At 44.4% G+C, this 72,089-nt stretch overlaps 2 protein-coding genes across 5 annotated transcripts in view; both read right to left on the bottom strand.

Annotated features, from left to right (window-relative positions):
- The window catches only part of LOC137369795 (receptor-type tyrosine-protein phosphatase mu-like), a 991,520-nt gene extending 991,298 nt beyond the window's left edge, over nucleotides 1-222 (bottom strand). For all 4 annotated transcript variants that reach the window (XM_068031279.1, XM_068031278.1, XM_068031276.1 and 1 more), the window contains exon 1: nucleotides 1-222. This exon is cut by the window's left edge and continues 114 nt beyond it. The gene's annotated coding sequence lies outside the window, so the exon portion shown is untranslated.
- Nucleotides 223-51,649: 51,427 nt separating this feature from the next.
- On the bottom strand, nucleotides 51,650-52,549 carry LOC137369528 (leucine-rich repeat-containing protein 30-like). The gene has a single exon (XM_068030797.1). The coding sequence runs from the start codon at nucleotides 52,547-52,549 to the stop codon at nucleotides 51,650-51,652; it is 900 nt and encodes a 299-aa protein (XP_067886898.1).
- Between the last annotated feature and the right edge of the window lie 19,540 nt (nucleotides 52,550-72,089).

A 72,089-nucleotide genomic window follows, 5' to 3' on the forward strand; every position in this document is an offset into this window, starting at 1 on the left:
GTTTTTTCCTGCCTTTCCTGCTCCTCGGCCTTTGGGGCTTTCTTCTTTCTCTTCTTTTTTTCCCAAGTTAAATTCCTCACGCGTTCAGCTTTTTTCCACTACTTCTGGTTACTTGGCTCTGACAGACTGGCCAGGAAAGAGCTGACGTCGGGCGGAGCGCGTGTCCGCCGCCCCTGAAGCGCGTTCTCGCGCCCTCTCCTGAGCTCGGGGACGCGCCTGGTTGGCGGCTCTCGGGCACGCGCAGCTCTCTCCACTCGCGGCGGAACCAGCACCGGCCCCAGTAAAACCAACAGGTCAACCGGGAATATCACCCACCGGGCGATAGATCAGACATCAGCTCACCTAGAGAGGGAGGGGAAAAAGGGAGAGGGAGGGAAGGGGAAAAGGGAGGGGGGGAAACGAGAGGGGGAGGGGGAATGGGAGAGGGAAGGGAAATGGGAGAGGGAGGGGGAGGGGGAGGGGCAATGGGAGAGGGAGGGGAAATGGGACAGGGAGGAGGAATGGGAGAGGGAGGGGGAAAAGGAGAGGGGAAAGGGAGAGAGAAGGGAGGAGGGAGGGGGAATGGGAGAGGGAGGGGGGAAGGGAGGAGGTAAGGGGGAAGGAGGAAAGGGTGAGGGAGAGGGGAAAGGGTGAGGGAGGGGGGAAAGGGTGAAGGAGGGGAAAAGGGAGAGGGGGAGGGGAAAAGGGAGAGGGGGAGGGGGAGGGGAAAGGGGAGGAGAGGGGGAGGGGAAAGGGGAGGAGAGGGGGAGGGGAAAAGGGAGGGGGGAAAGGGAGAGGGAGGGAGATGGGGAGGAATAGGAGGGGGAAGGGAGAGGGAGGGAGTGGAAAAAGAAAGAGGGAGGAAGGGGGAGAGGGAGCGAGGGGGAGAGGGAGGGGGGAGAGGGAGCGAGGGGGAGAGGGAGGGGTGAGAGGGAAGGAGGAGAGGGAGGGACAGGGAGAAGGGGGGAAGAGAGGGAGGGAAGGGAAGGAGGGATAGGGAGGGAGGTGGGGAGGAGAGAAAGGGAGTAGGTGAGGGGGAAATGGGAGGGAGGGAGAGGCTGGGGGATGGTGGGAGGGAGTGCGAGAGAGAGGGGAAGTGGGAGGGAAGGAGGGTGTGGGGAAAGGAGGGAGGAGTGAGGGAGAGAGAGAGGGAAAGGGAGCGGGAGGGTAGGGGGAGAGAGAGAGAGGGAGGGAGGGGAGAAATGGAGAGGGAGGGAGGGGTAAGAGGGAGGGAGGGGTTGGGAGGGACCGAGATGAAGGAGAGAGGGAGGGAGGGGATGGTAAGAGAGAGGGTGGGGGAGATGGAGGGAGGGGGAGAGGGAGGGGGAGGGAGAGAGTGAGAGGAGGAGAGGAAGGGGGAGAGAGGGAAAAGGAGGGGTAGAGGGGAGAGGGAGAAGAAGAAGGAGAAAGAGGGAGAGTTGAGATACGGGGAGACAGAAAGGAGAGAGGGAGTGAGGGAGGGAATGAGAGAGGGAGGGAGGGAGAGAAGAGGGGTTGGAGGAAGGGAGGGAGAGAGGAGACAGGGTGGAAGGGAGGGAGAGGGAGGAGGAGGAGTAGGAGGAAGGGAGGGAGGGAGGGAGGGAGAAAGAAAGGATTGAAAATGGCTGCAGGGAGCCACCTGCACTGGAGCCTAAAACAGCCCAGAGGTTTCAGCAGTCCCATCCCAAGCCAGCCAACAGCCTTAATGGGCACTGCAGGGTGCATAGAGGGTGTTCTACCTACTGATAACAGTATAATTTAAGTTGGGATGGTTCTCTTTGCTGTTGGCACTTTGTAACTTATTTTGTCTTATATTATTTTAATTGGGCCATAGGGTTCTCTCCTGTATAAATGGTGCTCTTAAATGGGGCACTTGGTGTTGTTTGGTGACCTTGGAGCAAGCCAATGGCACTCTTTTTTTGGACCATCAAAACGGCCCACCCCAAACCAGCAGTCAATTTCCACAGAGTTCACTGACACTAGACTAAAATTACACACTCTCTGGGGTTGCATAGTTATTTGTGTATCTGTGGTGAAGATCAGCAACGTTGAAAACTACTCTTGGGCAACAGATCCAACTCTCAAATAATTTATGAAGAGGCAACGTTATTTTGAATGGGCCGTTCAATGTGTTTATTTTCTTTCAGCTAAATTTTTTTCTCTCTTTTTGTTGAGTCTTAACTTTTGTAAGTGCCAGCGACTGGCACTCTTGCACCTGGTACGGTTTGATTCTGGAGTGAACGAGGCTTTGCTTCAATTCGACTTGGGCAGTCTGAGCCAAGAGATGCATTATATCCCTGTTGAGAGGAGAGAATTACTGTTTTGGCAAGTTGGGCTCTTGTCAGAGTAAAGTTTGTTTAGTGTCTCTGTTACTGCACCTTTTGCTTGGCTTAAAGTTTATCTGAGAACCTGGGCAACCAACAGGACTTTTTTCTTTTGGATTACCCAGTTTGTTACTAGTTACCGTAACTTTCCATGTATAATCAGCGACAGTTACTAAAGGAAAAACAGAGCATAAAGATATAGACCATTGAAATGGTTCTTTCTTTCAAGCCAGCCTAGTTAGTTAGTAGGTTCTGGTTCAGCAGAGAAACCCTGAATATTCTCACATGTAACTGAGGGATACAACTCCACCACTGACTGAAGTTGCCAACTCTCCAGGATTGCCCTGGAGTCTCCAAATATTAACAATTAATCTCCTGAACACTGCTTTTAGAAACCCTGGAGAAAACATAGTGGGGAATTAAAAATGTTTTTTTAAACTTTATTTTCTTGGAAGGATTTCATTTATTAGTCATAAAAATATTGGAGGTAGGGGGGTGGGGCTGCAGATAGGCTGTTTGACTGACAGTCAAGAATCGTCCAATCCAGTAATGAACAGTCTGTTCACTTTCTAATTGGTGGGGGGGAGGATGATCTGCCAAGAATGTTCCTGTTGGGCAACCAATGGCGGGAGTGTGGGAATGGGGGGGGGTCATGTGACATATCCTCCTGAATACGTCCAGCCAGAGTTTGCAACCCTACCACCCACCCATGAACAACCTTCTGCTCCCAGATAAATAGAATATAGAAAAAAGGGTAAACTTCAAGTTAATTTAATAGAAAACGTCCAGCGAGTCCATCTTAAATAATTTTACTGCACTTAATGCCTGTATTGTCAATAATATCAACAGCATTAATATAGTGCCTTGAGCATAAAAAGTCCAAAGGCACTTAACAAATCTAGAGATAAGAAAAGAATGCTGAGCCAGGAAGGGAGAAATTAGGAGGGGAGACTTGGACGGAAAGATATGTTCTCAGGAGGTATTTTAAGGTGGAGAGAGAGGTGGCACTGGTTGGTAATTAGATTTAAAGCAACAACAACAACAATTTGTATTTATATAGCACCTGTAACAGAACAAAATGTCCCAAGGTGCTTCACAGGAGCATTATAAAGCAAAATTTGAACCAAGCAACATAAGGCCATATTAAGACAGATGGCCAAAAGCTTGGTCAAGGAGGTTTTAAGGAGCTCCTAAAGGAGGAAAGAGGCAGAGAGGTTTAGAGCTTAGGGCCTTGGCAGCTGAAGGCACGGCTACCAGTGATGGAGGCATTAAAATCGGAGATGCTCAAGAGGCCAGAATTAGAGCAGAGGGTTGTAGGGCTGGTGGAGATTACAGAGGAGTGAGGCCATGGAGGAATTTGAAAACAAGTTTGAAAACTTAAAAATCAAGGCGTTCCTTAACCGGAAGCCAATGTAGATCAGCGAGTGCAGGGGTGATGGGTGAATGGGACTTCGTGTAAGTAAGGACGCAGGCAGTATTGGATGATCTTAAGTTTATGGAAGGTAGAATGTGGAAGGCTAGCCAGGAGTGCATTAGAATAGTCAATTCTGGAGGCAACAAAGGCATGGATGAGGGTTTCAGCAGTGGATGAGCTAAGGTAAGGTCAGTGTTTCCCAAACTAACCTGAAAGGCAAATATTTCCATTGACCCTAATCCTAAAACAATGCCAATATCCCTGCCAATCCTCATTCTAAAATTCAAAAATAGTTTTACCCTGGCCTTAAAGAAAAAATGGCATTTATAATTACCGTAATCCCCAAATAAAGTGCTGTCTATTTTTGTACGAACCTAAAATGAGGCTTGTGTTTTTTGCCAACACATGGCTAGCGTTGCTGCTAAATTTAATGCATGGGTATATACATTGGAGGCGGTGATGGAGTCCTGAACTTCCCTCCCCTGCTCCTACCCAAAGACTTAGTAAAGCAAATCTGCTTTGCCTCAGGGAGAGAAGATTCAAGAAAAACATACAAACAGGTCTTGAGGAAAAGGCAATAGCCACGTCAATCATCTGCAAGTGATGTATTTCTCAATGTGCTATCATAGCATGCATACTATTAAGCTGCTTTCACACTATACTTATAATCATACAGCCCAGGAGGAGGCCATTCAACCCATCGTGCCTATGACAGCTCTTTGAAAAGTTGATCCAATTAGTCCCACTCTCCCGCACTTTCCCCATAGCCCTGAAAATGTTTCCTCTTGAAGTACATACCCAAAACCTGTTTGAAAGTTATTCTTGAAAGTGCTTCCACCACCCTTTCTCATTTCAGATGGTAACAATTTGCTACATAGATTGCTACATGCAAAATAAAAGTTGCATCTTCCAGACAATAGTATGCTGCTGTAGAATAAAAGAAAACAAAGATGGAACAATTGTATTCCTTCGGTAAATTTCCTTCTTATTTCCCTTCTGGTTATTTTGGCAGCCAGCAATGGATCAAACATTAAACCGAGGCCCCCGTCTGCGCTCTTAGCTGAACACAAGGTGAACGTAAAAGATCCCACAGCCACTATTGAGAGAAAAGCAGAGAGTTCTCCCCAGTGTCCTGGGTCAATATTTATCCCTCAACCAACATCAGCAAAACAGATTATCTCCCCATTATTGCATTTCTGTTTGTGGGAGCTTGCTGTGTGCAAATTGGCTGCCACAGGTTCTACACTACAACAGTGACTACACTTCAAAAGCATTTCATTGCCTGTAAAGTGCTTTGGACATCCTGAGGTCATGAAAGACGCTATATAATTACATGTTCGTTCTTTTATATTACAGATTAAGCACACCATTCCCCAAATTGACTTTTAAATCATGCCACCAGTGTCCCTTTCAACCAACAGCAAATTAAGTGCATACACGGAGTGTCGGTGCCAAATTTGGCACTGTGCATGCACAGTGTTTTAGTGCCCATACCTCATCAACAAATGACATCATAACAAGCAACACAATATGCTCGAACAAATTCGCATTGAAAGGGAGGAGGTATTAGCAGTTTTAGAGGGCTTAAAAGTGAATAAATTCCCAGGCCCAGATGAGATGTATCCCAGGCTGTTATGTGAGGCAAGGGAGGAGATAGCAGGGGCTCTGACACAAATTTTCAGATCCTCTTTGGCCACAGGAGAGGTGCCAGAGGACTGGAGGACAGCGAATGTGGTATCATTATTCAAGAAGTGTAGCAGGGATAAAACAGGTAATTACAGGTTAGTGAGTCAAATGTCAGTGGTAGGGAAACTATTGGAAAAAAATTCTGAGGGACAGGATTAATCTCCACTTGAAGAGGCAGGAATTAATCAAGGATCAGCATGGCTGTGTCAGGGGGAGATCGTGTTTAAGAAATTTGATTGAACTTTTCGAGGAGGTGACTAGATGTGTAGATGAGGGTAAAGCAGTTGATGTAGGTGTACATGGACTTCAGTAAGGCTTTTGATAAGGTCCCACATGGGAGATTGGTCAAGAAGGTAAGAGCCCATGGGATCCAAGGCAATTTGGAAAATTGGATCCAAAAGTGTGGATGGCAGCATCCAGCTCAAATGTGTATGGTCACACCCGAAGAATGACCATTTGGGTAAAGGCCTGGTGTGATGTTGGTGTCTATGAAATCACATGTTATCAGAGTTAATTCTGCCTTTAGAAGATGAAGGGAGCAAATTTGTAATGGGGAAAAGAGAATTGAATGTATTTAATTGATTGATTACAATTAATAGTAACATATAAAATCCAACTGGTCTCATCAACTGGTCACTATTCAAAAATATGGGGTCGCCCATTTAAGACAGAGATGAGGAGAATTTTTTTCTCACAGAGGGTCATGAGTCTTTATAATTCTCTTCCTCAAAAGGCGGTGGAAGCAGCATCTTTGAATATTTTTAAGACAGAGGTAGATAGATTCTTAATAAGCAAGGGGGTGAAAGGTTATCAGGGATGTGCGGAAATGTGGAGTAATCAGTTCAGCCATGAACTTATTGAATGGTGGAGCAGGCTCTAGGAGTCGAGTGGCCTACTCCTGCTCCTAATTCAGATGTTCATAAGTTCGTGACAGGTCTTACCAGGACCAGTTTGTGTTTGGGAATGGACACATTGGCTCAATGAAACCCCAGACGGGGTTTTAACCTTGAAAATGCCATAAGGAAAGATAGAACAAAAACTATACCAGGGCAAAGTACAACATACATAGGAAATGGAATTGAATGAAGTTTCTCTAATAATTGGCCCATTAACTTCTTTAAAACAAACATTATTTGATCCACTTCACTCAAAACAAGCTCCTGAGAAACAACCATATGTAGCATAAATTACATCATGCTAGGCCCCCACCTGCCAAGAATGAGGCACAATTAATTTTGTCATGAACAATGATTTTAAATTGTTGCTGGAGCAAGGAAATGACTTGTTAAACAGATCAGCCATGGTTGGAAGGACAAAGGACCATTCTCTGACACATTCAGCCTACAATGGACCTTGATCACCAGGTATTGTGTGTAAGGCCCTGCTAAGATGATTCAATCCACAGAGCCAAGACGTGGTCAGACCAGTTAGTCACATAACTAACCTGCTTGGCAACCTGTGTTTTTCGGAATTGTACAAACAGTTTGAACTCAGAAAGTTTGCTCCTGGACTGAGAAGATCTCTCCTGTCTGCTCCAATCTCTTTCTCACAAGCCTCTGAATCCACTGAAGACACATGAACTCCAAAAGAGAAAAGTCTCCTACAGTGAACAAGGTTTAAGAAGAATACTGGGTCCCAAAGAAAAGCAAAATCTACCTACAATAAGGACTCTACAGTGAGCTCAAAGAACCGTAACAAAAGCTCTTCACATATTGCCTCAAACTTTTCCACTTTATTTTTCTTCTGCTCTTTTCTGTCTCTATTTGCATGTGTGTATTGTATATGCATGCTAGCGTGGGCACATCCGTAGGCGTCAACCGAATTAGAGTTTAAGTTTAATGAATTTCAACCTTCTTTTCTTTAAACCTAAGTAAACCCGTTTGTGCTGGTTTCACCAAGGGGAGCTAAAAACACGGTGTGTTTAAAATTAAACCCTGTTACGGTAAGACCAGGTGAAGGCTGAGAAGGAACCCAAGACCCCTTTCTCACCTGATCATAATACTGTGAGACATTGCAGTGTGCAAATTGCCTGTTGCATTTCCCTACATTGCAACAGCGACTTCAATAGGACCCCGGGACATCTTTCTCACTTGGTCGTAATAATTAAAAGAAACTGTTGTCTCACAGCTTTTAAGGAAATCAGATTGTTTCCCTCTGCCTGTACTCCAAGCTTTAAGGCAAATGTTGTTTTCTGATTCAGACCTGAAAAATTCTTCTTATTGAGACTGATTTAGTGTTTTGTTTTCAAATAAACTTTGCTAAAATGAGTCCTGTGCCTTATTACAAAACATTATTTTCAACTTGATAGCTTTTAAAATGTATTTTTGTCCTTCTAACCTGAATAACATCTCATCCATTGTCACAATCTGAGCTTGTCAACTTTGGGAAGAATATTCTCTTTGAGAGACTTTTCCCCCATTTCACAGATCACCTGAATGGAGAGATCTCACTCTGACTTCAGTGGCCCTCCAACAGTGCACGCAGTAGTTTAAATATCTTTGTTTAAGTGAACATTAGGAAGACAACTGTCTGTACAGAGCCTCTTGGACCCCATCCCAGAGGTGATCACTATAGACAGGGGTTTTTGTGTGTGTAATTGATTTCAAAGTTGAATCCTTTGAAGCTGAACGGAGCCAAGAACCAAGCTGTGGTTGTTTACTGTGTTTTTTTGACTAACTTGGAAAGGAATGTTTTATACTCCGCATGGACCGGTTTTTCTTGGTAAATATCTTGATGCAAAGCAAATAAAAAGCAACTCAAGCTAAACAGCGTGGTCAGGCGAATCAAAACAAATCAGTCTCTAAAACCAGAGTTTTGCTGACCGTTTGGGTTCTTTGACGTGGGTCGGCTTAATCTGGAACCAAATGCCGACAAGCAAAAATATGGAAATCTCTTCAATTGCCAACTGTTAATAAGAGTCAATGTATCAGAGAGTATAAAACCCCCTGGTAATAACAGGGCGGAACAAATGCAAAATCAAAAACTTCCCACCCTGGAGACCGTTTCTGGGTTGTATCTCTTATCTGTGTGGTTCTGTTATGTTTCAGTCTGTGTGTCAGTCTCTTCGAGTCTTAGTGCTTGTGTGTGTTACCCCTCTGCACAACTGACAAAGTGGGCACAATCTCAGGCTTGTGTCTATGTTTTAGTGTGTCTATTTCTTGTGTTTGTGTATGTTTCTCATGTATTTCTTGTGGGTGTGTTTCTTGTCCATAGAATCATAGAATGGTTACAGCACAGAAGGAGGCCATTCAGCCCATCGCGCCCATGCCGGCTCTCTACAAAAGCAATGCAACTAATCCCACTCCCCTGCCTTTTTCTGTAGCTCTTCATATAATTACCCAATTCTCTTTTGAAAGACTGGATTGAATCTGCCTCCGCCACAATCTCAGGCAGTGCATTCCAGATCTGAATCACTCTCTGTATAGTCGTTGCTTTTTTTTTCAATCACCTTAAATCAGTGTCCTCTGGTTCTCGATCCTTCCCCCAATGAGAACAGTTTCTCCCTATCTATCCAGACCCCTCATGATTTTGAACACTTCTATCAAATCTCCTCAATCTTCTCTTCTCCAAGCAGAACAGCCCCAGCTTCTCCAATCTATCCACATAAATGAAGTTCCTCATCCCTGGAACCATTCTCATGAATCTTTTCTATACCCTCTCTAAAGCCTTCAAATCCTCCTGAAGTGTGGTGCCCAGAATTGGACAGGGCACTCCAGTTAAGGTCAAACCGGTGTTTTATGCTTTTGTACTCTAAGCCCTTATTTATAAAGCCATATAAATCCAAGTGTCTTGTGTGTGTTTCTTGTGTGTGCGTGTTTTTTGTCCATGTGGCTTCTGTGTGTTTTTTGTGTTCCAGTTTCTTGTCTAAGTCTTGTGCCTTTCTTGCCTGTGTTTTTTGTGTGTATTGTATGGATGACTGTGTTTAGGTCTGTGCTGTGTGTGTGTATTTTAGCAAATTAGTTCATTTTCTGCTTGCTCCCCTTTGACAAGTCCTCCCGGCTGATGGAGTCTTTTGGAGCTAAAATCGATTTATTTCCCTCCTCTGTTCTTCGAAGGGTGGAGCGGCTTAAATCTGGTAATGTCATTGAGTTCCGAGTCAGGACTTCACTGGGCAGCACATGCCTGGGTCATATGACAATAAACGCGGTAATTATTAGACTGAAGGACGGATGCAAAGATGCATTTATCGTTGCGGTGTTATTGAGCAGATTTTTGAGAACATGCAATTCAAATACAAATTATATTGTATTGCAGGATTAGATGACGGACAGTGGGAGGAGGCTCGTGGGCAGGTTTAGCACCGGCATCGACAAGTTGAGCTGAACGGTCCCTTACTGTGCTGTAAATCCTGTGTAATTTTATGTATTTACAAGGATACGTATTGGCCAAATTTGATAAATTGCTACCTCGTGACCCAAGTGTTTAGTTTTAGTTTTGCCACGAAGGTACAAATATGTGGGATTTAATTTGTGCTGATCTTTCTGCATTGGTCTGAATCTAACACCCGCTTCCCGTTCTGGTGTCCTCTGAGTAAACTGATTTCTTAATCAGTCACTTCGAATTACAGAATGGCATTGTCAAAAAAAAACAAACACTGCGTTTAAAAATTCTGTTTAAAGACACGAACTTGGTGCTTGGGATTAATCTACTCTGTGGGTCAGTTTTCTCTATAGCACTGTCTGTCTGGTCATTTACATTGCTCCGGAGTGGTAACAGGAGGCAGTGCCCGCGGGCTAACAGCGCTCTCTACTGATGCCATTAAAGAATGCTCAGTAACCTGAGTCTCTTTCATACCGAAACCCTTTCAAGTAGAACAAAAAAGACTCCTGTCTGCAAAAGGACCGTGTCTCCATCAAAGTTTAGGGAGCTAATTTTTGATTTTTTTTTGTGACACGAATATATGTGAGTATTGGTAAGAGGAATAGCGAGGTCACTTATTACTTGGAAGGTGCGAGGCGAGGTGGGGTAGAGGAACAATAGAGGATCTCAGTGTACAAATACACCAAGCAAGTTGCGCCACAGGTTAGCAAGACCATGAAAAGGCAAACCAAGCACTTGGCTTTATTACTAGAGGGATAGAATTGAAAAGTAGGGAGGTTATGCTAAACCTAGTGGCCGGAATTTTACCTTCGAGAATCGGATCCCGTGGGAGGCATCCGGAAGATAAAGTGGAGTGCGATGATGTCGGGTCGGGTCCCCAGCGTCATGACCTACAGACGCCATTTAACGAACGTAGGAAGTCAGGCGAAATCGACTCTGCACTCGCCGCCCAACTAAAAGCAATTGAGAGCTCATTAAGGCAGTTGAGAATGCAGTGGTTAGCACCGCAGCCTCACAGCTCCAGCGACCCGGGTTCAGTTCTGGGTACTGCCTGTTCAGAGTTTGCAAGTTCTCCCTGTGTCTGCGTGGATTTCCGCCGGGTGCTCCGGTTTCCTCCCACCTCCAAAGACTTGCAGGTTGATAGGTAAATTGGCCATTAAAAATTGCCCCTAGTGTAGGTAGGTGGGAGGAGAATGGTGGGGATGTGGTAGAGAATATGGGATTAATGTAGGATTAGTATAAATGGGTGGTTGTTGGTCGGCACAGACTCGGTGGGCCGAAGGGCCTGTTTCAGTGCTGTATCTCTAAATAAATTTTTTAAAAATAAATAATTGCCTGCAATTTTGCGTGTGCTGTCTGATTTAACGGCCGTAAATTGGGTTGTAGGGCATCTCAGGAACTCGGCAAGTTTAAAAGGGCGGCAGGCATTGAATCATGAGGGAGTTGGAGGTACAATTTTTCCTTTTGCTGTTTATTTATTCTGATGTTATTTGTGTGTCCTAACAATTGGTGTTATTTGCAGCTTGTGCAGAAGGGTTCACCTGACTGTTATTCACTGCTGCTCGGGCCCCAGCTATTCTGAGTAATTGGGTGAAAGGATTGGGATTGTGTGAGCCTGTCCTAACAGCTGGAAGCTAATACCTGTCGTCATTGCATCTGGTCTTCAGTACAACAATGGGAATTGTGCACTCTGGAGGTGGATCATCGGATAAGGAGGACTATGCCCCAAGGAGGGACAGAAGGACAAATGGGCAGGAAAAGTGCAACCAACTGGGCCGGTGCATCCTCGTAATGTGGGAGGGGGAGAAGGTGGCAGAGTGGGCCGGGTGCGAACACATGTCAGGAGACGTGCCTACCCAGCAGGCAGGGTATACCACCCGCTTCTGAGCTACCTGCAGCTGTCAGAACGCCAGTGCAGAAGAAAACTGCGTCTGTCACAGGAGACTGTCACATCTCTTTGTGAGATGCAGGCATGTTGCCTCAAACTGCTTCAGTGACCATCCAATGCCGGTCACTCTGAAGGTTTCAATAGCTCTTAACTTCAATGCGTGTGGCTCATTCCAAGCTTCAACGACAGACTTGTGCGGAGTCTCACAAGCAGCAGTGCACCACTGCATAAAGGTTGTGACTGAAGCATTGTTCCAACGTGCTAACCATTTCATTACGTTCAAGGTGGACAACACTAGTCAGGCTGAGAGAGCCAGAGGCTTCAGCATTATAGCTGGGTTCCCAATGGTACAGGGCATGATAGACTGTACTCATGTGGCCATTATAGCACCAGCAGGTCAGTCGGGGACATTCATGAACCTCAAGGTATTCCATTCAATGAACATTCAGCTCGTCTGTGATTATCGAAAAAGAATCTTGCAGGTGTGTGTTACCCTGGGAGTTGTCATAATGCTATCATTCTCTGAAACTCCCAGGTGCATGTATTTTTCAGTACTCCTGACAGACTGGAGGGATGGATACTCGGCGACAGGGGTTATCCTCTGAAGACATGGCTAATGACACCGGTGAGGAACCCAAGGGGTCATGCTGAGGAACGTTACAATGAGAGCCATGCGGCCACCAGTGACAATTGAACATACTATTGGCCTACTAAAAATGAGATTCAGGTGTCTTGACTGTTCTGGTGGAGCCCTGCAGTACGCACCATCACGGGTTTCCAGAATTATTGTTGTTTGCTGTGCCTTGCATAACTTGGCAATGGAGAAGGGAGAGGCCCTGGAGGATGATCAAGGTCAGCGTGAGGCATCATTATATGATGACGGAGTTTCTGATGAGGAAGATGGGTATCAGTCAAATGATGATTGGTAGAGGAAGCTGAATGTAATTTGGCTTTAAGTGCGAGAGAGACCAGGGAGTCTCTAATAGGCAGGCGCTTCTATTGAGAGGATATAAATGTTCCCATACTCGACGTTGCGGTATGAGAGGAGTCATTGTGAGGATCTGAGAGGGCAAATACACTCACCTTCAGGGGGAGAGATAATCTGACGATGCACACCTTCACATAATGATTAACCCAACCCAAGTGTGTGACCTCGCATAGAAAACTACTCATGTTGAGAAACGATGTTGGATGTAACTTCAGGAATGACATGTAAAATTGTAATTACACAAAATTTGTTACATTTTTTTCTTATACAAATCAAATAAATAAGTGAAAAGTTACCCAGTGAACCAGTAGTGATGTTACTGCGATTTCTTTATACGTTTGCGATTGCTCCTGCGTGTGGACGATCCCTCGCCACCAAACTCACCAGAGTGGGTGATCTCGTTGCCACGCCACTTGTGATGACTTTGGCGGATGTCCTCTGCCTGCTCATAGCCGTGCAGGCCGTGGCACATTAGGGTTCTCACGGGCACCCTCTAACACCCTGGGAGTTAGCGGTTCACATGCCACTGGCAGAGGGAGCAAGGAGCTGCAGGATGCATCAGGGGCGCCCGGAGAGGAGCTCCCATATGTGATCTGCTGCCCCTGTGCCCTCCTGAGGCTCGGCTGGTCGTCAATGGTGACCTCAGAGGGATGAGCAGCCTCGACCTGTCGCCTGCGCATCCGATTCTGCTCTCTGATGCTCTGGTCCAGGGAGGCCACACTCGCTCTGAGGTCACAAATTGCATCCAGTACTGGCCCCTCCACTGCAGCCGCCAGTCTTTCAACGGAGGATGCCAGATGTACAAATACCTGAGAGTTTGCAGCACTCATACCCTGGATGAATGTTTCCAGAGTATGAGTCATAGCTCGCAGCATCTCTGGCAACTCCGCCAGATCTCCATACACCGCCTGCTGCACCTGCAACATCTCCTGCTGAATGGCTGTTATCAGAGGTTCGTCATCAGCTTGCGGCTCTGCAAAGGCCTGGCCTCCCACACTCCTCCGAGTGTGTGAGGCATCGGCCTTCTGCCTCTGGTGGCTGGCCCGGCAACTGTATTGTGCTCACATCTGTATGTGAAGATGACTCCGTGGACACACTAATCCCAACTTTGGTGGAAGTATCTGCGCTGGTACTTGGTGTGGTGCGAGGATGTGACGGTGCACCCTCTGAGGTTCCCCCCTCCACCTCAGAGGTGGACGGTTGAGCCACGAGACGCTTCCTGGCTGCTGTTGTGTTTCACCTGTAGGGAAAATCATATTGATCAGTTTGATCAGCAATCCAGACTTAAGTACATGTTACTGACTGCATTTTGGTCACATCTGTGTGACAACTTTAGAGAGCACACTTCAGTGAATTAGACAAGCACCACACCCCCTATCCCCCCATTACACCTCCCCCCACCCCCATACACTCTTACACCACGTTCTGGGTCACTCACTCTCATGGCCAGGTCCACCAGCCTCGCCATCTGCAATGGCCGTCCTCCGTCCTCCCCTGCTATCATCAAGGCATCCTCCTCCATTCTAGTCAGGTATGCTTGATTGGCCAGGCCACCACCGTTCCGGGACCTCTCTCAGGCATTCTGTGCCCTCTTTTCCTATTTAAACAAAAATACTTAGTTTAGACATATTAGTTGGCATCTCGCCCACTCACCCAAAGGGGTTGATGTTGCATTTCACTGCTGTGCCAGTGCAGTGCCGAGCTTGAACACTTCTGCATCACTGTGCATCTCAGACTTGCCCATCTTGCATCCCAATGCAAAGCAGCAGCCAAGCAATGATCATACAGGTCTTCCACCTTTCAGCATGAGAACACATAGACCCTCCCTTGACACATTAACGATGAGATGAATGAGGAATGCCCCTTACCCGGGCAGAGCGAAGCAGGTCATTGAGGCGCTTGCGTCACTGAAGCCATGTCCGCCTTACAACACCGTGGCTGCTGACCTCCTCCACGACCTCCAGCCAGGCCCTCTTGGTCACTTGGGATTGTCGCCTTCTGCCATTTGGATTGAAGAGGACCTCCCGCCTCTCCTCAACCACCTGGAGGAGGACCTGCAGTGATTCCTCTGAAAATCGGGGGTGTGGGGGGGGGGGGGGGGGTGGTGGTGGCGGGGTCGTGCGGACACTTCTCCCCTCCATCGCTGTTGATTGTTCTGCAGCTTTTATATGTCTCTTTCTTCCTGTTCCTGGATACTGCCAGTCCTCCTTCCCTCCTTGCAGGTGTAGATCCTTTTTATCCTCCTGTACTACTTCCACAGATGTCTTCCTCTGATGCCAGGTAAGAACTAACTGGTCCATTTCATTGCTGTAATTCTTTTTAAAGGACTTACAGCAACCTTTCCCGGATGTGACCCCGCCCCCAACGCTGCTCATCATCCCGCCCACACAAACCCTTTCAATTCAAAAATACACTGTGGGGCTGCCCCGTGCGTGATGCCAGTGGCCGGGAGGCGCGGAGCAGGATCAGAGTCGTCATCCGCTTCAGCTTCATCCGCCCCTGAGCCACCAAGAGTGGCAAAATTCCGGCCATTGAACCTTAGTTAGATCACACTTAGAGTAGTGCATGCAGTTCTGGTCACCATATTATAGAAAGGATATCGAGGCACTAGAGAGGGTGCAGAGAAGGTTTACAAGAATGATACCAGAAAGGTATGGGTGTACGCATCAGGAAAGGAATGACAGGCTACTGTGTAAGGCCCTCCCACCATAGTATACCAACGTGCTGGAACCCATGTAAAACTCCTCTGACATAATACACCGGAAAATGTTTTAATGTGTAATGCATTGTAAATATAACCTGAAATGGCAAGTGTAGTGAGGCACCTCATGTACTGTATTGAAAGAAACTGGTCTGTATTGTACTTTATGTAATGTCCAATTTGAATTGTTATATAATGTATTTTTACAAATTTTATGAATAAAGTATATCTTTGGAAAAAGAAAGGATTGACAGGCTGGGTCTCTTTTCTCTGTCCTAATAGAGACCTTTAAAATTATGAAAGGTTTTGAGAGAGTGGATACAGAGAGAATATTTCCTCTTGTGGGGAAGAGTAAACCTAGAGGCCATCAATATAAGATAGTCACCAAGAAACCTAACAGGGAATTCAGAAGAAACTTCTGAGTGGTGAGAATGTGAAACTCGCTACCACAGGGAGTGGTTGAAGTGAATAGCATCAATCCAATTAAGCAAGTATGAGGGAGAAGGGAATAGAGGGTTACAGTGACAGATTTAGATGAGGAAAGATGGGAGGGGACTTGAGTGAAGCATAAACACTGGCATAGACTGGTTGGGCCAAATGGCCTGTTTCTGTGCCATATATTCTATGTAATCCTAGATATAGGGGTTTACATTTATGTGATATTTTTTCTTCAATTTCCCCTCCAAACACACATACACACAGAGAGAAGAAATTGAATGCTTGTAAAGTTCCATTGACATTCAGTGCTATCCAGTAACTTATCCAAGGGACCAAAAGGTTGGAACCTTGACAATGAGTGTTGGTGGGCATCACCGCCAAGCCTGATCCTGCCCTTGCCCAGTATTTGCAAAAACATATGTTCAACAGGAATTGTTAGATGGCAATCAGTAGCAGTAAGCCTGTCCGTATTCCTTTCCAAATCTAGGAGTGCAGAAGTCAATTGTAGTGCCCTTATCTTAGATGCCAGCCTTGCCTCAATGGGTAGCACTCTTGCTTCTAAGTTAGAAGGTTGTGGATTCAAGTTCCACTTCAGAGACCTGAGCACATAATATAGACTGATATTTCAGTCCACTACTGAGGGAATGTGGCACTGTTAGGGATGTCGGCTTTTAAAACCTAGGTCCTTTCGTCCCTCTTGGGTGGACATGAATCCTATTGCTGTATTTCAAATATTTATCCTTCAACCAACATAACCAAATACATTATCTGATCATTATCATTGGCTGCTGTATGTCCTACAACAGTGACTATGTTATGATCCACATGGAGATCAACAAACCAAAAGAACTAAATATACCAATAGAAAAACCAAATGGACAACATTTCATTTTTAAAACTTTTACTTTAACAATCAACCAAAATCAACATAAACATGAATTAACAGACAAATCACTATCTATATATATATATATATATATATTACAAATTACACATTAACTAATAGAATCAACAAAGGTAGGTCTCACGGATTACTGGGCATATATGGCATCAATTATAGCCACAAAGTTCTTCAAAGTTCTGAATTTTCTCAGGTAGACCTCACAGCTTCTTTCTTTCAAGATGCAGCCATTGATTCTCATCTGACAGCAGTTCCCCTTCAACCCGAACTCCACGGATACGGTCTTCACCAACAATGGTGCACTACTCCAGAACCTCCTCAGCTCTGCTCATGACAGACTTAGGAACAGAGGAACTAGGAGCATGAGTAGGCCATTCTGCCCCGAGAGCCTGTCATTCAACTAGATCATGGCTGATCTTCTATCTCAATGCCATTTTTCCATTTTGTTGCTGGTGTGGATCCGCCAGTATTACCTCAATAACCGAAACAGCTGCAGCCACTCGTATTTGCCTATGGTCAGCTCCTGGATTCAGCTTCCACTCTTGTCAACTTGCCTGCACACTGCAGTTCCCCAGCACTGCACTGGAATGTCAGCCTCGCGTTTTGTGCTTAAATCCTGAACCCACAACCTTCTGACTCAGGTGAGGGCAGTAACCACTGAGCCATGGCTGACACTTGATGATGGTGGGTTTAATTTTAATGTTAGGAAAGAAGAAACTTGCATTTAAACAGCATTTCTCATGACCATAGGATGTCCCGTAGCTCTCCACAACCAATACATTATTTTGAAGTGTCGTCACTTTTGAGATATAGGTAGCAACACACAGCAAATTGTCATGGTAAGATCAGCCAGCAGAGCCTGAAACCTTCCTCCCACTGTGGCTCAGTTTTATACACCATTTACCAAGTGAACCATCAGAGCACCTTCAATATTTTAATATACTGTAATTACTCTGCAAACAAAAATGTATTACCTAAAATTATCACAACAAAATGCAAATTGTTTTGTTTGTTGATCATTGGCAGAACTGAAGTAGGACGTTAACTATGTAAAATGGGTCTGAAATCTATACAAAAATATTTCGCTGTATTTCTTTTCAAGCGATCAACGATTAAAATTAATGGACACCACTTCTCTGGCATGCTTCATCTCATTTGCACTGTGCTTCAACATTGAAAAGCAGTTTTTGTTTGCACTGGAGTGCTGACTTGGGTTGCGATAGAGTGCTACAGTGGAAGTTTGGTAAGTGAGGATAATTAAGGGTTAATTTTATCTTAAATCTAATCTGTCTTTTATTTAGCAGATCAATTTAACAGTTGCTGTTAGGGTTGGGGAAGGTGAGTTTTAGACCAGCTTTAAACAGGGTTCACTCAGGCTCTGCTTGCAGCTGCACCTTGTTAATTAGAGAATTGGTTTAAACCAGTTTTCAGGGAGCGAGAGTGAGTCAGTATAAAAGTGAGCCATCTTACAGTGCTGACTTTGTTTGCATTGGAGTTCTGACTTGGGTTGCAATAGAGTGCTACAGTGGAAGTTTGGTAAGTGAGGGAGCTCGGTAAGGAGAGAGCGAGGAGCTCCTTTCATTTCCTACCTGCCCTCAGAGTGAGGGGAGCCCAGAGCTTCCAAAGAGCACAGCTGACTGGGAGAAGACTCGGAGGGCAGAGTTCCAGACCGGTAAGTATAAAAAACTTACCTCTGGTAAAAAAAACTGAAAGTGACGTTACAGGAAAGCTGTGACCTGATTGGCTGGTAGGGAATTTATTTTTACTGAATTTGAAAATAAAACATTGATAAAAATTGATTAAAACCCTAATTAATTAATTAATTAATTAATAAGTAGAGTAACTAAACCAGAGGGAGGAGATTACTGTATTTAGTTAGCATTTAATATTTATAGTAGGAATCTAGCATGAGGGACCATATAGTTATAACAATTTAGTAAGGATTTAATAAGTATTTATCTTCAATTAATTTATTAATTAGTGCGAGAAATGTCAGAGGGGTGAAGTGCTTCACCTGTGAGATGTGGGAGGTCCGTGGCACTTCCAGCGTTCCGGACGACTACATCTGAAGGAAATGTACCCAGTTGCAGCTCCTCACAGACTGCATGGATTGGTTGGAGCGGCAACTGGATGCACTTAGGAGCATGCAGGTGCCAGAGAGCGTCAGACAGAAGTTTTAGAGAAGTGGTTACACCCAAGGTGCAGGCAGATAGATGGGTGACCGCTAGAAGGGGCAGGCAGTCAGTGCAGGAATCCCCTGTGGCTATCCCCCTCTCTAACAAGTATACTGTTTTGGATACTGTTGGGGGGGTGGCCTATCAGGGGAAAACAGCAGCAGCCAGAGCAGTGACACCATGGCTGAACAGCTGGTGTAGAAGGGAGGGTTTCAGATATCTGGACCATTGGGATATCTTCAGGGACAGATGGGACCTGTACAAGAAGGACGGGTTGCATCTAAACTGGAGGGGCACAAATATCCTGGCTGCGAGGTTTGCTAGCGTCACTCGGGAGGGTTTAAACTAGTGTGGCAGGGGGGTGGGAACCAGAGCAGTAGGACAGCTAGTGAAATAAATGAGGGGGAATTAGTAAATAAGGCCAGTAAGACTAAGAGGAAGAGCAGACAGGGAGATGTTGCGGAGCACAGCGGAACTGATGGTCTGAAGTGCATTTGTTTCAATGCGAGAAGTATGCGGTAAGGCAGATGAACTTAGAGCTTGGATTAGTATTTATTTATTTATTTAGCGATACAGCACTGAAACAGGCCCTTCGGCCCACCGAGTCTGTGCCGACCAAGAACCACCCATTTATACTAACCCTACAGTAATCCCATATTCCCTACCATATACCTACACTAGGGGCAATTTACAATGGCCAATTTACCTATCACCTGCAAGTCTTTGGCGGTAGGAGGAAACCGGAGCACCCGGCGAAAACCTACGCGGTCACAGGGAGAACTTGCAAACTCCACACAGGCAGTACCCAGAATTGAACCCGGGTCCCTGGAGCTGTGAGGCTATGGTGCTAACCACTGTGCCGCCCTATATATAGTACATGGAACTATAATGTTGTTGCTATGAGAGACTTGGTTGAGGGAAGGACAGGATTGGCAGCTAAATGTTCCAGGATTTAGAAGCTTCAGGCGGGATAGAGGGGGTTGTAAAAGGGGTGGGGGAGTTGCATTACTTATTAAGGAGAATATCACAGCTGTACTGCGGGAGGACACCTCAGAGGGGTCGTGCAGTGAGGCAATATGGGTGGAGCTCAGGAATAGGAAGGGTGCAGTCACGATGTTGGGGGTTTTCTACAGGCCTCCCAACAGCCAGCGGGAGGTAGAGGAGCAGATATGTAGACAGATTTTGGAAAGATGTAAAGGTAACAGGGTTGTAGTGGTGGGTGATTTTAACTTCCCCTATATTGACTGGGACTCACTTAGTGCTAGGGGCTTAGATGGGACAGAATTTGTAAGGAGCATCCAGGAGGGCTTCTTGAAACAATATGCAGATAGCCCAACGAGGGATGGGGCCGTACTAGACCCGGTATTGGGGAATGAGCCCGGCCAGGTGGTCGAAGTTTCAGTAGGAGAGCATTTCGGGAATAGTGACCATAATTCCATAAGTTTTAAGGTACTTGTGGATAAGGATAAGAGTAGTCCTCTGGTGAAGGTGCTAAATTGGGGGAAGACTAATTATAACAATATTAGGCAGGAACTGAAGAATTTAGATTGGGGGCGGCTGTTTGAGGGTAAATCAACATCTGACATGTGGGAGTCTTTCAAATGTCAGTTGATTAGAATCCAGGACCAGCATGTTCCTGTGAGGAAGAAGGATAAGTTTGGCAAGTTTCGGGAACCTTGGATAACGAGGGATATTGTGAGCCAAGTCAAAAAGAAAAAGGAAGCATTTGTAAGGGCGGTAAGGCTAGGGACAGACGAATCCCTTGAGGAATATAAAGACAGTAGGAAGGAACTTAAGCAAGGAGTCAGGAGGGCTAAAAGGGGTCATGAAAAGTCATTGGCAAACAGGATTAAGGATAATCCCAAGGCTTTTTATACATATAAAAAGCAAGAGGGTAACTTGGGAAAGGGTTGGCCCACTCAAGGACCGAGAATGGAATCTGTGTTGTGCCAGAGGAAATGGGTGAGGTACTAAATGAGTACTTTGCATCAGTATTCACCAAAGAGACGGATTTGGTGGATGATGAGCCTAGGGAAGGGAGTGTAGATAGTCTCAGTCATCTCATTATCAAAAACGAGGAGGTGTTGGGTGTCTTGCAAAGCATTAAGGTAGATAAGTCCCCAGGGCCTGATGGGATCTACCCCAGAATACTAAGGGAGGCAAGGGAAGAAATTGCTGGGGCCTTGACAGAAATCTTTGCATCCTCATTGGTAACAGGTGAGGTCCCAGAGGACTGGAGAATAGCCAATGTTGTTCCTTTGTTTAAGAAGGGTAGCAAGGATTATCCAGGAAATTATAGGCTGGTGAGCCTTACATCAGTGGTAGGGAAATTATTAGAGAGGATTCTTTGGGACAGGATTTACTCCCATTTGGAAACAAACTTATTAGCGAGAGGCAGCATGGTTTTGTGAAGGGGAGGTCGTGTCTCACTAATTTGATTGAGTTTTTTGAGGAAGTGACAAAAATGATTGATGAAGGAAGGGCAGTGGATGTTATCTATATGGACTTTAGTAAAGCCTTTGACAAGGTCCCTCATGGCAGACTGGTACAAAAGGTGAAATCACACGGGATCAGAGGGGAGCTGGCAAGATGGATACAGAACTGGCTCGGTCATAGAAGACAGAGGGTATCAGTGGAATGGTGTTTTTCTGAATGGAGGGATGTGACTAGTGGTGTTCCGCAGGGATCAGTGCTGAGACCTTTGCTGTTTGTAGTATATATAACGATTTGGAGGAAAATGTAGCTGGTCTGATTAGTAAGTTTGCGGACGACACAAAGGTTGGTGGAGTTGCGGATAGTGATGAGGATTGTCAGAGGATACAGCAGGATATAGATCGGTTGGAGACTTGGGCGGAGAAATGGCAGATGGAGTTTAATCCAGACAAATGTGAGGTAATGCATTTTGGAAGGTGTAATACAGGTGGGAGGTATACAGTAAATGGCAGAACTCTTAGGAGTATTGACAGGCAGAGAGATCTGGGCGTACAGGTCCACAGGTCACTGAAAGTGGCAACGCAGGTGGATAAGGTAGTCAAGAAGGCATACGGCATGCTTGCCTTCATCGGTCGGGGCATAGAGTATAAAAATTGGCAAGTCATGTTGCAGCTGTACAGAACTTTAGTTAGGCCACACTTAGAATATTGTGTGCAATTCTGGTCGCCACACTACCAGAAGGACGTGGAGGCTTTGGAGAGGGTACAGAAGGGGTTTACCAGGATGTTGCCTGGTCTGGAGGGCATTAGCTATGAGGAGAGGTTGGAAAAACTCGGATTGTTTTCACTGGAACGACGGAGGTGGAGGGGTGACATGATAGAGGTTTACAAAGTTATGAGCGGCATGGACAGATTGGATAGTCAGAAGCTTTTTCCCAGGGTGGAAGAGTCAGTTACTAGGGGACATGGGTTTAAGGTGCGAGGGGCCAAGTTTAGAGGGGATGTGCGAGGCATGCTCTTTACACAGAGGGTGGTGAGTGCCTGGAACTTGCTGCCGGGGGAGGTGGTGGAAGCAGATACGATAGCGACGTTTAAGAGGCATCTTGACAAATACATGAATAGGATGGGAATAGAGGGATATGGACCCCGAAAGTGCAGAAGGTGTTAGTTTAGGCAGGCATCAAGATTGGCGCAGTCTTGGAGGGCCGAATGGCCTGTTCCTGTGCTGTACTGTTCTTTGTTCTTTTGTTCTTTGCTCTTTAGATAAGGAGACCAAAACCGTACAAAATGCTCCAGGTGCAGTCTCACCAAGGCTTTATACATACACATCCTGTGTCATGTGAGAACTCCAGACACTCCTAGTGTCCTGGAGAAGCACATGTACATGAAGTGTCATCAGCTGGAGGGGCTTGAGCTCTAGGTATCGGAGCTGGAGCATCTGCTTGCTTCACTGCAGTGCATCCATGAGTCTGAGAGCTACATGGATAGCATGTTTCAGGAGGTGGTCACCCCACAGCTTAAGAGTGTTCAGGCAGAGAGGGGGGAATGGGTGACCCCCCAACACCCCCCCCCCCACCCCCCCCAGACAGTTAAGGAGGACCAGGCATGTAGGACAGGAGTTCCCTGAGTGCATCTTGCTCTCAAAATACTGGTGCGGGTGATGATTCCTCTGGGGAGTACAGCCAGAGCCAAGTCCACACCTTCATCTTCACCAGGACAGTCTGCGGGCTTCTCCGCTTCTTCCTTGAACAGAGGACCCCAGACCCCAACCACCACCACCCTCCTCTGCTTGGCTGAACTTGTTCTCACATTGAACAACCTCGCCTTCAACTCCACTTACTGCCACAAAATAAAAGGTGTTGCTATGAGTACCCACATGGGTCAGAGTTATGCCTATCTTTTCCTTGTTCCAGTCCTACTTGGGCTCCCCTCCCTCAACACTTTTTCCAGTACTTTGATGACTGCCAGTGCCATTTCCAGCTCTCACCCGGAACTGGAAAACTTCAACTTTGCTTCCAATTTCCACCCTTCTCTTACCTTCACATGGTCCATCTCCAATACCTCCCTTCCTTGACTTCTCTATCTCCATCTCTCAGAATAGGCTGTCCACTAATATTCATTGTAAGACCACTAGCTCCCACAGCCACCTCTACTACACTTCCTCACACCCTGCCTCCTATAAGGACTTCTTACACTGGGTAAGAAAGAGGTTTAGGGGCCCCTTTCAGTCTTCACCTGGCGTTACCATAACAAGGTTTAATTTTAAACACATTGTGTTTTTATCTCTCCCTTGGTGAATCCCTGTTCACTGCTTTCCAATTATAAGGCAAAGAAACCAGCATAAACAGGCTTTCTTAGGTTTAAAGAAGAAAAGTTGAAATTTATTAAACTTAAACTCAAATTCGGTTAATGCCTACAGATACACGACGTGCCCACGCTAGCATGCATATGCGATACACACATGCAAATAGAGACACGAAAGAGCAGAAGAAAAATAAAGTGGAAACGTTTGAGGCAATATCTGAAGAGTTTTTGTTGCGATTCTTTGAGCTCACTGTAGAGTCCTTGATTGTAGGTAGATCTTGCTTTTCGTTGGGGCCCAGTATTATTCTTAAAACCTTGTTCGCTGCAGGAGACTTTACTCTCTTGGGGTTCATGTGTCTTCAGTGGATTCAGAGGCTTGTGAGAAAGAGATGGGAGCAGACAGGAGAGATCTTTTCAATCCAGGAGCAAACAGTCTTTCTGATTTAAACTGTTTGTACAATTCTGAAAAACCCAGGTTGCCAAGGAGGTTAGTCTTATGACTAACTGGTCTGACCGCGTCTTGGATTGTATCACCTTAGCAGTCTCTGAAATGCTCCTCTTACACACAAGGTCCATTGTGGGTTGAATGTGTCAGGGAATGGTCCTTTGTCCTTCCATTCATCTGTTAATATGCGAATGTCTTTTCCAGCCACGGCTGATCTGTTTAACAAGTCTTTCCTTCACTCCAGTAACAGTTTAAAATCAATGTTCATGACAAAATTAATGTGCCTCATTCTTGGCAGGTGGGGGCCTAGAATGACAGGACTCCATTCCATTCTCCCAGTTTTTTTGTCTCTGATGCATCTGTTCTGATGCTGTAACCTTCCAGAACAGTGCTTCTGACATGTCTTACTTTTTAGACAACCAAGGATTCCCCCTTCCCCACTGTGGTTGACAGGTCCTTCAACCGTGTCCGATCTATTTCCCGCACTTCTGCCCTCACCCTTTCCCCTCCCTCCCAGAACCATGACCGGGTTCCCCTTGTTCTCACTCTCCACCGCACCAAGCCTCCACATCCAAGGATCGTCCTCTGGCATTTCTGCCATCTCCAGCATGATGCAACCACCAAAGACATCTTCCCTTCCCCTCCCTGTCAGCATTCTGAAGGGATCGTTCCCTCCGCGACACCCTCATCTACTCTCCATCACCCCCAACATCTCATCCCCTTCCCACGGCACCTTCCCATGCAACCACAGGAGGTGTAATCCTCTTTTTTACCTCTTCTCTCCTCACCATCTTAGGCCCCAAACACTCCTCCCAGGCGAAGCAATGATTTACTTGTACTTCCTTCAATTTAGTATACTGTATTCACTGCTCACAATGTGGTCGCCTCTCCACTAAGGAGACCAAACGCAGATTGGGTGACCACTTTGCGGAACACCTCCACTCAGTTCGAAAGCATGACCCCGAGCTTCCGGTTGCTTGCCATTTCAGCATACACCCCTGCTCTCATGCCCACATTTCTGTCCTTGGCCTGCTCCAGTGTTCCAGTGAACACCAACGCAAGCTCGAGAAGCAGCACCTGATCTTTCGATTAGGCACTCTACAGCCTTGCGGACTGAACATTGAGTTAAATAACTTCAGAGCATGGCTAGCCTTTTTTATATTTATATTTTTTTTAATTATTTTGCTTTTTTTTTAACCATGTGCCTGTTTTTCATGTGGACAGAGCCGCTCATTATTCTGCCATTAACACTCTCTCTGGACAAATGATTTGTCTTTCACCACAATCATTAGCATGCTCTTTGCCTTTGTTCCATGACAGCTTTGTTATTTAATCTTTCCTGCCCTCTGCCCGATCACTCTTCCCTTCCCTCTTGTTCTCTTCCCCACCAAACCACCACCCCTCCCCTGCCTCCCCACCCCCCCCCCCCACCACACTTCACTTGCTTAAAACCTAATTCTTTTCTAACCTTTGCCAATTCTGATGAAGGGTCACAGACCTGAAACGTTAACTCTCCTTCTCTCTCCATAAATGCTTCCAGACCTGCTGAGTATTTCCAGCACTTTGTTTTTACATGGGAAGGGTTCTGTCTGTTTAAAATTTGTTTAAGAGGCTGGTGTTAAGTCTTTTGTTGTAAGAATGTTAGAGAACGTTTTTTTTGGTTTTATTACAGTCATTTGAAAAGGCGTCTGAGGAAGGAACAAGAAAAATTTACCTTTTCTTTTAATAAAAAAAAAGCACTTGCTATTCTGTTTTTTGTGTAGTTAGTAAGTATTGGTCTGAATTAATTGAATTATTGAGGTTAACCAACCTGTTAAGTTGGGAAAACTGGAAATTCATTTGTGGCCACAATGAACTTCCAAGTAATCCAAGGGCGGCACAGTGGTGCAGTGGTTAGCACAGCAGCCTCACAGCTCCAGCGACCTGGGTTTGATTCTGGGTACTGCCTGTGCAGAGTTTGTAAGTTCTCCCTGTGACTGCATGAGTTTCTGCCGGGTGCTCCAGTTTCCTCCCACAGCCAAAGACTTGCAGGTTGATAGGTAAATTGGCCATTATAAAATTGCCCCTAGTGTAGGTAGGTGGTAGGAGAATGGTGGGGATGTGGTAAGAAACATGGGATTAATGTAGGATTAGCATAAATGGGTGGTGTTGGTTGGCACAGACTTGGTGGGCCAAAGGGCCTGTTTCATTGCTGTATCTTTCTGACTAATCATGTCAAGTTTTGAGGGAGGCTTTAATTTTGGATATAAGGCTCACTCATATAACATTAGCAATTTTGCATTTAAAATGATTGCTGTGAATTGGAATTTGGAATCATCTCAGTTGTATCAAAAAACAATCCTGGGTTAGAAACCTCCTCCAAAAGATATTTAAAAAGTTTGGATACAATTGGAGTTTAATCCAAAATGCCGTCTTCCCTGATGGAGATGTTTTCCATTGAAGTTGATAATGTTACCAATGATTTTTGTTATTTTCAAACCCGAAGGGTACCAAAAAGAATTGGGGAACAAAAAACAGTTTAAAATGAAGTTGTTTAGTTCTTTTTCGATCGAGAATTTTTTTTAAAAAAAGTTACGTAAAGTGACACATCTGAGAATGTTTTGCTCTGCCCCCTTGAAAACTAACAGAAATTAACCCCGCTGCAGACGTTGTTTTTTTTCATTTAATTCACCACATTTTTGTATTGCTGAGTGTAAAATTTATACATTGGACATGATTAAATTTTAAGTGTCTAAATTGATAGGTATGATTGGACAAATTAACACATTGGGCTCTGGTAGAGCCACAATGGATTTGTTTCATTTTAACTGGTGACGATGGTTTCCAGGTTCACATGAGAAGTGACACCACAGCAAGAGATCCAGCAGCTTTAAGAATTTCAGAACTTAACTGCAGACATCAAATGTCACAGCTAGTCATGACTTGGATGAAATTTTTTGCCTTTTCAAAAACCTTTGTTATTTGTTATCTTCTGAGACAAAGTGCTCGAGAAGGAGAGATATAGAAGTTATCTCTAAACTGGTTGCAAGCACTTCTGTCTTTAATGTAAAACACCATGCAATACTGCCAAGCCTGGGCATAAGAAACTGGACTCGATAAACAAATTAATTTGATATGAGTGGTTATTTCAAGCACTCAAAGGGCTTATGTAAGGCGTGACCAGTGAAACTGACCCACCGGGACTGTTGTGACCAAAACCACGGAAGTTCTGGAAGGGTGCACAGTTTTGGTGGAGACAGTATTGGTGGGGTTCGAATTGCAGAGAAACAGCCATTGAGTGGAAGCAGGCGTTTGCAACTTGGGAGACAGGAATGTGGAGATCTACCTGAAAAGTTCAAAGATCTGAAGGACTTTTGATAGGACTGCCAAAGGACTTGAGATACAGCCTTGTAGTATCTGATGATTTATGTGTACCTTTTAAGATATACATACATTGATCGTGGTTTAATTGTTAGTTTGTATTTAATTTATATTGATTTTGGTTTGAGTGTTAAAGTAAAATTTATAAACATGAAATCTTGAGCGATTGGTTTTTGTTTCCTAAATTGGGGTCAGTCAGTGGATTCGATTCTTTTAGTTTGCTGGTGGTCTACACAAGCATCATAATAACTGGCCTGGTCTACACAAGACTCCAATCCCACACTGTCCCAACCTCAATAGCTTATGATCCACTGCTCATGCGATCTTACCGGAGGCGGACAATTAAAAGCCTATCTCCAGGAGCTCCATCCAATTAGGGATGGGTGGGTGGGATGCGCAGGCAAGAGGACCATTGGGTGATGGTGGCATTGTGGTAATGTCACTGAACCAATAATCCAGAGGCACAGACCAATGCCCTGGGGACATGGGTTCAAATTCCACCATGGGAGCTGGTGGAATTTAAATTCAATTAATTAATAATAATAAAATCTGGAATTGAAAGCTAGTCTCAGTACTGGAGCCATGAAGCTATCATCAGTTGTCGTAAAAACCTATCTGATTTACTAATGTCCTTTAGGGAAGGAAATCTGCCATCCTCACCTGGTCTGGCCTACACATGACTCCAGACCCACAGCCATGTGATTGACTCTTAATCTGCCCCTGTGAAATGGCCTTACCACTCAGTTGTCAAGGGCGATTAGGGATGGGCATCAAGTTCTGGCCTTGCCAGCGATGCCCCCATCCCATGAAAGAATAATAAAAGAAACATCTGAGGCTCTGGGTGACTGGCAGCCCCACCAGGAGAGGTGGGTGCTGCAGATGTAAAAATGAGACTGCGAAGGCACTGCAAGATGGAGGCGCCCATTGAAGAGTTTTTTTTTAAAGTTTAAATAAACAGTGGCCACCGCTGCTAGGCCATTATTGTGGAGGAGAACACCTCCACAGGATGGTCTGTGGCCGCGGCTGTGTTCCTTTGGCATCTGAGGCTCTCCAGGACAGGGAAATTAAAGGTGGCCTCACCAGCACTCTGGCCTACTGCTGGGAGGCCACCTCCAGAAACCTGCCAGGCTTCAGCCTCAGTGTGGGGGGGGGTGGGGGGGCACCATCCACTGTCAGGAAGATCCCAGCAGTGTCACCAATTTGCCCTCAAATGGGCATTCACTTGCTTATACTTAACTACCTGCCACTTCTGGGTGTGTACTTTATGCTGACCTTTGCCCCATCCCCAGCAAGATTACTCGGAGGCAGGAAGCCATGGGAGACCCTGGCGTGCACATTTCAAGAATTCCCCACCCTCCCACCTCCAAAGCCACCTCCCTGTGGCTGATAGGATTCCGCCCTATGTAGCCGACTCAATGGGCTGAATTTTCCTGGATCTGTGGAGGGAGGGCGGGAGGGGAGGCCGTGTTGGGATAGCTCCCTGATACATTTCTGCCTCTGGGGGAGCTTCCAGGGGCGTCTGAGAAAGCAAGTCAGCACCCGCTCCAACACCCGCAGGCAGCCAATTCTGCCACTCATAGGCCCAATTAGAGGCCATTTTGTGATGGAGACGGGATCTTTCTGCTGTCGGAGCGGCCCCCCCACCCGATGCAAAGCCCGACAGCTCTCTAGAGGCGGCCTCCCAGCAACATGCCAGAGAGTCATTGATGCTTCCTTTAAATCCTACCACCCCACCCCCCTGCCCTTGTGATCATTAGGTCACAGCCGCAGGCCTTCCAGTGGAGGGGTTTTCCCCCTCCCGGTGGAGCTGCCAGCTGCCCAGAGCCTTGGGCACTCCCATTGACCATCCTGCCTGCGTAGCCTGCACTCCATCCCTAATTGGAGGGGCTCCCAGAGGCAAACCTGTTATTTGGCCCCAGATGGGAAGATTGCACAGGCGGGTGGGACTCAAACACCACCAGGGTGGGGATGTACATATGGTCCTGACATCGGAGTCCCGCCAGCAGCTGGAAAACTCAGCCCAATGCCTTCCAAGAACTAGCAATGGGCAATAAACACTGCCTTGCCAGTGTTTCCCCCATCCCAAGAACAAGTTTTAAAAAAAGAAATCCTCACCTTTTCTCTCTGCTGTAATTACAGTCACAGGTGCAGACTGTTCCAGAATGCATTCGGATCGCACCAGTAGGAATATGTTTTCAAATCAGCCCAATGGCTCAGAGATGGAGTCTCCAGTTTTGAGTTGTACAGGCTCTGAAGATCCAAGATTTGATCCCTGATCATTTACTATCTCCAGTTTCCATCATTGCCTCTGGTACATCTCTCACCCTTGGCTGAGGACTGCACACTTGAACACACTTGACATACAGCTGGTCTTGTTATCCACTGTCATCTTTTTTTGGACCATATGAAGCCCTGTAGGACTTCCCTATTTTTGGTGGCCTGCACAGAAGCATCTACAGCCCAAAAACCAATTTGGCCTATTTACAGCTATTTCTGCCAAGGTTCCATTCCCCCTGTACCCCACAACACTTCCAGTGTCCAAATCTATAAAATTATAATTGAATCAACACTCCAGTATTCCCCGTAAAACAATGTGAAGCATCATACAGAGAAGACTGCTTCCTCAATAATGGCCCCTAACATATAAATTGATGTTTCTGTTATCAGATACCACATATTTGAGTATCAATACTTTGGGGTGGAAATTGCATCGCTCTAACCTGTGTGTGTGAACTGGGTACAGGGTACAAGCCCTGTGTCATGACAGGTAGGCCCAAGGGCTGATTTGAATTGAAGGAATCTGATTCCCAAAAGGATATCAAGTGAAATGCTTTGTACTCAAGGGAAACCTGTCATGAAAGGAAGGAACACTGTGCATGCTATTCTGATTCTGCCTTTTCCAAAGGGAAGGTGATTGCAGGCTAACCCCTTTGCAAACACAGTATTATCACTTGCTTGATACATATGGGCACTGAAGACTGCCTGATATGCCAGGTATTTTCTAGGATGAGAACTGGAACCAAACTGGGATAATTGTCACATATACAGGAGGAGTCATCCTGATCCAAATATGTCTGCCGGCCTTTGTGCAGCAGATGGTATGATTGTGTAGGACCTTGTTTTGTAAAGTGCAGGCAGAAAGTCAGGTCATGTAGCTGGACATGTAAGAGGAAACATGTGAAGAGGTATATAAAACCGTCCAAACAAGGTTTGCTTAAAATTGTGGAAAGGCTATTAAAAAAAAACAAACCAAAAATATACTGCTTATGAGGAAGATATTTTGCCCGGATTAGGAGGCTGGTAACTTATTGGGTAAATTGTTCATTTGTACTTGCATTTAGCATCTGACTGTCCGAGAAATACAATCATAAATACAGTAGAAATAAAAGCAGCCAGAGAACTCAATGTAACAGTCGCCAAAAGGTCCAGCCACACTTGTCTGCTTTTTAAAAATCCTACAATAAACTTTGCATTCATGTAACATAGAAGTGGACGCCAGCCTACTGTGCTACGAGCAGTTTCCTTTCACTTTGCCTCAGGAGGTTGAGTTTAATTCTTTGTTTGGTGCAGGTCTGGCAGTCTGAGGAGTAACAGTGTGAAAATCATTCGGCACTGGTTACACTCAGCTATTGTAGGCACCTGCAGCAGAAATCTGACACTCATGCTATAGTCTGAGAGACTTTGGTCATGCATTCAAAGTAAATTGGTATTTTTTTTTTCACAAATTGTAGTATTTTACAAATGGTCAAAATTCACATTTATTTTATTTAAATTCAGGAAAGATGTTAAGATCTTTTTAGTTGCATTATTCTGGATATTCTGATGAATTCAATTTTTTGCATTATTTGGAGGAAGCAAGGGGAAAGGAAGGTTGGCAGCCAAGTGGGATTACATTTGAAACCGATTACCTGCATTGATTATTATTGTCACGCTATGCTGAATAATGTCTTTTTAATCCACTGGCTGGAAAAGTGAATTAAACTTAAAGGAAAAAGAAACAGATAAAGGGTGACTTTTCTAGCATGGGTCTGCGTGGGTTTCCTCCGGGTGCTCTGGTTTCCTCCCACATGCCAAAGACTTGCAGGTTGATAGGTAAATTGGCCATTAGTAATTGCCCCTAGTATAGGTAGGTGGTAGGGAAATATAGGGACAGGTGGGGATGTGGTAGGAATATGGAATTAGTGTAGGATTAGTATAAATGGGTGGTTGATGGTCGGCACAGACTCGGTGGGCCGAAGGGCCTGTTTCAGTGCTGTATCTCTAAACTAAAAAACTAAACTAACAGGACATTAAGGCTAACACTTGGACATTAAACTGATGGAGGTGAATCACTCAAACCTAATCACTTGAACAATGGAACCCCGGTTGAGAGAAAGGAATTCCTCGACATGAACTGATTAAGTTGCTAGAGGGAATACATACTGGCAACATTCATGTTAAATCACTGGGGAATATTCATGTGACAGGCCCACCTTCTGTGTGCTTAAGCTGGTGTTTCCTCTGCAGCAACCAAGACAAGCAGCTAGAGACTAACAAGAGAAGACCCAAGTGGGGTCCCTCCTCCACTCTCTTTCTCCAGTCCACCTTGCATGCTTAGAATCCTGTCTTCTGGACATAACCACCTAGGCCTATCACTGCTGCGGACAGAGACCCCGTGAAGGAAATTATTTGCATCACTGTTTCCAGGAGAACCAATGAATCAGCCATCCACATCTGCAAACTGGAAGCCTCCGAACAACCGAATTCAGCCTGAAGCCAGCCGAGTCGCCAACCTCCAAAGACTGTATACCCTTATTTAATGTCCTAGACTCTAATCCAACCAAACTATCCTTCCCCAATCTGTAAACTATTTTTGTGTGTGTGGGTATGAGAAAGTTGGAGTGCAGTTTTTTTTATTTTACTTAGATCATCTTTAAGTATAATAAAGATAACCACTTTCTTTGGTAAACTCAAGATAACCTGTCTGGTTCTTTTTATGACCGTAGCACGTAGATATTTAAACACTCACTGAATGGCAAGTATATTCACTTTAAAAAGAAATAAACGCATTGTGGCCAAACAAGGAGAGGGAAAAGAGGGGAGCCCTTCGGCCCCCTCCTTACCTGATTGTAACAAATATCCATATCTATCTTAGCATGTCTAAGGAAAATGGTTTTCACAGGCTTTGTGACAATGTTGTGCTGGCTCATAAAAGCTTATCTCTATCCTTCACTGTCGCTGGGTCAAAATCCTGGAACTTCCTTCCTAACAGCACTGTGGGTGTACCTACACCCCAGATGGACTGCAGCGGTTCCAGAAGGCAGCTTCACCTCCACCTTCTCAAGGGCAATTAGGGATGTGCAATAAATGCTGGCCTAGCCAGCGATGCCCACTTCCCATGAAAGAGTGAAAAAAATCCTATCTCCACTGCAAGAACAGCACTGTTGGTGGCTACAAAGGCCCTTACAGCCCTGAACATTTAAGTTTCTGGTTTATTCTGAGCTGCCACAAGAGATAACAGCAATATCAAGCTGTTAACTGTTCTGCTTTCAGGGCAAGCAATTTTATTAATTCCTCCATGAAAAGCAGCAGCACAATTAGAAGGTAAAAGCAAAATACTGCAGATGCTGGAAAACTGAAATAAAAACAGGAAGTGCTGGAAATACTCATCAGGTCAGGCAGCATCTGTGGAGAGAGAAGCAGAGTTAACATATCAGGTCAGTGAACTTTCATCAGAATAATGAGAAAGTACTTTTTTAAAAATCTTCTTTTCTGATTGCAGTATCTCTCCAAACTTCATGGCATGCCATCCGGGGGCTCCTGATGCAAAATTGCTTTGCCTTCATGAACCTCAAGGTTTTCGAGGCTATCAATGTACAGGTCAGCTGCGACCATCAAACCAGGATAACGCAAATGAATATCAGCTTCCAAGATAACAGTTGCGTTAGCTTCACTTTGAAGAAGGCAATGGTGTCAGAATTGTCCAAGCCATGAAGAAGAGTGTAAGGTCAACTCTTAGCAGACCAAGGCAATTTTCTTGAACCCTGGCTTATGACATATCTGAAACATCCACAAGCAGCAGCAGAGCACAATACGAGTCCCATATAGCCACCAGGCTCATCATTGAGCCTACAATAGACATCCTGAAGCAGGGCTTCAGATACTTGGACAAACCTGGGGCTCTAACAATACAATTCTGCCTAGGTCTCCAAGACTATCTTGTATGCTTGGTAGCATTAAAATGATAACGGGGATGAGCGGTTTTGATTATCAGGAGAGATAAGAGAAAGTAGAGCTCTGGACATTAGAACAAAAAGTTATCAAGAGAGGTCAGATAAATAAGTTCTAAATTATGAAGGGTTTTAGTAAGGTAAATAAGGGAAAAACTATTCCATTAGTCAGTTAGTGCGTAACTAGAGGGCATAAATTTGAGAACGTCATCAACAGAGAAATATTTTAAGTGTTTTAGGATGCGGAGTACCCTAGTAGAAACAGTAGCAGAAGCAAAATTTATTATCCATCTACATCTACATCTGTTGGCGCAGTGGTTAGCACTGCAGCCTCACAGCTCCAGTGACCCAGGTTCGATTCTGGTACTGCTTGTGTGGACTTTGCAAGTTCTCCCTGTGACTGTGGGTTTTCGCCGGGTGCTCTGGTTTCCTCCCACAGCCAAAGACTTGCAGGTTGATAGGTAAATTGGCCGTTGTAAATTGCTCCTAGTATAGGGAGGTGGTAGGGGAAGGTGGGGATGTGGTAGGAATATGGGATTAATGTAGGATTAGTATAAATGGGTGGTTGATGGTCAGCACAGACTCGGTGGGCCAATGGGCCTGTTTCAGTGCTGTATCCCAAAAATTAAATAAAATCTTAGATCCTCATGCTTCACCTTTTCTCGTCAAGTTTTTGTCACATTGGCCGGAATTTTCCCAGCCCTCGGGAGGAGGGTGTGGATGGGGGGTGGGAGAGCTGGGAAAATAGCAGAAAACCTTGTCAGGGCTGTTCCCCGACATGGTCCTGCCTCCAGGTGAATTTCCCAGGGGCGGGCAATGGGTGGAATTGGTAACCCATCAACCCGTGCTGGAGGCAGGTAGGCAATTAACATTGTTAAGGCCTCAATTGCCAGCAATTTTCAGAGAGGAAGGCAAGTTTACTGCCATTGCATAAGTCTCACCCCCCTACCCCCATTACCCCAAACCCATGTACGGAGCCCAGCAATACTTTGGAGGCAGCTTCACAGCGGGAGTTCATAGTGCCATCATAGCCTGGTGCAGAGGCCTGTTGAAAGGATCAGAAAGGCAGTATGCAGCACATCCGTGATCTGATGCATTTGTCTGCGGGTGTTTCCCCTCCAGACTGGTGTCCCTGACAGTCCCAGGCCTGCGTTTCACATATGCCTTTTGGACTGATAGATGAGCACCTCCATCCTGAGGCACCCGCTCACTCTCCCTCACCTGAGCAACATCGCCTGTCCCAGTGGGCATGAATTTGGGAGGCGACAATACCTTGGGAGAGGAAAGGGAAGTTGGAGATTGGGTAACTTGACCACTCGTTTTCACCTTTCGTCACACCTTTTGTGTTTAAATCTTTAGCATTATGAATTCCTGCCTATATAATCTTGTCACATTCTAATTGCACAACTTGGTCAATGGGCAGCCTATGAAGTGAACTTATGAACTTCCTCTCAAGTCCCCCCCCCACCCCCCCGTCCTGATTTTGCTGGAGCAACTTTTCCTCATTATTTTTTTTTTTATTAGGCAAGTTCTTTTTAGGCTTGAAAATTTCACATTTTGTGTTGGTTATTGCTTCTGTTTGTTATCATTTCTTTCTTCCCTTCAGCTTTTCCGGCTCTTTTACTGGATCCGCACCAGCTTGTCAGTACCTATGTGAAAACCTCTTGCAGAATTTCACATGATGTTCCCACAGCTGCAGTAGCTGCATGTGTTTGCAGTATGCCGCTGAACAGATTTTGAAGGTGTGTGTGTGTGTGTGTGTGTGTGATGTACCAATGGTTAAGTGTTTCAGTGATGCATTGTTTGCAATGAAATAACAGTTCCATTGGAGGATACCAACTGCAAGCAATAGAAATTTAAAAAAAAAATCTTTTACTGTGAAGTGGAATGATTGGTGTTGAATTTAAAATGAGAATAGAAAATAAAGTATTATGTCTAAATTACCTTGTATCATATTTTGAAGAGAAAATAATTAGTGCAGAACTGTCAGCACAAGGGATTCCAATCAGTGTAATCACCAGCATCTGTCTGCACTTTTCCATCGCTCTCCATTTAATGTCTTATTTACTTCATGTAGTGTTTTTAATGTGTGACTGATAGCATGCTGTGCTGGTAATATTGTCGCATTGCTGTAATTGATCTTCCCTTCTGCATTCTGCTCTCTCTTTTTCTAAAAGAGCAGACTTGCTGGGAACATGAAGATAAATTTTGCATCTCAGCACTAGGTGGGGCCGAACTGTTGTGACTAATAATCGCTGCAATGGAAACAGGCCAGCCACACAGGATTTTCTGCAATCAGTCTAATTAAGCATTCAGAAAGAGCTCCTCCTGCTGATTTAGCCCAACGCGGGGAACTCAGAAGCCAATGGGCAATAGCTGCTGGCTGGTGTTGGGCCAGCAATGCTCGCTACTCAGTATCCAGCCAGTTATTGACTCCTCTTTGATTGCTGCTTGCTCCATTTGTTGCTCTGGTCTGTCTCCCAGACCTCTGATCCTCACAACCCCTGTCTTTGGCCAATGTGTTAGCGAGCACAATCTGCCTGCCAAGCCCCCATAAAGAAGTGTGGCTTCTATCTATCAGCACTTGTCCCCCATCTCATCAGTTTCAGGTTGATTGTGAGCACTTGTGCAACCAATAGGTTGCTATGTTCATCCCTGCATGTCATCAAAGTGCATCTCATCTACACCCTCTTAATGGCTTTGGCACAACTTCCAAATGCAGGGTGCTCAAAACAGGACATAATACTTTAACAATGGCCAAACCAACTCCTCGATCATTATCCCTCGATATGTTTTACTCCACGAGCAGGATAGACCACTCAAGGTGAGGCCTCAGTGGTATACAATTAGGTGGTCCAACGGCTTCAGGTCAACATGGAAACATTCTGGTGATCATCTATCTCAAGTGACAATTCAGAACTCAGGTATGTTAAATAATACTTGGAGGAAGCACTGAGACAAGCGAGGGCAGAAAATGTACTCTAGGTGGAGGACTTCAACATCCACTACCAAGAGCAGTTAAGTAATACCACCACTGATTAAGCTGGCCGAAACCTGAGAGACATAGCTGCCAGGCTGGGCTTGCATCACCCGGTGAAGGAGCCAACATGAGGGAATAACTGCTTGACCTCAACCTTTCTAACTTATCTGCTGCAGTCATGTCTGTTCACGATGGCTATGGATGATGTGACCACCAATCAGCCAATGCCTGTTCAATTCAATGTGCAGTATCTTTAAATATTTTTGCGCAGCCACATCTGCACAGCTTCTTAAAGGGGCAACTTGTGGGCAATCTGTGCAATACCTTTCGGGTTGTTGCGCATCCGCGCATGTGCGCAGCTTAGAGGAAACATTGGCAACCACAGCACAGTCCTTGTGAAGACAATTTCTCCTCTTCACAGTAAGCACACTTTCCATAATGTAGTGTGGCACTACCACATTGCTTAGCAGGACAAATTAAGGACAGATCCAGCTGTCCAAAACTGGACATCCATGAGGTGCTATGGGCTGCGAGCAGCAACAGAATTTTATACAAACACGGTCTGTAACTTCATGGCCCAGCACATCCTTCACCATATCCATCAATCCAGGAGATTAATCCTGCTTCAATGGTGAGGGCAATACCTGGCACATCTTAGAATCAGGCACCAATGTAGGGAAGCTACAACAAAGGGCTATCTGAATGCTAACCACCAAAAGCACCAGGTTAAAGACTGAGCTACTGGTAAGCGATTCTAAAGCCAATGGATCGCAATGAAAATTTGTAGCCCTACCATGTCCACTTGGGACTGTTGTTGAAAAATCAGGTGACTAATAGAGGGAAGAGGCTCAAATGAACATCCCCATCCTCAAACACAGTAAACTTCAGCATCCGAGTGTGAAAAAACACGGCTGAGGTGTTTGCAAGCATCCTCAATCAAAGAGCCAAGTGAATGACCCTAATTCACCTCTTCCCAAGATACCAACCATTATAGATGCCAATGTCTGGCCAATTTTGTTTACCATGTGACATTAAGAATAAGCTAGACACTACTAAAGCTACGAGCTCTGACAACATCCTAGCTACTTGTTGACAGCCTGTGCACAAAAACTAGCTGGCCCTTTAGCCAAATTATTCCAATGCAATTGCGATTCTGGTGCAAGGAAAATAGATGCTGAGCTAAAGGATAAGAGATTAGAAGCAGGCGACCAAAAGTTAGTCAAAAGGTGGATTTTAAGGATGGCTTCAAAACCAGAGAGGGAGGTGAAGAGGTAACAGGATTTAAGGAGGGATTCCAGAGAATGAAGCGTAGGTTTCTGAGGGCACAGTGCCAATGGTGGGATGATGGGAGGGATCCTTGCCAACGGATCTACCACTGGCCCAATCCAAGTGCAAACTGGGATCGAGCAAGACTGTGTCATCGCGCCAACGATCTTTTCCACCTTCCTCATTGCAACACTCCACCTCATCTCCTTGAAGCTCCCTGTGGGAGTAGATCTACTCTACAGGACAAGCAGGAAGCTATTTAACCTATGTTGCCTCCAGTCCAGAACCAAGGTCACCCCAACCTCTGTCATCGAGCTGCAGTATGCTGATGAAGCTTCCTTCCCCTGGACTCAGAGGCCAAGCTTCAAACCCTTGTCGATGCATTTACGGAAACGTATGAAAGAATAGGCCTTAAGCTAAACATCTGTAAGACAAAGGTCCTCCTACCAGCCTGCTTCCACAGCACCACACTGCCCCCGGCTATCAATATCCATGGCAACCCACTGGAAAATGTGGATCACTTCTCATACCTTGGGAGCCCCCTCTCAGCAAGGACAGACATCGATGATGAAACTCACCACCATATCCAGTGTGTCAATGCAGCCTTCAGTCATCTGAGGAAAAGAGTGTTTGACGACAAAGACCTCAAACCTGGCACCAAGCTCATGGTCTACAGGGCCGCAGTGTTACCTGCCCTCCTGTATGCCCTCATGTTGGAAACATGGGCACTGTACGCCAGACATCTCAAAGCCTTGGAGAGATATCACTAGTGGTGCCTCTGCAAAATCCTGCAAATTCAGTGGCAGGACAGGCACTCCAATATCAGTGTCCTCTCTCAGGCCAACATCCCCAGTATCGAGACACTGGTCATGGCTAGACAGTTACGTTGGGTGGGCCACATCATCTGCATGGCTGACACAAGACTCCCAAAACAAGCTTTCTATTCCGAGCTCCGTCATGTTAAGAGGCTACCAGGAGAGCAGAGGAAACGCTACAAGGATGTCCTTAAAGCCTCCCTGAAGAAATGTGACATCTCCACTGATTTATGGGAATCTCTTGCCCAAGACCATCCAAAATGAAGAAGACGCATCCACTAAGGTGCCAGCCAGTTCGAACAATATCGACATGCCCAGGCAGCGACCAAATGCAAACAATGGAAGGAGGGTTCGGAAATTTGAGCATCCCCATTCACTCGTCTTACCAAACACCACCTGCAGCAGAGTCTGCGGATCCAGAATTGGACTATTCAGTCACCTAAGGACCCAAAACCCTGGAGTGGAAGAAAGCCATATCCGTTCCCGAGGGACTGCCTAAGAAAAAGGATGGAGGGGAGAATACACGAGAGGCCAAAGTTAGAGGAATGGAGAGTTCATGTGGGATTGTAGGGCTTGAAGAGATTACAGACTTGGACAAGGGTTGGGGGTTAGTGGGGAAGATTGAGGCCAGCAAGGAACTAAACATGAGCATGAGAATTTTAAATTTGAGCAGCTGGTAGACTAGGAGCCAAGTCAGCAAGGACAGGGGAGCTGGGCAAGTAGGACTTGGTTCAGGATAAGATACAGGCATTAGAGTTTAGGCAAGATTAAGTTTATGAACAGTGGAGGATGGGAGGCTGGCCAGGAGAGAATGGAATAATTGAGCCTGGAGCTGACAAAGGCATGATTGAGGGTTCCAACAGAAGATGGACTGAGGTAGGGGTAGTGGTGGTGATGTTACAGAAATGGATGCGTGCTGTCCCTGTGATGGAGAGGTTATGAGATTGAAAGTTCTGATCAGCATTGAAAAGTGCGGTAAGGTTGTTCAGCCTTAAACTGTAGCCAGTTATTGAGTTGAAGTCAGTTTTGAGAGAATGGAGTTTGTTTAATGGGGCAGGATTGGGAGGGGTAATTACTTCAGTCTTCCTGATGTTTACTTGGAGGATGTTGCTGTTCACTGATATTGGACAAGCAGTCTCACATAGAGGCAGTAGGCAGACTGAGGGAAGTGATGGAGAGGTAGAGCTGTGTGGCATCAGCCTACATATGCCTTTGGATGATGTTGCCATGGGGCAGCAAGTAGGTGAATTGGAATTGCTGCTGTTTTGAGGAGGGCAGGTCCCAGAAGCTCGGTGTGTAATTTTCATATTGATGCCACATGCCAGCAGTGTAATGATCTTGTAACATCTTGGAATTTGAGTGACATCATCATCTTTCATACTTACAAACAGGCAGGAAAAAACCTCTGCAACAACTTTGGAGGGAAGGAATGCTGCATTTTTATCGTAGAAATATAAAAACAGGAGCAGGCATTTAACCTACTGGACCTGCTGTACTATTTTGTTAATCATGGCAGTTCCACCTTCTGAATCCTAACTCCTGACATTTCTCAATGTCTCTTAATACACTTATGACCCAAGCAAGTATATATCTCCCTTTTAAATACCTCTGAATCTGAAGCTTCAGGGGTTATACACCTTATGACAATCATTACTGTGTTGTAAAATAATATAGTTGTAACTTTTTCCAGTCAATTGACATTGTGGGTATGAGGAGATGGATTTAAAATGCAACTTTCTGAATGGTGATGAGCAATGATGTAATTAATTCAAATAGCTGTAAATCTTTAGTGGTAACAGTTAGATATTTGTACACAACAGTTGCACAAGTACTAAATATTACTGCAACTATGAACACAAAACACTCCTTTCATGAAAAGCTGCTCTCACACTATTTGAGAAAGTCAAACAGACAGAAGTCTATAGTTTTGATCCTGATGATACCACATGCAAGTGATACAATTATGCCTTTAGAGTCATAGGCCAGAATCAGGAGAGAGCCAGCCTTCGCCAGACATGCAGAGATTTTATATAGCTCAGGCCCTTAATTGACCTTGGTCAGAACTTCCGGCCCACTGAGGCAGGAAGTCCTGCCTCCAAGAGCTGCCAGCCATCAGAGGGCCAGCAGCTCTTCAGTCTCAGCAGTGCCACTGGGTGGCCACTGCTGGGACCGCACTCAGCCAGGACTAGCAACAATGGAGGAGGCCCCAGAAATGGTAAGTGGGGATCAGGCCTTGCCAGGGACAAACAGCTGGGCCCCAGCAAGGTCGGGGGTGTTGGGGCCGATCGAGAGGGCAGGGGGAGGTATTCCAGCGGGGGCGGATTGTGCCGCTTAGGGTGCCCTCTGTGGGGCACAGAGTACCCTTTAAGGAGGCCACCACCCCAGCCCACAAGAAGGCTGCCAGATATTACCGAGCAGTCTCCTCAGGTACTGAGGTGCCCGCCCTCCACTGGCAATATACCAGCGGTGGTGGGAGGAGGATCTCAAGTGGCAATTAAGGGGAGATGGTGGCATAGTGGTAATGACACTGGACTAGTAATCCAGAGAACCAGGGTAATGCTGTGGGAACACAGGTTCAAATCCCACCACAGGAGCTGGTGGAATTTAAATTCAATTAATTAATAAAAATCTGGAATTGAAAGCTAGGCTCAGTAATGGTGCCATGAAACAAACATCAATTGTTATAAAAACACATCTAGTTCACTAATGTCCTTTAGGGAAGGAAATCTGCTGTCCTTACCTGTTCTGGCCTACTTGTGACTCCAGATCTGCAGCAAAGTGGTTGGCTCTTAACTGCCCTCTAAAATGACCAAGCAAGCCACTCTGTTCAAAGGCAATTAGGGATGGGTAACAAATGCTGGCCTAGCCAGCAAGGCCCACATCCCATGAAAGAATAAAAAAAAGAATTGGCCACTTAAGGGCATCAATTGGCATGGGGCGGATGGGCCGTTTGCCACTTCCAGCGCTGCTGGTAAAATAGCAGTGGGGGTAGATAGGTGATGGGAATAGCGCCCCCACCTGCCACACCCATCCCCCACCTCCCACTTGATTTTACACCTGCCGCCCCCCCCCACCCCCACCTCCCAGCCGGCTCCTGGTGGGAGACGTAAAATTCTGGCCTTTGAGTCATTTTCAGATTAGAAGGAGGCCATTCAGCCCATTAAGTCCATGCCAGCTCTCTCTGGAGCAATCCAGTCAGTCCCGTTCCCCCGTTCGATTCCTGTAGCCTCGCAAGTTTATTTCCTTCCATCGAATTGCCTATTGAAATCAATGATTGTCTCTGCTCCCACCACCCTCATGAGCAGCAAGTTCCAGGTCATTACCACCCACTGCTTAAAAAAGTTCTTCCTCATATTCCCCTCTCCATCTCTTTCCCAAATCCTTCAACCTGTGTCCCCTAGTCTCCGTACCATCAGTTAATGGGAACAGTTTTTCCTTGTCCAACTTAGCCTATCATAATCTTGTACACCTCTATCAAATCTCCTTTGTTCCAGGGAGAACAACCCCAGCTTCACCATTCCAACCTTGTAACCAAAATCCCCCATCCCTGGAACCATTCTGGTAAATCTCCTCTGCACCCTCTCAAGGACCCTCACATCCTTCCTAAAGTGTGGTGACCAGAACTGGATGCAATACTCTCGTTGGGGCCTAACCAGAGCTTTATAAAGGTTCAGCATAAAATCCCTGCTTTTCTACTCAATGCCACTATTTATGAAGCCCATGATCTCATATACTTTGCTAACCACTCTCTCAAGATGCCTTGCAACCTTCAAAGATCGATACACATGCACATCTGATCCTGTACACTCTTTCGGACTGCACCATTAAGTCCATATTGCCTCACCCTATCTCTTCGGCCAAAATGCATCACCTCACACCTGTCTGTATTAAATTCCATCTGCCACCTGTCTGCCCATTCTGCTAGCCTATTGATGACCTGTTGCAGGCGTTCCTATCGTCCTCACTGTTTGCCGCACCTCCAAGTTTGATATCATTGCCAAATTTTCAGATTCTACTCTGTATTTCAAAATCCAAGTCATTTATATTTATACATATATACTTATATATAGCGCTGTCCATCATTCTCCAGTCAGTAAAACAACCATTTACCATGACTCGAAGTTTTCTGTCCTTAAGCCAATTTTTTATCCAACTGGATACTGACCTTCCTATTCCATGAGCCTCAATTTTGTTAACCAACCTTTTATGTGGTACTTCATCAAACACTCTCTTAAAATCCATATAGACAACATCCACCACATTCCTTTCATCAACCTTCTCTGTTACATCATCAAAAAAATTAAATTCGATTAGTCAAGCCTTTTACAAATCCTTGCTGGCTATCCTTAATTAACTCAAACTTCTCCAAGTGCCTGATTTTTTCCCCGATAATTGTTTCTAAAACCTTACCCACCACTTATGTTAAACTAACTGGTCTGTAGTTGTTAAGACTGTCCTTACACCCTTTCTTGAATAATGATGTCGCATTTGCCACTCTCCACTCCTCCAGCACCTCTCCCGTATTTAGGGAAGATTGGAAGATTATGGCAAGTCCTTCCATTATCTCCACCTCCACTTCCTTTAGCAACCTGGGTGCAAGCCATCTGGACCAGGTGACTTATCTACCCTAAGCATAGCCAGCCTTTCCAGTACCTCCTCACTCTCCATTCTTACCCTATCCATTGCCTCTACTCTCTCAACTTCTACCAATATTTCATCAGAATCCTCTTCCTTAGTTTGATATGATTAATTTAATTTCATGTGATGTCGGAAACAAATGAAATAGTTGCCAAATTCTTTTTCATGAAATCAATCCTCTTCTTACAGTCAATTAGGGATGGCAAAAAATGCCAGCCTTACCAGCGATGCCCACATCCCATGAATTTTTTTTTTAAAAGGTTGTCACAGCAAATATTGCAGTAGTAGTTTCAGTACATTATTAGTTAATGTGAAAAAAAATTAGCAAGCCAACAGCATACAATGACCATAGATTAAACTAAACCTAACCCACTTCAGAAAATTACCTCGGAATGGGATCAACTGCTGGACCTTGTGCAGATGAAATCCATTAATTCGCACATCTCTATGGAGATGACCTATAAAGGCAGTTAAGATGAAGTTGTTATTGACCGTGTTAGGCTTCATGTAATTAATACATGGCACAAATATAAAAGTGATCATTCAAGTAACAGCAGTAAGGAACTTTATTTGCAGCTTTACACATACACATGAGAACTGGCTTCCTATCATTATTTGTGTCAGTGATTCACGGTAACCAGTAACTAGCATTTGATGTTTCCTCGCTTTCAGTTAGTTCCTTATCCACCTCAAAGTTTTGCCTCAGATACCCACTGCTTTGGACTTCTGGAGCAGCCTTTCATGTGGAATTTATCAGAAGCTCTCTGGAAACCAACATGTACAATATGATTGAGGTTTTCATCATCCACTTGGGATGTCACCTGAACATAAAAGGCTAAGAAGGTTGATTGGGAAGCAGTTTCCCCTTTGGAAACAATGTTAGTAGGCGCTTTTCATACAGGCAATTTCTTATTTTGTTTCTAATGTTCTTTTAAATTTGTCCAAGGGATATGGACAAGACTGGAAAAATAGCATTTATTGAACATCACTCATTTCCTTTAGAGTATTGGGACAACCACACATTATGGGACTAGGGTTATATGTAGGCCAGACAAGGTAGAAGTGGCAGGTTCCTGAAGGACATTAGTGAACCAATAGATTTTTACCAGAATCTAGCCGATTTTGCAGTCATTATTCTATGGTGCAGTACAGCAGCTGTGGCCTAACTGGTGTTTTATACAGTTGTAGCATAATCTCCCTGTTCTTACATTCTATGCCTTCAGTGAGGAACCAGATGGCTGCCAGTTCCCAAAGAGTTATCTCTCGAGAAAATCTGTTATTCATTATTGGGAGGTCAACCATGTTTTTGATACCAGGAGCAGGTGTGCTTGCTGATGTGAATTCCATTGTGCATCTGTGTCACTGAAGTAATGATAGTCCAACTGAAAAATAATCAGTTGTGATAATGTTCCTCCAATAATCGAGTTAAGGTATCTGATGAGATTATAAACTGCAAGAGTGAAGCATGAGTGGTTTGTTATGCTTTGTAGTGTGGGAGGCGGTGGCGTAGTGGTATTGTCACTGGACTAGTAACCCAGAGACCCAGGGTATTTCTCTGGGGACATGGGTTCAAATCCCACCACAGCAGAAGGTGGAATTTGAATTAAATTAATAAATCTGGAATTAAAAAGCTCGTCTAATGATGGCCATGAAACCATTGTCGATTGTTGTAAAAACCCATCTGGTTCACTAATGTCCTTCAGGGAAGGAAATCTGCTGTCCTTATCTGCTCTTGCCTACATGTGACTCCAGACCCACAGCAATGTGGTTGACTCTTACATGCCCCCTGAAATGGCCTAGCAAGCCACTCAGTTGTATCTAACCGCTAGTACTGTGAGTGTACCTACCCCACATGGACTGCAGTGGTTCAAGACAGCAGCTCACCGCCACCTCCCCAAGGGCAATTAGGGATGGGCAATAAATGCTGGCCTGGCCAGTGACGCCCACATCCCATGAATGAATTTTTAAAAATCTACAACCTTGAAGTCTTTCTCGATCTACTTGTTCAAGAGGAGTAGCCTTTATTTCATCATTTCTTCAGGTCTATTGATAGAGAAGGTGTAAATCTCCCCCTACGGCTCAGTCAGTTTATCCAGGAAAGCCAGGAAAGCTCCAGGTTGAAATGTTATCTTTGATAGTGCAGTTACAGCTGCCCTTTTGAAGGGAAAGTCATACAGAGTTTGTTCCCTCATTTTTAACTTTTTACCTCCTGCTGGGAATGGTGAGAACTGTAATGCTCAGCTGTAATGCTCTCTAAAGTGAATTCGTCTGGTAACATTTTCTGTCAGGGCTTAATAATGATCACTTGGGTGCGTTATCAGAGGGCACCCGGCAGCTATGTAATTATATGTCAGCGAGGTGTGAATGAGATAAAGTCGCTACAAAAATTGTGTTTTATTTTTCATTAGCAAGCTAAAGTGAAGAACTTCTAGTGCAGGAAATCACTAAGGTTAAAAACAGAGATAATAGACAAGATAATTAGGAGACATCAAGTTTGGGTTTTAACTGAACAGCCTGGGAGGGAGGAAAGACTGAAGGTGGTAAAGGGTTCCACAGTTTTTTGAGATCCTGGGAAAGAATGAATTGGAGCCAAGGACTATATGATGAGTTTTGGAGTTAGATTTTCCATCTTTTTTAAGCCAATTGATTTTGGGGCAGCTGAAGTCCAAATTGGGATGTTTCTTGAATCCTCTTTCCAACAACACTATTTGAAAATGTTCTGCTGGAATGGATGTCAGTAACTGGAAGCATATGGTGCTCATATTTAAACTAGTTTCCTTCCTTCTGGCCTAAATATTTGAACGTTCCTTTCCTTTATTTGGGATAAGAAGACTTTGGTGGAGGAAGGATTGAATTTGGGCGCCCTGCGTCCTCCTACACCATGCTCAGTTTACCTTTTTGCATCTATATTAATGTTTCCTCCTCCCAGCTTCTCAAATGTGAGTCTGCCGTCTCAAGTTGCTGGCAGCTAGTTAAATGTAGGCTGCATTTCCCATTCCCCTCCGATATGAGCTCCAACTAAAAGGTCCAGTAGGACTGGCAGCCTACCTTCATTATAATGAGGCCAACACTACAAAATTCAGGAAGGAGAGATCCCACCCCAACAAACCTCACGCAGGAACCCATCCAAGAAGAAAATCTACTCCTTAATGTTGAGAGTGAGAATTTGCAATCTTGAGTGCGGCGGCTCATTTAAATAGCCAGGCTCTGCCCACCCCACACCCCCCTCCAATCACATGGAGGGGGTGGGCTGTCCATCCCCAGCAATGGCGCCAGCTGCCTGTGTGCACCCAATAACAATTACAATAACTATATGCCCTTTCCACCCAGAAAACAATTACCTTTTATATCTGACCTTGCCCCCACCATGTTGCCACTGTCCCTTTTATTCCATGGGCTTCAGCTGTGCGGGTGAGTCTATTATGTGTCACATTATCAAATGTCTTTTGGAAGTCCATATACACTACATCAACTGCATTACCCTCTTCAACCCTCTCTATTACCTCGTCAAAAAACTCAATCAAATTACCTAAACAAGATATTCCATTAACAAACCCATGCTGGCTTTCCCTAATTAATCTACATTTATCCAAGTGACTGCTAATTTTGTCTCAGATCTTTAAAAGCTTTCCCACCACTGAGGTTAAACTGACTGTAGTTGCTGGGTTTATCCTGACACCCTTTTTTGAACAAGGATGTAACATTTACAATTCTCCAGTCCTCTGACACCACCCCTTATCTCTTACTTCCCTCAGCATCCTCAGATGTTTCCTGGTGACTTGTCAATTTTAAATAGAGCCAGCCTTTCTAAAACCTACTTTTATCAATTTTTAGTACATTCTGTATCTCAGTTCCCTCCTCTTTCACTATGACTTTGGCAGCTACTTCTTCCTTAGTACTGTAGCCCTGCCTCATGTCTCCATGTGTAAATCCCCCTTTTGGACCCTAACCAGACCCACCCCTCCTTTTTACTACCGTTTTACTATTTATATGCTTATCAAGGACTTTTGGATTCCCTTCTATGTTAGCTGTCAATCTCTTCTCATATTCTCTCTCTGCCTCTCTTCTTTCCTTTTTCGCTTCCCCTCTGAACTTTCTATATTCAGCCTGGGTCTCATTTGTATTATCAACTTGACATCGGTCATATGCCCCCTTTTCTGCTCCATCTTACTCTCTATCTCTCTCATCATCCAGGGAGCTCAGGCTTGTAGCGTTGTGCTGTGTTTTTAAATGATAACTGCAAGCTTTATATTGGGATTCAACATGAACACTATTTATTGTCTTATTTATCTATATTGTATGATCTCAAGTCCAGGTCTTTTCCTCACTGGTTTATGTGCTCTCTTTGTAAGCCATGTGTTAAGTGTGTCTCTTAAAATGGTGTCTCCCCCTTATATATGTATGATGATGTCATCAGTTGCATCAGTGGCCTGGTCTCTTAAAAGGTATAGTTTCTTAAAGGTAAAGTCACCACTACACTACATTAACCCCTTCTTTTAAATTTAAAGTTTCCCCCTTGTCTTCAAAAATTAATAAGTCCTGTCTAGCTACTTAATCATGCAAAATTATATTGAAAGCACTTGGTTGGACTGAAGTTTGAAACTTGGAGGGGAGAGGTTTCAGGTACATCACCCTCAAGTCCAGATTTTGTTTTCCTGCCTGACTCCCTTCATCTTTGATGCATGACATAGTCTTTAAATCACACAGGTAATCGATGAGGTCTCAATGATCCTCTCTGTGGATCTTGCAGTATCAATCTCACTGTGCTTGATTTAGCTGAGATGCTTCTTGAGTTGTGGCAGGTTTGAAGTCATTGAAGTCGTCTTCGTCTCTTTCTTCTTGAATTGTTTCAGCATAAACTGAAGAAGATTGCATTTCCCTTCATAATGTAGTTTCCTCTCTTCGCTATGATCTTGTTTCTTTTTCTCTGAACTACCGTAAGTACTCTTGCGTCAAATGGTGATCTAATTTTCCATGTTTTCTCTTGCCGAATTAGGACTTTGTTTTCTTCTTTTATCTCGCTATCTTTTGCGTGCAGCCGTCAGTCTGCATGTGTCTTTATCCTCTGTTTTTGACTCTTGTCTCAATCCCTCAAGCTTTCCGTTAAGTGCATGTAGGGTTATGTAGGTGTGAATTGTGGCAGTGGATACTTCGTCATGTCAGGCAGTTCTGTCCTCTGACGGTGTTGATCATGATCAGCTTCAATTCGCTGGCAGTTTCGATTGAGTCTACATGGAACTCAGTCTGACATGTAGACCCATGGGAGGATTTGAGTAACTTGGATCATCCCTAGGACAATAGAGGGGTACCTGGAGAAAATTTTAAATATTGGCTTGTTCAATTGCAGTTTCTGTTTTCTCTGTAACTCGTGGAATGTCAGGGAATCCATTATGTTGACTGTTGCTCCTGAGTTAATTACTGCAGAGATTGTCGAATTGCCTATCAACACATCACACGGGAGCAGGCGTTGGTACTTGTAGTTGCAAGCAACAAAAATCTTCTCTTGTGCTGCGATTATGTAATCTTCCTTCTGGCATTCAACTCTATTAATGTCTTGTGCAGACTTCGATCAGCATACTCTTGCAAAATATTCAATTTTTCCGCAGACTTTAGACTTCTTTCCTCTCCCAGAACAAGTTTTGTAGTGAGGAAATGCACCACTACAGTGATTGCATGTTCGAATGTGATGTGATTGTCTTCGTTGTCCTTGACGTGCTTAGGACCTTTCGCTGAGTTTCCTCTGTGCTCTTATGTTTAGTGTGCATCTCTGGTGAAACCAACCTCTTGTGGCATTTACAGATTCTTTCGACAATCCTGACCTGCCCTCCGGGGTTTCTCATCTTATATTATTTGCCTCTTTCCCTTCTAAAACTTCAGCTTGTCTTTCACTGGCTTCCAGTGTTCTGTCAATATCGAGTAACCTTTGCAAGTTTAATGATTCGTCCTCTCTAAGAGCTTGCCTTCTTAGTCTTGGTGACAGGCATGTAATAATGATCTGGAAAATGATTTCTTTGTCCACTTTTGTGAAGTTGCAATTCTGGCTCAGACTTCTCAGTCTCATTACATAGTGGTCAAGGGTCTCGCACTTATCGGGCTGAATTTTACCAGCCCCTCGACACTGCAGGTCGCGGTGTGGGGGCCGGTAATATGCTGCAGGGAGCGGCCCGCCTCGACCCACGACGCCAAGAAGGGCCCGCCGCATATTACCAGCAGCGGTGGGTCCTCGGTGCAGCCCCCCCACCGCCAGGCAGCAGGCCCTTCATCTCCATATTAAAATTAGGCCTAATGAAATGCAAATTCACCTACCTGCAGGCGGCGGCCGTCCCACTCCAATATTATGGCTGCCGTTCGTGCTCCGCGCATCTTTGGAACTCCATACAGAGTTCCGGGCGAGAACCTGGTGGGGAGTGGGGGGTGGGGGGAGTTATAAAATTGTCAAGGCGGGAGGGGTGGAAGAGCAGGGAAATCAATTTTTATTGTATGTAGGGATGGTGGGAAGGGGTTGGAGGCCAAAAGTTCGAAGGTTCGGGGGGAAAGTTCAGGAAGGGAATAAATTATTTTTTGAGAATAAATTCTACTTAACTGACCATTGATGGGATTGGGGAAGTGCCTCAACATCTTTATTCATTGCTCATAAAACTTCCCAATGACTGCACCTTTAAAAAATTAAAACTACGTTGTAAGGGCTTAAAGCCCTTTAAAAATGGCGCTGGCACCTGTGTGGTGGCGCGGACACTGTTGCCGGGGACGCGGCAGCTGCCCCATTACATCATTGGGGTCAGCCGCTCCGCCCCTCTATTTAAATGAGCCCCCACACGTAATATCAGTGGGGGCTCAGGGACGGCGCATCCACATGGGATGAACGCTGTTTTTAAGAGTGCGCTGCCGCAAACTGCGGCACACTCATAAATTTCAGCCCATCTTATTTTGCTTGCCTGGAGACATAAATTTCATAGTGAGGATTTTCCCTCAGTTAAAAATATCTTGTTAGTGCATTCTTCGCTGCGTCATAATCATCATGGTTTCGGTGTCTGTCAGTGTATCGAAGATATCATCGACTTTTGGTCCAGCATAGTTTAGGAGCAACACTCTCTGTCTTCAGGGTGTATTGATATCGAGTACCACCATTAGGCATTGGAATCCTGCGAGCCATTTACTCCAATGTGGCCTTGGGTTGCTGTCTGCCTCTGGAAAGACTGGAAATTGTTGCACACATATGGTGATTGTTTTCTTTTAATCTGGAATCCTCAACCCAAGTCTCCTGGGTTGTCTGTGTGTTTTTTTTTTAAAGCTTCATTGCCATAAATATGTAGTGTTGTGCTGAGTTTTAAGTCTTCATTAAATGATAACTGCAGGCTTTATATTCGGATTCAACATGAACTCTATTTATTGTCTTACTTATCTACATTGTATGATCCCAGGTCCAGGTCCAGGCCCAGGTCTTTTCCTTGCTGATGTATGTGCTCTCTTTGCAAGCCATGTGTTGAGTGTGTCTCTCCAAATGGTGTCTCCTCCTTATACATGCATGATGATGTCATCAGTTGCATCAGTGACCTAGTCTCTTAAAGGTACAGTTTCTCAAAGGTGAAGTCACCACTACACTACATTATATGGCTTTGCTTGCCCGACCTTTCCTCTTGTGGGACTGTACCTCGACTGTACCTGAATCATCTCCTCTTTAAAGGCAGCCCATTGTTCCGTTGCAATATCATAGAAATTTTATTTTCAGGTCAGTTATAATATTCTCTGTTTAAGTGAACTGTTTAGTTATGAAGCAACTTAAAAAAAAGTAAATCATAAAACTTGCCTGTAATTGCATCTTACTGAATGATAATAAATCACAATAGCTCAGTTGTGATTTAAATAGGTTACTGTTTAACAGCATATATATGTAGATATGTGGTTGAGAAAGATTTACATTTAAATGGTACTTTGATCTCTCAAAAATGTTGCATTCCTGTAACAGATGAGAGGAAAATTGGCACAAATATGTGCTCATGCAGAACACCAAGGTGTTTGGTCATGTTATATACAAGAAATACCTATATAGCATATTAGGTGGAACACAAGAATGGTTTAAACCTGTGGTGAAAACAGTATTGAATATTTGCTTATGCCCAGAAAATATTTTGCACGCCAAACAAAAAAAAACACTCCTTAAAACAAAGAAAAACTGTTTTGAACTTATTCTGAGTTTTTGAAAGTTTACACGAGATAAATTTAGCTTCATAAGACATGACTCTGTAAACTCATTTTCTTTAGTAGGTCCATACTCATGATACACACAAGTTGTAACTCAAAGTATGTAGTCCATGAGCACAAGTTTCATAGCTAACAGAGGTAAATTGAATTCTGTACTCAAACCCTCCAGGCCACAAAGGTTCAGAGGCTCAAAAAGAAATTAGTTCTTATTTATTGTGCCTTTTAGGTTTTAAATAATCAAAGAGAGGTTCAAGCCCTTCTTCTAAAAGGTCTGGCAGTGGTTTAGTAAGAGGGTTACATTTGACATGAAATCCTGTATCTAGCGAATGGCAGGCTAACCTTTCCAGTTCAGTCAGCATGGGGAGGTTGGTGGGAAGATTTTCAATCTCATTATAGTTCACATTGAGCAGCTTAAGGGGTCTCATCAAACAGATTGATTTAGGCAGGAATCGAAGCCTGTTTTTCTCTGCAATAAATATCCTCATGTTTTCCAGTTGCCCAACGCTTTCAGAAATACTTTCAATTTTGTTGCAGCCTATGTGTAAGAAAGTTAATCTTCTCATCCGGTAGACACACATGGGCAATTGCGCAAAGCGATTGTTGCTTAAATTGAGCTTTTCCAGTTTCCACAGGTCCTCCAAGCTCTCAGGGAGAGATGAAAGCGTATTGTGTGAGAGGCTCAGAACCTGCAGCTTTTTGCAGTGGCTCAGTTCTTGTGGTACTTCCTTGAGACAATTCCAATCCACAAACAGAACCTTCAGTTTCTTCAACATTCCAATCTCTTTTGGCAAAGCAGCCAATTGATTGCCCAGCAAATTTAGAACAACCAAATTCTGAAGGTTCTCGATGCCAGGACTAATACCAAGAAGGAAGTTATGTGACATGTTGAGTTTTTCTACTTCAGTTACCTGCCAAGTAATTTTAGGGATTTCAGTCATTTCCATCATTGCTAACCCCAGAGAGTTGTGGCCATAAACAGTCTTCAATTGGCTCCTTAGCTCAGCAACCAAACGTGCTTCTTCCTCTTCTGAAGGCCTTGTTCCTTTCTTTTTTATTGATTTCCTCAGCTCTTCTTTTGAAATTTTCTTTGACACACAAATTCCCATCCTTAATTGCTCACGTTCCGATTAATGTCTGCCAAGGTTTAAGTATTGGCGAGCTGTAAAAGTAAAATTGACAGTGTTCAAGATAATACACCATTGTATGAAGCAAACAAGGTCAGTAAGACTTGTCACAGGGAACAGGAGGAAAGGCAGGAGCTAGATCCTTATGCTGCAGTCTTGAGGGAATATTTTCAACATATGAAAGCTACTTTAGAGGAATCTGCTAGCTGCACATGTGAACTATACTGCACGGTAGACAGGGCTTTCAGATTGCCTTGGATTGAGTGAGCATCTGTGGTACAGTCCCCAACAACTGATGCCATTATGCCAGTGTCAGTATCACTCATGAATGTCCAGACTGCCGAAATCCAGGCATTGGGTATACAATATGACTTACCCTATGAACTGCCTAATGGAAGAGCTGGGACAAATGTGGAGGCACAAGATCACAGACTTTAGGAGTTCTTTTTGTTCGTTCGTGGGACGTGAGCATTGCTAGCAAGGCCAGCATTTATTGACCATCCCTAATTTCCCTTTTGAAGAAGGTGGTGAGGCACCTTCTTAAACTGCTGCAGCCCTTGGGTTTAGGTACACAGTGCTGTTAGGGAGGGAGTACCAAGATTTTGATCGAGCGACAGTGAAGAAACGGCAATATAGTTCCAAATCAGGATGTTGTGTGACTCGGAGGGGAACTTACAAGTTCTCACGTGTCTGTTGCCCTTGTCCTTCTAGGTGATAGAGGTGGTGTTGAAGGAGCCTTTGCATGTTGCTGCAGTACTGGAGTGTGACCAGTGCTATTGTCTCAGTTTTCACAATGATCAGCTCACACTAAAGCCTATGACCAGAGCTGAAATGGAATCTTTGTTGGGAGATGCCACACATTTTCCAACCTGCACCACCAACAGCCAACTCTGTTTTCCACACATCCCACCAACTGCTGAGGTACCTGAGAGCACACAGAACCAGGCCACTTCCCTCCCACCCTCCGGACCACATTCCTCGTCCCCACCAGCTCCCAACCACCTCGCCCGCAGGAGTCACAGGCTGAGTCATCTTGATCCCAGGCAACAGCATCAGGGACTAACCATCTCCCCTTGACATTCAATGATATTACCATCACTGAATCCCCCACTATCAACATCCCAGGGGCTACCATTGACCAGAAACTGAACTGGAGTAGCCATATAAATACCATGGCTACAAGAGCAGGTCAGAGGCTAGGAATCCTGTGGCGAGTAACTCACCTCCTGACTCCCCAAAGCCTGTCCATCATCTACAAGGCACAAGTCAGGAGTGTGATGGAATACTCTCCACTTGGCTGGATGGGTGCAGCTCCAACAACACTCAAGAAGCTCGACACCATCCAGGACAAAGCAGCTTGCTTGATTGGCACACCACCTAAAAACATTCACTCCCTTCACCACCGATGCACAGTGGCAGCAGTGTGTACCATCTACAAGATGCACTGCAGCTATGCACCAAGGCTCCTTAGACAGCACCTTCCAAACCCACAACCTCTACCAACTAGAAGGACAAGGGCAGCAAATGCATGGGAACACCACCACCTGCAAGTTCCCCTCCAAGTCACACATCATCCTGACTTGGAACTATATCGCTGTTCCTTCACTGTCGCTGGGTCAAAATCCTGGAACTCCCTCCCTAACAGCACTGTGGGTGTACCTACCCCACATGGACTGCAGCGGTTCAAGAAGGCAGCTCACCACCACCTTCTCAAGGGCAATTAGGGATGGGCAATAAATGCTGGGCTGGCCAGCGACGCCCACATCCCATGAATGAATAAAAAAAAACCTCAACTGCCAAACCCCCAGTCCCAGACCTGTTATCGGGGTCACACCAGGTAGAAACAAAGATAGAAAGTGGAGTGGTAGGCAAGGTGGAGAAAGGGTTTAGAGGTAGTTAAATAGAACTGTCTGCATGTAATTAAAGGCTATTAGAGCACTGCAAGTTACTGCTCGGAGATCTGTTTCATTTTGTTATGATAATTTGTAGGAGTTTTTCAATGTTTTGAGGTCATATTGATTAATGTTGAATTTGATGACTCGGTCTACCTCTTGGAGCAGTGAATCTGCAATCTGTGGCTATATATTGTAATGTTTATCATGTTTTCTATTAGGCCCTGTGATGTTTCTAATACGTGGAAATTGTGGGCTGTTATCACTTTTACAGTGGCAGGGAGAGCAGAACCAGCTGGCACTGTGGCTCCAAGTCTTCTCCTTGGAGGTCACAAATTTCTCTGACCTCAGCTTCCATATGCACTGATCTCTGATGGGTTCAGCTTGTACTCCAGAGCTTTTAGATGCAGTCATGAGGATATAGCCTTATCATCCTGGCATCCAACATTATTCCTGTTCATCTTCTGCCTCCTCCTCCAGGGAGCATAGATAAATTGGGAACATAGGACAGACTAGATGATAAAAGACCAAGGTTCATCTTATTCACCTTCTACTGTGCTGTAGTCGCATGATATGATAATGACATTGTTGACTAATATTGCAATAAATTTCTATCGATTAATCTGCAATAGACCTAGCCATGATGCCCCAGTAGTGGAGAGCTTTGGGAACCATAAGTCACCTGTTCCTTCCGAACTCGCTCTTCTTATCACAACATGTCTTTAAGTACTCAAGTAAAATGTTGTTTTCTGAAAGGGCTTTGTAAGGCACATCATTAAGTCCAGTATGATGGCTTGAACATCAAAACGCATTGGTTTTGTGACAATTCAACAGAACAGAAATATGTCTCGTCATAAACAATTAAACCGAGCCCAGGGCACATAAATAAAACTTGCAAGATTATTCATAAACTCCTCCTACTAATCAGTCATGTTCCTCTCTGATTTTACAACAGGATAACACATTCATATCTTGAAATGTATTAATATTTTAAAACATTATTATGTCAATGATATAATGCAGTTTTATGCAGAGAATAATACACACCTGGAGATAAGAGGCAATAATGTCACCAAGGGAGGAAGTAAACTTGGGGTTACCATTGACCAGAAACTGAACTGGACCAGCCATATAAATACTGTGGCTGCAAGAACAGATCAGAGGCTAGGAATTCTGTAACGAGTAACTCACCTCCTGACTCCCCAAAGCCTGTCCACCATCTACAAGGCAAAAGTCAAGAGTGTGATGGAATGCTCTCCACTTGCCCGGATGAGTGCGGATCCAACAACACTCCAGATGCTTGCCACCATCCAGGACAAAGCAGCCCACTTGATTGGCACACCATCAGCGACTGTAAACATTGACTCCCTCCACTGCTGGCGTACAGAGACAGCAGTGTGTACCATATAGAATATGCAATGCAGCAACTCGCCTTCAAAAGCACCTTCCAAACCCTCGACCTCTACTACCTAGAAGAACAAGGGCAGTAGACACATGGGAACACCACCACCTGTAGGTTCCCCTCTAAGTCACACAACATCCTGACTTGGACTATACCGCTGTTCTTTCACTGTAGCTGGGTCAAAATCCTGGAACTCTCTCCCTAACAGCACTGTGAGTGTATCTACACCACATGGACTACAGTGGTTTAAGAAAGTGCCTCACCACCATCTTCTCAAGGGCAATTAGGGATGGGCAACAAATTTTGGCCTTGCTAGCGATGCTCACATCCCATGAAAGAAGAAAAAAAAGTAATTGCTAAGCATCATCTGAACTCTTTGGCAATATGAGCCTCCTAATCACTTCTAGTCTCAATTAATCTTTACGCTTATTGGTACTTCTGTTCCCCTTCAGCATGTTGTTCTGTCACAGTAGGTGTGACTCAGGAGACTCTGAGTAGTTGTTATGTCATGAGATCCAAACTAAAGGATCAACAGTTCTGATACAATATCTGTAAGGTTATCTAGTGATAATCAATGATAGATTACAATGTGCACAGTGGCCATTCGCCCTCCCTTTTGCGAAACAGTGGGAAAATCTCACTGTGTTAAAGCTTCTATATAAATGCATGTTTCTGAAATAATCTAGAATCATAGAATAATACAGCACAGAAGGAGACCATTTGGCCCATCATGCATGTGCCAGTTCTTTGCTGGACCTATTCAATTAGTTCCATACCCTTGTGCATTTTTTCCTTCAAGTGTTTATCCCAATTCATTTTTAAAATGTTACTATTGAATCTACTTCCATCATCCTTTTAGGCAGTGCATACAACAGTCCATACAACTCAACGTATAAAAGAAAATCCTCATATCATCGCCGGTTCTTTTGCCAATCACTTTAAATCTGTGTCTTCTAGTTATCAACTCTTCTGCCATTGGAAGCAGTTACTCCTTATTTCCTCTCACAAAACCATTCATGATTTTGAACATCCCGATCAAACCTCCTCTGAACTTTCTCTGTTTTAAGAAGCACAACCCCAGCTTCTCCAGTCTCTCCAAATAACTGAAGTTCCTCATCGCTGGGACTGAGTAACTCTCTTCTTCACTCTCTCCAAGACCTTGGCATCCTTCCTAAAGTGTGGTGCCCAGTCATCTAGGCAGTGTCTATAATGTAGACCTAAATTTGCAACATTACTAGATATTTAACCCGGAAGGACAACATCATGACCGTCATCTTTGATGGTACATGGCAATGATAATTAAAATATCTATTAATTATTTTATTTTATTTTCCCAATTTTCTCCCCTGCTTTCCTGAAATTCCTAGCATGGGCTTTCAAGGGCAGTGCATCTCTCCCCAAAGGCACAAGCAGCAGATAAAATTAGATGCAAATCCCCAGAGGCTTCCCTGAACAATTAGCCACGAATTGACTGTAGGGTGTGCCTATTTAGATCTCTTGCCTGTAGATTAATCACAGCTTCATTTTAGCAGCTAAACATCAGAATGATATTCTTGATTGCTCTTAAGCAATACCATGAGGCAGTTTTCACCCTGAGTCATGTATATTTCATACCTGTACATTTTTTTATCATGATAATCAATGAGATTATACTTTAGCCAAACTCCTTGGAGTGTTACTCATGATGAGTTCAAGGATCCACTGAACTGTTTGTGCCATGTAGGGGGTGATACTGGGTCACTGATGTACACTGACTGAATAAGTCAAACTTTGTTTGTATTAAATGGTCTCTGGTGCTTCAGGATCAAGTTCCCTGACACTGTCCATTATTGTATGCAGAACACACATTCCTTTACCCAAAAATCTAACTGTTTATTCCTCACCAGTTTTAAGGCTAAGAATGCACAGCATTCACCCTCCCTTTTGCAAAGCAGTTGGAAAATCTCACTGTGTTAAAGCTTCTATATAAATGCAAGTTTCTGAAATCATCTAGAATGGTCACTGTGCACATTGTAATCAATCATTGATTATCACTAGGTCACCTTACAAATATTGTATCAGAACTGTTGATCATTTAGTTTGGATCTCATGACATAACAACTACTCAGAGTCTCCTGAGTCACACCTACTGTGACAGAACAACATGCTGAAGGGGAACACAAGTACCAATAAGCGTAAAGATTAATTGAGACTGGAAGTGATTTAGGAGACTCATCTTGCCAAAGAGTTCAGATGATACTTAGCAATTACTTTTTTTTCTTCTTTCATGGGATGTGAGCATTGCCAGCAGGCTATCCATTTAGGTTAGATATATGAGGGTATAAATTACACAATTTTATATTGTGTAGTTCCAGCTGAAATCCATTGAGGGGAGGGGGCAAAAATGGAGGGAACCCAACTCCACCAGATTTCTTCCTCATGTTTAATTCTGCAAGAGGTCCTGATCCGATGGGAGTGGGCAGTTTCCTGATGTACTATAGGAAGTAATTGTCTGGCGCACCATCCCTTTTGGGAAAGGAGGAGGGGTAGCCCTGATAGTAAAGGATGACATAAGGATATTAATAAGGAGCAACCTGGCCTCAGAATATCATGAAGTAGAATCAATTCGAGTGGAAATTAGGAATAGCAGGAGTCAGAAAACACTAGTGGGAGTAGTTTACAGGCCTCCTAACAATAGTTGTATTATTGGACAGAACATTAAATGGGAAATTATTGGAGCTTGGAACAAAGGTAACATATTACTTGTAGGGGACATTAATCTGTATATAGACTGGGACAATCAAATTGGCATCAGTGGCCTCGAAGATGAATTTGTAGAATGCTTTCTTGACAGTTTCTTGGAACAATACATTGTAGAACCGACTAGGAATAAAGCTATCTTAGATCTCTTATTATGTAATGAAACAGGGTTATCTAGCAATGTCGTAGTAAAAGACCCACAAGGAAATAGTGATCAGAATACCATTGAATTTCATGTTAAGTTTGAAAATGACACATTACAATCACAAACAAAAATCTTAAACTTAAACAAAGCCAATTACAAAGGTATGAGGGGAGAACTTGTTAAGGGAAGATCTTGTTTGACTATTTTTTGAGAGGTAACAAGGAAGATAGATGAGGGTAGTGCAGTTGATGCGGTCTACATGGATTTTAGCAAGGCTTTTGACAAGGTCCCACATAGCAGACTGATTTTAAAAAATCCCACAGAATCCAGGGAAATACAGCAAGATGGATACAAAATTGGCTCAATGGCAGGAAACAAAGGGTAGTTGTTGACTGGCTGTTTTAGTGACTGGAGGGCTGTTTCCAGTGGCGTTCCACAGGGCTCAGTACTGGGTCCCCTGCTTTTTGTGGTGTATATTAACGATTTGGACGTAAATGTAGGGGGCATGATCAAGACGTTTGCGGACGACACATAAATTGGCCGTGTGGTAGATAACGAGGAGGATAGCTATAGGCTGCAGGAAGATATTGATGTTCTGGTCAGATAAGCAGAAAAGTGACAAATGGAATTCAACTTGGAGAAGTGTGAGGTGATACATTTGGGGAGGTCAAACAAGGCAAAGGAATACATGCTTAATGGGAAAATACTGAGAAGTTTAGAGGAAGTGAGGGACCTTGGAGTGAATGTCCACAGATCCCTGAAGGCAGCAGGACAGGTCAATAAGGTGGTTACAAAGGCATGTGGAATCTTTTCCTTTATTAGCCGAGGTATAGAATACAAGATCAGGGAGGTTATGCTGGAACTGTATAACTCATTGGTTAGGCCACAACTTGAGTACTGCGTGCAGTTCTGGTCACCTCATTCCAGAAAGGATGTAATTGCATGAGAGAGGGTACAGAGGAGATTTACGAGGATGTTGCCAGGATTGGAAAAATGCAACTATGAGGAAAGATTGGATAGGCTGGGGTTGTTCTCCTTGGAACAGAGAAAGCTGAGGGGAGATCTGATTGAAACGTACAAAAGTTTGAGGGGCCTTGATCGAGTGGAGGTGAAGGGTCTATTCACCTTAGTAGAGGAGTCAGTTATGAGAGGGCATAGATTTAAAGTGATTGGTAGAAAAATTAGAGAGGAAAGAGGAAAAACTTTTTCACCCAGAGGTTGGTGATGGTCTGGAACTGACTGCCTGAAAGGGAAGTTGAGGCAGAAACCCTCAACTCATTCAAAAGGAGTCTGGATATGCACCTCAAGTCCGTAATCTGCAAGGCTACGGACCAAATGCTGGAGGGTGGGATTAGGATCGGTGGATCATTTTTCGGCAGTAATAGACACGATGGGCTAAGTGGCCTCTTTCTGTGCCTTAAACTTTCTATGATTCTATGAACTGTCTAAGGTTAAATGGGTAAATAGACTGGAAGGTAAATGAACAGTGGGAAATATTTAAATAAATAATACAAAGCGTTCAACAAAAGTACATTCCGTTCAAAAACAAAAACTCATCAATAAAGACCCATCCATGGCTCACTCAAGGGGCTGGGTTTTTCGGCGGCAAACTTCAAAAGCGGCGGGGCACACACACGGGATTTTCCCCGCAGAGCCACTGCGATATTTAGCATGGTGGCTCATTTACATGGAGGAGTCAGAACACCCGCCCCCGATGACGTAGTGGGGCGTGCGCTCCATCCGGTGCCACCGCACAGGCACCAGCGTCATTTTTAAAGGGCTTCAAGCCCTTCAGGTCCATTTACATTTTTCAAGTTACAGTTCTGTAAAAAAAAAAGTGAAACTTTAGCAGCACTTTCAATCCCTTCTCCAATCCCCCATGACTAATCAATCTATAAATTTCCCTCTCCCCCAGCAAAAAAAGTAAACTTTCAATCCCGAACTTTCCCCCTGATCTTTATACCTTTGACCTTCAACCCCTTCCCATCATCCCCTCAACCAATAGCAAGAGTTTTCCCTGCTCCTCCCCCTTCCGCCCTGAAAACATCACTCCTCCCCACTCCCCACCAGTGTTCCGCCTCTGATCTCCGAACGGAGATCCAAAGGCATGGGAGTTCCGGCAACTAGCTGGAATATTGGCATGGGACGACCGTCGTGACGAGATAAGTAATTATGCATTTAATTAACGTTTATTTAAATAGTTAAATGAAGGTTCCATCGTCGAGCAGCTGGGGGGCTGCCACGAGGCCTTGCCACTGCTGGCAATAGGGGGCGGGGCCTTCCCGGCATCGAGGCCCATGGTGGGCCTCTCCCAGAGATATTTTCCGCCCCCCCACCCCCAACCATGACCCCCGATGCCGGGGGGGCTGGTAAGATCCGGCCCTGGAAGTATTAGACGAAAGGAAGAGGCTTACATTGGTCCAAAAAATAGTAGCAAGTCTGAGCATTGGGAGTGTTTTAGAAACCAGCAAAGGGCCACCAAAAAGTTGATAAAAAGGGAATCAACTGAATATGAGAGTAAACTAGCCAGCATATAAAAACAGATAGTAAGAGTTTTTATAAGTGCATAAAAAAGGAAGCGAGTAGCTAAAGTAGACATTGGTCCCTTAGAAGCAGAAATAGGAAAAATCATCATGGGGAATGAGAAAATGGCAGAGGCATCGAACAGAAAAGACACAAGTTCCATACCAGAAATAGGCAGTAACCTGGGGTCTAAAAAGAGTGAGGAAATTAAAGAAATTGATATCAGCTGAGAAAAAGTATTGGAGAAACTTGAGGGACCAGATGGCCTGCACCAGATGGTCATGGCATGGGGGCCCGGAAAATACCCTAGGGTTCTGAAAGAGATGGCTGCAGAGATAGTGGATACGCTAGCTCTGATTTTCCAGAATTCCTTAGATTCAGGAATTGTCTTGTCAGATTAGAAGTTGGCAAATATTACACTGCTTTACAAGAAAGGAGGTAGAGAGAAAACAGGGAACTACAGGCCTGTTAGCCTAACATTAGTCATTGGGAAGATGCTGGAAACTATTATTAAAGAAGTCTTAACAATGCACTTGGAAAAGCATTGTATGATTAGAACAAGTCAGCATGGTTTTACTAAAGGGAAATCCTATTTGACAAATTTATTAGAATTTTTGAGGATGTAACTAATAGGGTAGATAAAGGGAAACCAGTAAATGTAGTGTACCTGGCTTTCCAAAAGGCATTTGATAAGGTGCCACATAAAAGATTAATAAGCAAGATAAGGGCTCAGGGTGTTGGGGATAATATATTAGCATGGATAGAGGATTGGTTAATAGACAGGAAGCAGAGAGTGGGCATAACTGGGGCATTTTCAAGTCGGCAGGCAGTGAATAGTGGGGTGCCACACGGATCAGTGCTGAGCCTCAGCTATTTACACTCTATATTAATGACTTGGATGAAGAGACAGAGATCTAAGTTTGCTGATGATACAAAGCTCAGTGGAAAGGTAAGCTGTGGGGAGGACATAGAGAGTGGGCAACAAGATGGCAAATGGAGTATAATGTAGGGAAGTGTGAAGTTGTTCACTTTGGTCGTATAAATAGAAAAGCAGAATTTTTTTAAAAGGTGTGAAGCTATTAAGTGTTGATGTTCAGAGAAACTTGGGGGTACTGTACAAGGAACGCACAAGGTTAACATGTAGGTGCAGCAGGCTATTAGGAAGGCAACTGGTATGTTGGCCTTTATTGCAAGGGGATTGGAGTACAGGATTAAAGAAGTCTTACTAAAATTGTACTGGGCTTTGGTGAGACCACACCTGGAATACTGTGTGCAGTTTCAGTCTCCACATCTAAGAAAGGATATACTTGCACTGGAGGCGGTCCAGTGAAGATTTACTAAATTGGTCCCTGGGATGAGGGGGTTGTCCTATGATGAGAGGCTGAGTAAATTGAGCCTATATTCTCTGGAATTTAGAAGAATGAAAGGCGATCTAATTGAGACATACAAGATTCTGAAAGGGCTTGATAGGGTAGAAGCTGAGAGATTGTTTCTGCTGGTCGGGAATCTAGAACACGGGGACACAGTCTCAGGATAAGGGGCCGATCATTCAGGACTGAGATGAAGAGAAATTCCTGCACTCAAAGGGTTGTGATTCTTTGGAATTCTCTCCCCAGTGGGTTGTGAATGCTTCATCGTTAAAAACATTTAAGGCTGGGATAGACAGATTTTTGGTCTCGCAGGAAATCAAGGGATATTGGGAGTGGGCAGGAAAGTGGAATTGAAGCCCAAGATCAGCCATTATTGTATTGAATGGCAGCGCAGGCTCGATGGGCCATATGGTCTACTTCTGCTCCTATTTCCTGTGTTCTTGTGTTCATACGGCATGTATATAGGTGCAAGCTTATGGACCATAACAGTTTTGTGTCAACAACTTCATGAGAGTTGCCTGGCTCCACAGTCATAACTTCGCTGGAAGTACAGCGGAAATCCCATTGATACAAGTAAACGGGGTTATCGTGGTAGAATAGGAGCAGTTTCAAGAAAATGCCCAGCCTCGCACTGCTTATGAAAAATGGCTGTTTATTGTTAACACAATAGATAGGTTAGGCGAAAGGGCCAACTCTAACTTGAATATCATAAAACTGTAAAATATTACGTATCAACTGTTATACTAATATATATCAGTGTTTCGCAGGTTACACAGCATTAAAAAAACAGAATACTAGAAAATAATATAGAATCCTAGCTATTTATCCAGCACATAAGAGCCATTTATAATCTCCTTTACATAGTTTCATTACTTAAAAACCAATACATTCATTTCTAAAGTTTTAGCAAAATCTTTACGTGCATGATTCTAATGTAGATGGAGGTAATTTTAAAAGTTTATCACTTTAAGGCTATGAACAGCACTGCATCAAGTCAAATTTTGTTTGCTGTAATGTTGAAATATTTAATAATCCGCAACATTTGCATTGCTCAAAGCAGACTTTAAATCATGATAAAAATATGAGCTGCAGTGTCATTTTCTAAATACGATACATGTACTTACAACTAACAAATTCAAGTCTTCTTGTTGAGCTCCGTACAACGCAGAGAGCACTTTTGTAATTGTTGACGAGGTCAGTTTAAGTGATACCGAATTTCAGAATGCAGCTGCTTCTGTCACTTGGCTTCATATAAGAGTGATATAATACCTTCTGGTATACAAATAGATCACTCACATTACTCACTTGATTTTTTTCTTGTTGTCTTAAGATAGATTTTCATTTTCAATTAAGTAAGCAGCTCTCACAGGGGATGAACTATAAATAAACTTGAAGCTCCTGAGTTCTGTCTTAATTTTAAAGCTTGTTTATTTTCTCAAATTTTTAGGTAACTTGCTGAAAATCCATTTTGTTGTGTTGCACCCAGCAAGAATCTGGAATAAAGAATGGATAGCTTATGACTTAATCATTCTTAAACTGTTCTAGCCCTTATTTCCAGACAATAATATAGCAGAAGGACGATGAGTAAGATCAAGCAATAGATATTGTCATGCTAGGCCCCTACCTGCCAAGAATAAAGTACATTAATTTTGTCATGAACATTGATTTTAAACTGTTACTGGAGTGAAGGAAGGACTTGTTAAGCAGATCAGCCGTGACTGGAAAAGATATTTGCATATTAACAGACGGTGACTGGAAGGACAAAGGACCATTCCCTGACACATTCAACCCACAATGGGCCTTGATGACCAGGTATTGTGTGTAAGAGGAGCATTCCAGAGACTGCTAAGGTGATCCAATCCAAGACATGGTCAGACCAGTTAGTCACATGACTAAACTGCTGGGGTTTTCTGAATTGTACAAACTGACAATTTGAACTGATTGTGTCTGTTTGCTCCTGCACTGAGAAGATCTCTCCTGTCTGCTCCCATCTCTTTCTCACAAGCCTCTGAATCCACTGAAGACACATGAACCCCAAGAGAGAAAAGTTTCCCACAGTGAACAAGGTTTAAGAAGAATACTGGGCCCCAACGAAAAGCAAGATCACCTACAATCAAGGACTCTACAGTGAGCTCAAAGAACCATAACAAAAACTCTTCAGATATTGCCTCAAACTTTTCCACTTTATTTTTCTTCTGCACTTTTCTGTCTCTATTTGCATATGTGTATCGCGTATGCATGCTAGCGTGGGCACGTCGTGTCAGCGTCAACCGAATTAGAGTTTAAGTTCAAGTTTAATAAATTTAAACTTTTCTTCTTTAAACCTAAGAAAACCTATCTGTGCTAGTTTCTTTGCCATATAATTGGAAAACGGTGAACAAGGATTCACCAAGGGGGAGCTAAAAACACGATGTGTTTAAAATTAAACCCCGTTACGGTAAGACCAGGTGAAGGCTGAGAGGGACCCCTAGATACCTTTCTCACCTGGTCATAACAATATACTATATTATTTGAACAGTAACAGACATTTCTTCATACTTTGACTTCATCTTCAAGAGCTTAGCTTGACATAATTTTCTTATATGCCTCACGACATTTCAAAGATTAGCAACATTTCAAAGTGTGGGCCAGGTCACACATATACTTCCCTTCCTTTTATTTAATGTAAGTTTCTTTAATGCAATTTACCAGTGCAGAATTTCAGAACATCTCATATTACACAGTGTGAAGGAAAGAATGGGAGGAAATGGGCTAATAATGCTAGTAACCTTCTCAAAATGACAAATTAATCTGAATGAGGCACTTGGAGTGTGGTGCATTCACTTTTTTAATGTCAAAGCTTCATAGTGGTCTTACTGGCTAAGAGTTCACTACAGTCATGATATTGTGCAGTTCTTCTTTGGCCTCCTTATCTCGAGAGACAATGGGTAAGCGCCTGGAGGTGGTCAGTGGTGTATGGAGCAGCGCCTGGAGTGGCTATAAAGGCCAATTCTAGAGTGACCGGCTCTTCCACAGGTGCTGCAGAAAAATTTGATTGTCGGGGCTGTTACACAGTTGGCTCTCCCCTTGCGCCTCTGTCTTTTTGCCTGCCAACTGCTAAGTCTCTTCGACTCGCCACTCTTTAGCCCCGCCTTTATGGCTCTCCGCCATATGCAGTGGTACCTTACAAACTCCCTCTCCCATCTCCAACCTTTCTTTCCTCTCCAAACTCCTTGACTGTGTTGTTGCCTTCCAAATACATGCCCATCTTTCCTGGAGCTCCATGCTTGAATCCCTTCAACCAAAACAGCTCTTATCAAAGTCTTAAATGACATCCTGGACTAAATTTTATTAGCGCGCCACAAATCACGGCGGCGTGCTTTGAAGTCGCTGGCCTTCAGGCGTGGATGTGCTGTTGCTGAGCCCTCGTGATATTTCTTGCAGGGGCTCATTTAAATGGAGGGGGCAGAATGGCCGCGCCCTCTATATCATCCGGGGCAGCCGCTCCGTCCTCGGCAATGGCGTCCAGCACCTCCGCGTAGTCGCCGGGCCATTTTTAAAGGCTTCAACCCCTAAGGAACAAATTAAATTTTTAAAGCTACATTTCTGTCCATTATCTTTCGAAAAGTAATTAAAAGCTCCAGCTCCTTTTCCAACACCCACCCGTCCGCTCCCCCCACAATGTTTTTGTTAGTGATCTGTATCTCAAAAATTTATTTTATTCACAACCTGACCTTCCCCATCCCCCCAACCTCTTCACATTTGCCCTTCAACCCCTTCCCACCATCCCCACAGTCAATAAAAAGTGTTTTTTCCGATCCCCTTCCTCACCTGCCTTGATAATTTCACATGTCCCCCTCCCCACTAGTGTCTCGCCTTGAAACTCTGAACGGGGATCGGAAGGCACGGGACCACCGGCGACTTGCTGCAATATCGGCACGGGACAGCCGCCCGGTCCAGGTAACTAAATTAACAGTTTTTTGCATAAGTTTGAGTAGGCAAATGAAGGCCCTGGTGGCGGGGACTTCTCTACATCGGGGATTGTGGTGGACCTTTCCCGGAAGAAATTTCCAGGTCCCCCTACCACAACACCTGATGCCGAAGGCCTCATAAAATCCAGCCCCCTATGTGACTTTCTTTCTTTTGGGCCTCCTTATCTCGAGAGACAATGGATACGCGCCTGGAGGTGGTCAGTGGTTTGTGAAGCAGCGCCTGGAGTGGCTATAAAGGCCAATTCTGGAGTGACAGGCTCTTCCACAGGTGCTGCAGAGAAATTTGTTTGTTGGGGCTGTTGCACAGTTGGCTCTCCCCTTGCGCCTCTGTCTTTTTTCCTGCCAACTACTAAGTCTCTTCGACTCGCCACAATTTAGCCCTGTCTTTATGGCTGCCCGCCAGCTCTGGCGAATGCTGGCAACTGACTCCCACGACTTGTGATCAATGTCACACGATTTCATGTCACGTTTGCAGACGTCTTTATAACGGAGACATGGACGGCCGGTGGGTCTGATACCAGTGGCGAGCTCGCTGTACAATGTGTCTTTGGGGATCCTGCCATCTTCCATGCGGCTCACATGGCCAAGCCATCTCAAGCGCCGCTGACTCAGTAGTGTGTATAAGCTGGGGGTGTTGGCCGCTTCAAGGACTTCTGTGTTGGAGATATAGTCCTGCCACCTGATGCCAAGTATTCTCCGAAGGCAGCGAAGATGGAATGAATTGAGACGTCGCTCTTGGCTGGCATACGTTGTCCAGGCCTCGCTGCCGTAGAGCAAGGTACTGAGGACTATGTGACTATGACAAAGGTAAACTATCCCTCCTTGTCTTATTCAATCTGCCTTCAGCCTTTGACATGGTTGACCACACCATCCTCCTCCATAAACTTGAGGTCATCCTAAACTCTGCTGTCCATGTCCTAACTCACACCAAGTCCCATTCAACAATCACCCCTGTGCTCACTGACCTATATTGGCTCCCAGTTAAGCAATGCCTCAATTTTAAAATTCTCATCCTTGTTTTCAAATAACTCCATGGGCTCACCCCTCCCTATCTCTGTAATCTCCATCCCCACAACCTGACAAGATATCCTCCAATTCTGGCCTTTTGAGCGTCCCGGAATTTAATCATTCCATCATTGTTCGCCATGCTTTCATCTACCAAGGTCCTAAACTCTGGAATCCCCTCAATAAAGCTCTTTGCTTCTCATCCTCTCTCTCTGAAACCAACCTCTTTGACCAAGCTTTTGCTCATCCATCCTAATGTCTCTTTATGTGCCTGGGTGTCAAATTTTATTTGGCAACACTCCTGAGGAGGAGCACAATGGGGCATTTTGCTACATTAAAGGTGCTATATAAATACAAATTGTTCTTGTTGCTAACACCTGGGTTCATTATCCCATCTAGAATCATGTGATCAAAGTTTCCATGGCTGCAAGGTGTAATTCAAAATGAGAAAGTAATGTGAGAAAAATGGGAATATGAAAAAAATTGTAGGGAATATCAGAGTTAACAGTAGAATTTCTTTATAAATACATTAAGAGAAGGAGTGATACAGGGAAATTTGGGTCCATTGAGGCAGATGTAGATGAAACCGCAATTAAGAAGGAAAGACTGGCATTTATATAGCTCCTTTCACAACTTCAGGATGTCCCAGAATACTTTACAACTAACAAAGTACTTGCTTTGAAATGTAGTCAGTAATGTAGGAAAAACAGCAGCCAATTTGTGTGCAACAAGCTCCCACAAACAGCAATGTGATAATGAGCAGATAATCGGACAATGGACAATAAAAACACAGCAGACTTGTTAAATGAAAACTTTGTAACTTGTTTTACAGCAGGGGAAGAGGACAAAATATCAGCAGTACAAGGGAGCCTAAAATAAGTCAAGGAGAGGAATTTATTGGATTTAATATAAGTCTAAAAAATGGTAATGCAGAAAATAATGGGAGTTAAGATAGACAAATCTCCTAGGCCCTGACAGTTTCAACTAGGGGGTATTGAAAGAAATAGGTGAGAAAATTGCAGGTGCATTTGTCATAATTTTCCAAATCTCGGGAATTGTGCTGTTTTCTTTGAGAGTTACTGATGTTACTCCATTATGTAAGAAGTGAGGGATGGAAAATGCAGGAAATTAGAGTCATGTCAGTTTAACATCAGTTGATGTATTGGAATCCAACGTCAGGAACATAGTGGCTGAACCCTTGGAAAAGTATCAGCTGATCATAGAGAGTCAGCAAAGATTTGTAAAGGGCAGGTCATGTCTGACTAATTTAGTTGAATTTTTCGAGAAGGTCAATAACATACAAAGAGGGGAAGGTATGTGAATGTTATGAAGGAAGAAAAGTCACACATTCATAAACCCCAGGATATCCCTAAGTGCAGCAATGAAGTATTTTTAAATTGTAGTCACTGTTATAATGTAGGGTGTAAGATTATTAAGTTACTAAAAGCTACTAAAAAGCATCAGGTGGCAGGACTATATCTCCAACACAGAAGTCCTTGAAGCGGCCAACACCCCCAGCTTATACACACTACTGAGTCAGCGGCGCTTGAGATGGCTTGGCCATGTGAGCCGCATGGAAGATGGCAGGATCCCCAAAGACACATTGTACAGCGAGCTCGCCACTGGTATCAGACCCACCGGCCGTCCATGTCTCCGCTATAAAGACGTCTGCAAACGCGACATGAAATCGTGTGACATTGATCACAAGTCGTGGGAGTCAGTTGCCAGCATTCGCCAGAGCTGGCGGGCAGCCATAAAGACAGGGCTAAATTGTGGCGAGTCGAAGAGACTTAGTAGTTGGCAGGAAAAAAGACAGAGGCGCAAGGGGAGAGCCAACTGTGCAACAGCCCCGACAAACAAATTTCTCTGCAGCACCTGTGGAAGAGCCTGTCACTCCAGAATTGGCCTTTATAGCCACTCCAGGCGCTGCTTCACAAACCACTGACCACCTCCAGGCTCTCGAGATAAGGAGGCCCAAAAGAAAAAAGAAGAAAAGCTACTAACCAGAGTACTAATTGTTAAAATCTAGCTATTATAAACTAACAAATGACTTATTATCATAAAGTAACATTTAGCTTTATTACAACCCTTCTTTGTAGTATGGTAAAGTGGAAAAACTTAGGAAATAGGGCACAGCATGGACAAGATGTCAAGACAGAGGAATTCCGGGAGATTATGTCAAGCTTTAAAATGCTCACTTGCAACAAAAGGGTGAGACCTTGAGAGCAGACAGTGAAAACAGCTTCTGCGTAGATTTGTCTTGTAGTGAGAAAGGCATCCTCGAAATGTAAAAGCATTGAGATAAAGTAGTCAAAACAAAGGGGTAATACTTGCACAATCCGAAGGTAAGCAACCATCACAAAACAATCCTTGGTTGGCTAAGAAAGGTATCCTTTAGTACAAGAATAATCACTGATTGGGAGAAGGGAGGGTTAACTGGGAAGCTGCCAGGATAAAAGGAGTCATGTCCTTGCTACTATAGGGCAGAGAACAACAACAACAAGAGACACGAGAAACTACGAGAGAGAGAGAGAGAGAGAGAGACCGAAAAGCTTGAGGACCCAAAGCTGCAAGAGAAACTAGCCGTGTGCTCTACCGTCCAGCTTCTGATACTGGTAGTATCATCTGTGTTAGACTGTTAATCACTGTCTGAGTTTGTCACTAATAGTTGATATGAAAACTTAACAAACTTATCTTTACATTTTTCATTTACATTCTTCTCAATAAAGTCGATTCACAACAAGCTGTTGTGCTGCCAAGAAGGGGTATAAAACACCCCTATCTTATCAAGGCATTGACCAAGGCACCGGAAACGACAACGGCAAATCCAGCCCTGTCGACCCTGAAAAGTCCTCCTTACTAACATCTGGGGGCTTGTGCCAAAGTTGGGAGACCTCTCCCACAGACTAGTCAAGCAACAGCCTGACATAGTCATACTCACGGAGTCATACCTGACAAAGGCCCAGACACTGCCATCACCATCCCCGGGTATGTCCTGTTCCACCGGGAGGACAGACCCACCAGAGGTGGGCGGCACAGTGGTATACAGTAGGGAGCAAGTTGCCCTGGGAGTCCTCAACATCGACTCTGGACCCCAAGAAGTTTCATGGCATCAGATCAAACATGGACAAGGAAACCTCCTGCTGAATACCACCTACCGCCCTCCCTCAGCTGATGAGACAGAACTCCTCCATGTTGAACAGCACTTGGAGGAGGAACTGAGGGTGGCAAGGGCACAGAATGTACTCTGGGTGTGGGACTTCAATATCCATCACCAAGAGTGGCTCGGTAGCACCACTACTGACTGAGCTGGCCGAGTCCTAAAGGACATATCTGCTAGACTGGGTATGCGGCAGATGGTGAGGGAAACAACAAGAGGGGAAAACATACTTGACCTCGTCGTCACCAATCTGCCGGCCGCAGATGCATCTGTCCATGACCGTATTGGTAGGAGTGACCACCACACAGTCGATGTGGAGCCGAAGTCCTGCCTTCACATTGAGGATACCCTCCATTATGTTGTGTGGCACTACCACTATGCTAAATGGGATAGATTTCGAACAGATCTAGCAATGCAAAACTGGGCATCCATGAGGCGCTGTGGGCCATCAGCAGCAGCAGAATTGTACTCAACCACAATCTGTAACCTCATGGTCGGCATATTCCCCACTTTACCATTACCATCAAACCAGGAGACCAACCCTGGTTCAATGAAGAGTGCAGGAGGGAATGCCAGGAGCAGCACCAGTCTTACCTCAAAATGAGGTGTCAACCTGGTGAAGCTACAACACAGGACTATCTGCGTGCCAAACTGCGTAAGCAGCCTGCGATAGACAGAGCTAAGCGATCCCATAACCAACGGATCAGATCTAAGCTCTGCAGTCCTGCCACATCCAGCCGTGAATGCTGGTGGGCAATTAAACAACTAACTGGAGGAGGTGGCTCCACAAATATCCCCATCCTCAATGATGGGGGAGCCCAGCACATCACTGCGAAAGATCAGGCTGAAGCATTTGCAACAATCTTCAGCCAGAAGTGCCGAGTTGATGATCCATCTCGGCCTCCTGAAGTCCCCAGCATCACAAGTGCCAAACTTCAGCCAATTCGATTCACTCCACGTGATATCAAGAAACGACTGAAGGCACTGGATACTGCAAAAGCTATGGGCCCTGACAATATTCCGGCAATAGTACTGAAGACCTGTGCTCCAGAACTTGCTGTGCCCCTAGCCAAGCTGTTCCAGTACAGCTACAACACTGGCATCTACCCAGCAATGTGTAAAATTGCCCAGGTATGTCCTGTACACAAAAAGCAGGACAAGTCCAACCCGGCCAATTACCACCCCATCAGCCGACTCTCAATCATCAGTAAAGTGATGGAAGGTGGCATTAACAGTGCCATCAAGCAGCACTTGCTTAGCAATAACCTGCTCAGTGACGCTCAGTTTGGGTTCTGCTAGGGCCACTCAGCTCCTG

Source organism: Heterodontus francisci, chromosome 5 (genome assembly GCF_036365525.1).
Source record: "Heterodontus francisci isolate sHetFra1 chromosome 5, sHetFra1.hap1, whole genome shotgun sequence".
Classification (NCBI taxonomy): Eukaryota; Metazoa; Chordata; class Chondrichthyes; order Heterodontiformes; family Heterodontidae; genus Heterodontus; species Heterodontus francisci.

Coding starts and splice junctions, on each gene's coding strand:
- LOC137369528 (XM_068030797.1), bottom strand. CDS start 52,549: ATGGGAATTTGTGTGTCAAAGAAAATTTCAAAAGAAGAGCTGAGGAAA.